This window comes from Dendrobates tinctorius, unplaced genomic scaffold, assembly GCF_039654945.1.
Source record: "Dendrobates tinctorius isolate UK_male_01 unplaced genomic scaffold, ASM3965494v1 ptg000046l, whole genome shotgun sequence".
Classification (NCBI taxonomy): domain Eukaryota; kingdom Metazoa; phylum Chordata; class Amphibia; order Anura; family Dendrobatidae; genus Dendrobates; species Dendrobates tinctorius.
In genome coordinates this window covers 51,091,375-51,163,463 of record NW_027361714.1, presented here as the reverse complement: position 1 = coordinate 51,163,463, position 72,089 = coordinate 51,091,375, and positions in this window count along the sequence as shown.

Sequence of the window (72,089 nt, the reverse complement as noted above, 5' to 3'; positions counted from 1 at the left end):
CTGGTACATCAGGTCTTCCCCTGTCCCAGGTCTCTGCCACTGGTTATGCGGACACTACCCGCCAGCGGCAGAGGGCCTTGGACAGGAATGTCCTGCCTGAGTTTAAGCACTTGAGCGAGGCCTTTAATGCCAGCCTCAAGTCGCTGTCAGACAGAGTGGAAAGCAGTTTTTCACTCATGGAACGTGGTTTTAACCACATGGAACACCACTTCCATTCTGTCGAACAGCGCCTTGACCGTCTGGAGGCCAACCTCTACAGACCAGCACACCATTTTTTTGAGTAAGATTGAAAGGGGCATGGCGGAGCACCTTAGTCCTGAGCAACAGCTGAGTGTGCTGCAGGCCTGCAACAATGCTTTCTTGCAGGCTATGCAGCATAATCGGTATGGGCAGCAGTCAGTGGTGTCATTTCCTACTGTGCCACCATTGATTCGCTTCACCTCACTACCGACTTGTGCTGTATACCACTGCACGGACACCTCTATTCAAAGCCAGGACACCCACCATTACACCACCACAAGTCTGAGTGCTGCTGGTCACTTCACTGACACCACCATGGCAAGCGCTGCTCCTGTCTGGAGCACCACATGCTTGGAGCACAGCCACAGTAACCACTCCTCAAATGTGGAACAGCCCTGCCGCAAACACTACAACATGTAGTAGCCCTGCCACCTCCACTTCGCAAACCTGGACCATCACTGCCACCACCAGTCCTCCTGCAAGGATGAGCACTGCCACCGCCACCACAGAGCATCAGCAGCAGCCACAGCAGCAGCAGCCACAGCAGCAGCAGCCACAACAGCAGCAGCCACAGCAGCAGACAGGGGACCCACATTCCTTATTTGCCCAAAGTTCCAGGCAGCGCAAACAATCAAGGCGGGCTTTGGGCCCAAGTAGGTCCAGGCAGGCCAGTTTAAGGAGACAAACAGTTAGGACCACTGTAGCTGAACCTCTGTCCTCTCCTCCTAGTGTGTTAGTTCCATTCCCATAACTGGACTCCCTTCCCCCACAAGTTTTGTTGCCCCTTCCCCTAGAACACCTTCATCGACTATAAGCTGTTCATCTTCACTCTACACCCCCAACTTGCAACCATCTGACCCCAAATGCAGAAAAAAATAAAGTTTTTTATAATTTTTTTGGTTAAAAATAAATTTAAATTTCTGGTTCACCATAACAAAGTTTTATTAATGCTTTTGGCGCCGCCTACACACACTGCGCCTTACACACAATGCGCCTTAAACTTTGCAAGGTGTCATAAAAAGTGTTTTGAGGATTGGCTGTTTTTACCATCCTCATTTCACTTATTGTGATACTAGGCAAGGGGGATTATTGATATACCTTGTAATTAACAACATATTCTTATTACGTGTGTGTTGAATCCACTGATGGGTAAAATACACGTCATATGTTAAATACCAAGACCTAGTAGTTCTCTACCCAAGATCGTCGTGGTACACCCTCGTGGACTGCTTCGGATCGTGGGTGAGTATTTTTGTGGTTTGTTATGTTAATATTTATTCTGTAAAAGACAATGGCTTCGGGGAACAATGTGACAAGTATTGGTAAGTATGTTACTCTATGTTATATGTACTGTATGTCTATGTATGTATTGTATGAATGTATTGTATGTAGTATGTATGTAGTATATATGTGGTATGTATGTAGCATGTAGTATGTATGTAGTATGTATGTATGTAGCATGCATGTAGCATGCAGTATGTATGTAGCATGCATGTAGTATATATGTAGTATGTATGTAGCATGTAGTATGTATGTAGCATGCATGTAGTATATATGTAGTATGTATGTATGTAGTATGTATGTAGTATATATGTAGCATGTTGTATGTATGTAGCATGCATGTAGTATATATGTGTTATGTATGTAGTATGTATGTAGTATGTATGTGGTATATATGTGGTATGTATGTGGTATGTATGTAGTATGTATGTGGTATGTATGTAGCATGCATGTAGTATGTATGTAGTATTTTTTTTTTTTTTTAACATTTAACACATTAGCCGGATGATGGGACTACTACTGTCCCATCATTGGCTAATGTGTCAATCACTGTCATGGTAGTAGGCATCGCCAGATGGGACTTGTAGTCCCATCGGACGATGCTTGCACAGACCCCCGGACATCAGCACAGCCCCCCGGCAGGCCGGCACAGCCCCCCGGCAGGCCGGTACAGACCCCCACAGGGTGCACAGACCACCGGCAGGCCGGCACAGCCCCCCGGCAGGCCGGTACAGACCCCCACAGGGTGCACAGACCACCGGCAGGCCGGCACAGCCCCCCGGCAGGCCGGTACAGACCCCGGGCAGTCCACACAGCCCCCCGGCAGGCCGGCAGAGACCCCCGGAAGGCCCGAAATGACCGCGCATCATGATGACGTCAGGCTGTCAATCAACTTTGAACTTCCGATTCCGATGCCGACTTCCGATATTGAAAAAATATCGGAAGTCGGTATCGGAATTCCGATACAGCAAGTATCGGCCGATACCCGATACTTGCGGTATCGGAATGCTCAACACTAGTGAGGACAAACAATGTGCAAAAAAATGCAAACGCACTAAAAACGCATACAAACGCTGCATTTTTTTCCTGCATGCGCATAAAAATGCTTGAAAAAAATGCAGCATTTGTATGCGTTTTTTTCATGCGTTTGTGTGGCCAAAAAACGTACCACAAAAAAACGCAAGTGTGAAAGTAGCCTAAGAGGACTCCGACTAACAGGGTTAGCTACTGGTGAGGGTTGAGACTGGTCCCTACTCCCTGGCAGCACCTCTGCTGCCCCCACTTGTGAAGAAGGGAATGGTTGTAGCAAGACGGTGGAGACAGTAGCCCCCGGGCAGCAGCCGTCACACGACTGCCCCCAGCTGACAACTTCCCCAGACCACCAATCTATCACCGGGTTGTGTTTCTTTAACCAAGGGAGGCCTAAAATGAAGGGTGATGGCATTCCCCCCAAGACGTAGCATGACAGAGACACCTCATGATGTGTCCCTATATAAAGATGTATATTATCCACAACTTGGGTATGTCCCCCCTTGCTTAGTGGGACAGAGACAATGGCCTGGACGCTTAATGGTTTGGCTAGCGTCCTACACCTGAGGCCATGGGTCTGGACAAAGTGGGCATCCACCAGGTTGACTCCAGCTCCACTGTCCACAAGTACCAGAAGGCCCTCAGTTTCCCCACCCACGTAACTTCCAACGATAGGGTACACTGAGGGGAAGAAATGGAGGAAATATACACTCCCTGGTCGTCTCCCTCCACACGACCAGGGGGAGGTGGCTTCTTAGGTGGCACGTAAGATTTGGCGTGCACTGGGCAGACCCCTATAAAATGGCCAGTCTGCCCACAGTAAAAACATGCCCCTACTCCGAGCTGCATGGGTTCCTCTGACTGTTCAGGTGTGTCCTCCTCCCTAGCAAGGACCATAGGGGGCACATATGGTGTATGTCTCTTCCTGAGGAGTCTATCCACCTGGATGGCAAGGGACATGGCAGCCTCCAGTGACCTGGGGATGGCGTACTGCACTAGAGAATCCTGCAACCTTGGGGACAGACCCTGCACAAAAAGACTCCTAAGGACAGGTGTCACGGTCACGCACGGCTGGACACAGCGCCTCCAGCAGGGCGGATTTAGATGACACGCGTGACCCTGGATACACCGCCTCCAGTTGGGCGAATTTAAATAATAAAACGTGTAGCTGGATACGCCGCCTCCAACGGGTGAAGTTCGGAAATGCACATATGTCTGGAAACCCCGCCTCCAGTAAGGCGAATTTAAACAATAACAGGGAAAACATGGGTAACAATAACAATGGTGGCCCTGCAATAGGGAACGGAGATGTGGAGACCTCCTGCATTCCCCTGAGTCAGTGTCTCTACACTCCTAACGTTACCTAGGCCAGTTCCGCACCGGACGCCGCTCAGGATACCTTTAAACCCTAGCTCGCCCCCCACCTACCCCTTTCTAGTGTAATAGCGGGTGCGGAAACTAATCCCACCACTGCACTAAAACACACATAAGGAAAAGAGACAAAACAGGGGAACACCACTTAGCTTTGCTCTGTTGCTTACGCTCCCAGCAACAGAGCCCACCACCTGCATGCATCTTTTCCTCCAACCGGATCCAACACCATAAGTGCAGCCTTGGGAGCAAACAGAGTCCATCACCTGCGTGCAGCTGTCCAGAGACAGAGTCCTTTTGGATAAGTATCTATCTCAGGCTTACTGTGCGCTGCTTGACCAAGATAAAATTACTACCACATGAGAAGTTTAACCATTTATTCCCAACGCGTTTCAAAGTGTAAACCACTTCTTCTTCAGGGGATGACATGTAGTGAACAGATACAGCTTTCTCTGGTTAAATACATACAGTGTTTGAATTTAGGCGCCAAAGAAAACACACGTGGTAGAAGGACAGATGTCAAAGTTCAAGGGTTAATAGTGCGCAAGATGCATTTAAAATTATTCTTATTGGTTTTAATTTTAACCTATTTACATTTCTGTTATAGATAGTGTATTAACAAGAAAGAAAAAAGAAAAGAAAACGAAGGAAAAACTTCAAATGTATCGAAAAAAGGGTTACAAAGAGGTGAAACGAACCTGCTGACAAAAAGTGTCATAGACCAGAGTCAGTACCACTAGGCTGGGGAGGATTTCATTTGGGAGAAGAAGATATATTTCTGGGAAGGAATAATTAAAAATATATATTTAATTGGAATATATTAAAAATGAAAAAAATCACCTTTATTAAAGAATGCAAATATATATGATAAAAATATATATAATAAAAATATATGATAAAAATGTGTTAAAATTATATATTAAAAAATATATGTGTGTGAGTAAACTTTATTGTGTGAGATTGTATCTGGAAAAACATCAAGGTGGTTCGTGGCACACGGCAAGGAGAAAGGAATCACAGAAACGTCAATCAGAAATCACTTCATGAAAATGAGATCGCCACCCAGAAACAGAGGCTACATTTAGTATTAGCGATATTTTTAAAAATATAAAATAAAGGGTATGATGAAAATCTCTACATTATTATGGATTACCCTATAATGATACTTCATAATTTCAATGAGAGCGCTCTACTGAAAAAATAGGGGAAATATAAAAAACATTCTGTCAGAATATACTCCAAACAATTATTAAAGGGAAAATATACCATTAAAAAATACAGTTATAAGAAAACTTCCGTGATTTCGTTGAGTCCGTTAGGTTTCAATGTATTTAATCTATAGATCCAGAAGACTTCTTTGCGATTTAGTTGTCCAATTCTATCAGGATAATCACTGGGTATATGCTCAATAGGGGTGATTTTAAATCCATTATAGTTTTTTTCATGTTTTAAAGCAAAGTGTCTGGAAAGACCGTGCTGCATAAAACCTATTTTGATATTATGTCTATGGGAGTTAACCCTCCGATGTAAGCCCTGGGTTGTTATTCCTACATATTGCTTTTTGCAGTCACATTCAATTACATATATAACGAATTCTGTGGCACAACTTAAAAAACTTTTAATAGGAAAACATTCCTTAGTAAAAGTAGATTCAAAGGTTTTTTCTTTATGCGAAATGATTTTGCAGCAAAAACAATTTTTTCTGCCACATTTGTATATTCCTAAAAATGGATTTAATGGAGAGGACAATGGTTCAATTCTAAGACGACTCGGAGCTACTAGATTTTTAATAGTGGGGGCTCTACGAAAAGTGATACTAGGATTTCTCGGAAGGAACCACGAACCACCTTGATGTCTTTCCAGATACAATCTCACACAATAAAGTTTACTCACACACATATATTTTTTAATATATAATTTTAACACATTTTTATCATATATTTTTATTATATATATTTTTATCATATATATTTGCATTCTTTAATAAAGGTGATTTTTTTACATTTTTAAAATATTCCAATTAAATATATATTTTTAATTATTCCTTCCCAGAAATATATCTTCTTCTCCCAAACGAAATCCTCCCCAGCCTAGTGGTACTGACTCTGGTCTATGACACATTTTGTCAGCAGGTTCGTTTCACCTCTTTGTAACCCTTTTTTCGATACATTTGAAGTTTTTCCTTCGTTTTCTTTTCTTTTTTCTTTCTTGTTAATACACTATCTATAACAGAAATGTAAATAGGTTAAAATTAAAACCAATAAGAATAATTTTAAATGCATCTTGCGCACTATTAACCCTTGAACTTTGACATCTGTCCTTCTACCACGTGTGTTTTCTTTGGCGCCTAAATTCAAACACTGTATGTATTTAACCAGAGAAAGCTGTATCTGTTCACTACATGTCATCCCCTGAAGAAGAAGTGGTTTACACTTTGAATCGCGTTGGGAATAAATGGTTAAACTTCTCATGTGGTAGTAATTTTATCTTGGTCAAGCAGCGCACAGTAAGCCTGAGATAGATACTTATCCAAAAGTACTTATATTGGTGGTCACGGAGTGGACCTTCGGGCGTGCAGCAAGCTGACATTGGTTTATATGCCTATATCCTTCTTGGAAAGGGTGAGTAGATTTCATCAGCTTTTATTCCATTTTCTACCCAGATAAGACCCTATTGCGCTTTTCCTTTTTCCTTAGTTTTTATACAGAGACAGAGTCCAGCATATGAGCCCAGCTTTCCAGCAAAAGAGTCCAGCATCTTGAGTCCAGCTTTCCAGCAACTGAGTCCAGCATAATGAGTGCAGCTCTACACCATAGCTGCCACTCCACCAAGCAATGCAAGAACTCCTTGCTGACACCATAACTGCAACTCCACAAAGCCATGCCAGCCCTCCTTGCAGACACCATAGCTGCCACTCCAGGACTCTCACTGAGCTGCCTGGGACTCTCCTTCAGCTCCATCCTTCACCCAGGCTTGCTTGTAACTGAGGACTTATCACCAACAGTGATTACCACACCTGACACTCTTTTATAGAGCAATCACACCTGTTTTATAATTACGTGCACAAAACTAAAGTAACCAAGTGCAATGATGCTCATCACCACTGGGGGGCAAATTTAGAACAAAAGACACACAATGCAATCATTCTAATGGCCACCGGGGGGAAACTAGAACTGAAACCAAAACTTTGGCACACAACCAAAGGAAAAAAATGGTTACTTGTGCTTTATCTCTGTCATATCCAACCTGGATCATGACAGCAGGGTCATTCCACTGAGTATCCATGGCCCACCTACTAAACATAGAGAAGTACTCCTCAGCCGGCCGGCCCCCCTGCTTGATTTTACAGAGTCAGGTCTCCGCTAGAGAGATGCTATCTGGATCGCCATACACCAGCGCCAGAGCTGTAAAAAACCCATCTACTGACTGTAAGGAAGGCGAACCGGTCAGCAGGGAGAAAGCCTGGGGATCACCTCTGAGTAGGGAGACAATAATCCCCACGTGCTGTTCTTCACTCCCTAAAGAACGGGGGCGGAGCCTGAAATATAATTTACAGGCCTCCTGGAACACTAAAAATTTGTCTCTCCCTACAGAAAACTTGTCAGGGAGAGATATCTTAGGTTCTGGTTGAGCCTGTAGCTGAGCAGAGCCCCAGGTCCCCACCAACTGCTGCAGTTGTTGCACCATCTCACCCCACACCATCTTACCCCACAGCACATTGAGCTAATCGGTGAGAGACTGAAGCAGTTGGGCAAAGGCCTGCATTTTAGCCATGGCTCACCAGGAAAAAACGTGATGGCTGGTGATAATGTCACGGGGCAGTAGGGGGGAAACAGGAGACGTGGAACCAAGGCCCCTGAACTGCCCCTCAGGCTAAGGGGGTGCCCTGACTTTCCTTAACTTGGGGGTACATTTGATGGTACTGAGGTTCAAGTCCCCAACCTGTCCCTATCTCCTGTTTAGCCCTGAGCTAAACCCCCAACCCCCTCCCCAGGAGGTGAGACAGGAAAAAAAATGGACTGCACCACAAACCAAAGGAAAGATCCAACAGAGAGGATAAAATAAAAGAACACTTTGCTTGCCCTGCTGCAATGCTCCTGGACAGCAGAGTTAGACACCTGACCACAGCATATAACTGAAGCACCACAGAACTCTGTCAGCTCCTGACTCCAGCTTGGTTGGTCTCCAAAAAGGAAATTTATCACCAAAAGTGAGCTGCAGCACCTGGTGACCTTTTAAAGGAAGGTGGGAGTGGTCAACTACCTGCATAGCAAAACAGACCAGCCATGCAATAACACCAGGGGCCACTGGGGGGGGAACTGATATTAACCCCTGATGGCCTGAAAGGAAAAAAGGCTTAATATGCAAAGCAAAATCTGCCACAGATCCAAAAATGGATCATCCAAGGTCATTGCTAAAGAAGCTGGCTGTTCACAGAGTGTTGTATCCAAGCATATTAATAGAAAGTTGAGTAGAAGGAAAAAAGTGTGGTAGAAAAAGATGCACAAGCAATCAGGATACCCGCAGCCTTGATAGGATTGTTAAGAGAAGGCCATTCAAAAAATTGGGGGAGATTCACAGGGAGTGGACTGCTGCTGGAGTAATTGCTTCAAGAGCCAACACACACAGACGTATCCAGGACATGGGCTACAATTGTCGCATTCCTTGTGTCAAGCCACTCATAACCAATAGACAATGCCAGAAGAGTCTCACCTAGGCCAAGGAGAAAAAGAAATGGATTGTTCCTCAGTGATCAAAGGTGTTGTTTTCAGATGAAAGTAAATTTTGCATTTCATTTGGAAATCAAGGTCCCAGAGTCTGGAGGAAGAGTGGAAGGGCACATAATCCAAGTTGCTTGAGGTCTAGTGTGAAGTTTCCACAATATGTGATGGCTTGTGGAGCCATGTCATCTGCTGGTGTAGGTCCACTGTGCTTTATCAAGACCAATGTCAGCACAGCCGTCTACCAGGAAATATTAGAGCACTTCATGCTTCTCTCTGCCAGCAAACATTTTGCAGATAGATATTTCATTCTCCAGCAGGACTTGACACCTGTCCACACTGCCAAAAGTACCAATACCTGGTTTAAAAACAACAGTATCATTGTGCTTGATTGGCCAGCAGACTCGACTGATCTTAACCCTAAAAATCTATGGGGCATTGTCAAGAGGAAGATGAGACATTAGACCCAAAGATGCAGATGAGCTGAAAGCTGCTATCAAAGCAACCTGGGCTTCCATAACACCTCAGCAGCACCACAGGCTGATCGCCTCCATGCCACACCCCATTGATGCAGTAATTGATGCAAAAGGAGCTCTGACCAAGTATTGAGTGCATTTACTGAACATACATTTCAGTAGGCCAACTTTCGGATTTTAAAATCATTTTTTCAAGCTGGTGTTAAAAAGTATTCTAATTTACTGAGATAATGACTTTTGAGTTTTCATTGGCTGTAAGCCATAATCATCAACATTAACAGGAAATAAACACTTGAAATAGATTGCTCTGTTTGTAGTGATTCTTTAAAATATATGAGTTTTACTTTTTGTATTGAAGAACTGAAATAAACTTTTTGATGATATTCTAATTTTGTAAGAAGCACCTGTAAATGCAAGTCAGTGAGACACTTTGAAACTTTCCAGAGTTATTACCATGTAAAGTGACACTGGTCAGAATTGTAAAATTTGACTTGTTCATTAAGATCAAAATTTGGCTTGGTCACTAAGGGGTTAAAAATATAAAAAGGTACAAAAAAAATAAAAATAGCCCCCCCCAAAAAAAAAACATTATTATTTTTACGTTGAGTCATGCATTTTTGTGATGTACAGGGTGGGACTTCTATATAGATACACCTAAATAAAATGGGAATGCTTGATGACATCAACTTCCTGTTTGTGGCACATTAGTATATGGGAGGGGGGAACTTTTCAAGATGGTTGGTGACCATGGTGGCCATTTTGAAGTCAGTCATCAAACTTATTGAGATATTCACACAAATTTCACGTTGAATTTGCAGAATGGGCAAAACAAAAATTGGAACAGGACCCTCAGTTTACACAGAACATTATGTTCAGTGATGAGGCAAAGTTTTTTGGGTGGGCCATTATATGGATACACCAAAATAAAATGGGATTGGTGACAGTTTTCTTGTGTAGGGTGTCTTGCGTTGAAATCTGCTGCAATGACCCGGGTGCTGCATTCACCAGACATCAACACAATTTCTATCTGCTCCTCACGTGTTAACCTCTGCGACATGTCAAAGGCTGTAAACAAAGAGAAACTTGTAAATAACTCATGAAAGAATAAAGTTACATTAAAACCAAGCACACCATTGTTTTTCTTGTGAAATTCTCTATAAGAGTGATGTGTCACATGACCCTCTTCCCATTGGAAAAAATAAAGTTGGATCCAAAATGTTCAACTTCAAAATGGCCACCATGGTCACCACCACCCTTCTTGAAGTTTTCCCCCTCCCATATACTAATGTGCCACAAACTGGAAGTTGATATCACCAACCATTTACATTTCATTTTGGTGTATCCACCCTGCATTATAATCATAATTACTTGATGACCCTACATATATATCTATATATGGAGGGTCATCAAGTAATTATGATTATAATGCATCACAAAAATGCATGTCTCAATATAAAAACAATAATTTTTTGGGGGGGTATTATTAATTTTTTTGTAACACTATTGTAACTTGGTAGTATCTCTGGCCTCTTTTTTTCTTTGATTTTTCACTGATACAGCAAGTGTGTTCACTTACCCCTTTCTTGTCTCCTTTTTTTTCTGCAAATTACAACAAAATGAATTATTTTATGCCGTAGCATTGACTCTTGGTTCTCCATTTTTGCATGTTTTTTAAAGTGGTCTTAGGCTATAATATTTATTGCCGGAAACACCAATTAAACAACAACTGGGTTGCATGGAGTCAAAGTCTTAAACAGCTAATTATAGTTTAGATCTTTTACATAGCTTACACTTTTTTCATAGTTATATGAAATTGATTGCAAAAAAACTATAGAAACACAAATGTTTACTTAAATTGCTCCTGGGAACTCAATTTCATGTCCTCCTAGACAGTCAGTCTAACATTCAATTTTCAGAATACTTGAATCCTTACTGATCAGCAGTCTTGAAAAACAGACAATAGAAACATTCTAAAAAAAATGAATGATGAGTTGAAATCATGCATGTCAAACTCCAAAAACAGTTGGCCATCCCAAAAGATCATTCAGTGGATCCTGCTTTACCAGTTCCCCAGTCACCATATGGTGGATCACTATGAAAAACACTTTAGACTCTGTAATAAATACTTTAGTTCTTGGGTTGAGTCTCACCGCATTACTCTGACATTTACATTGGTTTATTTGTTCTTCCATTATTTGAGTTTATCCATGTGCAAGAAACACACAGAATAGTTGGCTTCCTGTAAAATTGGCCTTAATGTATGTCCAATACTTTAAGATTTTGAGCCCTATTGGGGAAAGCAATTTAAAAGTGATGAGTGTCTGTACAGCGCTTCAGATTCCCCTATATATCAGTCACTATGAAATTACTATAAAGCAGTGGTTCTACAATATGATGACATCAATGCCTTTGAGACTCCATCTATAAACGCATGTAGGTTTCCATGGGTTTCATAAATTACTGACTTGAATATATTGTGCTCAACAGTTGAGTTTCAGAGGGCGAATATTGAATTAAGATAAATTTGGGAAATCCACTGAAGTCATTCAACTAGAAAATAGATTTTAAATTAAAGAATACAGAAATCAAAGTTAAGTTGGAAGAAGAAAGTAGGGATTAAAAATCTACAGAAATATTGTGGCAGTAACTGAAGTGAGTGAGGCTGCGTAGTAACCAAAAATTTCCATAATCATTTACAGTAAATATTTGTCATAGTTTATGGTTATTCAAGAACAGCAAAGTAACCAATAAAAAGTCATATCTGTACAAAAAAAAGTAATGTTAGAAATAATGTCTTTTTCTCGCATACAGTATACATTATATTTACGCAGATTTATTTGAGTGGAATTAAATTCTGTTCAAAGTTTTTAAAAATCAATATGGTCAAGAATCTTTTGTAATTTGATATATACGAATTCAGCATGTCATCATTTTGATGACCCATGGAGGTTTCACCAAAGGTTAAAAAATCGAAAGTCTAATACAAACCTCATCGGTCACCTCTCCGCTCACTTCCCCTGCTTGCTCTCCCGCGTATGGTTCTCAACACGTCTTATCACTGCAGTGCACTGAAATCCTAGGTCTCTTCTCATGACCTCCAGCTGGGATATCTTTGCACAAGCGCAGAGACCTTACAACCAGCACTCTAGTATGCATGTACAGGCTTAGTCACAGCCGGCCTAGCGCTAGGATACACTTGGTTTCAGTGTGCGGTGGCAGTAAGAAGAGTCATTGAGGACCATATGGGGGACAGTGAGCAACAGAGGTGAGCATGTTAGGCTTTATGTGATCTGAGGTCTCTCCAGACAAAATGTCAGGACTCTAATGTCAGGACTCAGTCAGTGTCGGCAAACTGCCACACCGAGCAGGGTGACTTACCCACACTATGGGAGAGCGCTGGGTCCAATACAGTAGTGACGGTTCAGGCAGACAGGACCTGCAGCACTGAAAATAGTAAGGAGTCCCAGGACCAAGATCATGGGACTGCAGGGGGCAGGGCTTAGCGTCCTACTGCTGCAGATGATATAATGTACCTACTGCAGGGAAACTGTAGAACAGGAGAGGAAAATGCAGGTCAGACAAGTGAGGGTTCATACACGGAGAGGGCTGTGCGGTACCAGAGGGACGAGCAAAGAATAGTCAAGTCACAGGCAGAGGGTCATACACAGAGAGGTAGCGTAGTACAAAAGGGACAGGCAGTACTCATAACAGGGACAGAACTGGATCAAAACCAAACAAGCAAGCAAGATATCAGGCACAAGGCACACATACGCACGAGGTCAACTAACTCAGCCGAGGGCAGGAGTATAACTGACACCGGACCTAGGTCAAGTGAGCATTAAATAGCCACCCTCTGCCAGAGAGAGGCAGAAACAATTAACCCCTGTCTGACCAGGACGGGCCAAAGACAAAGCCCATCCTGGATCATGACACAAAGATTGTCAGGTCAGCTCATCTCAGGCTAGCTTCAGACTAGCGCATTTTACATGCAGCGCACGGAGCCGCTAGGCCCCGCCCCCTGCCCACCCCATCCGGTCATTTCCTCCTACTATCGTACACGGCTGCATGCAATCTGCGCACCATCTCTTGGTGCGCAGACCGTGCGCTAGTAGGATTTTTGTGTGCGCTGCGCACTATTGACGGTGCGCCGGCGTGCGCCGATCGCACCATGTTGCATTTTGGTGCGCTCGGCGCATCTTCAAAAGTGCGCAGCGCATGCAAAAATCCTACTAGCACATGGCCAGTGCATGGTCTGCGCACCCTATGCTAAAGAAAGGGTGCGCAGATCGCATGCAGCACTGTGCGATAATAGGAGGAAATGACCGGACTGGGCGGGCAGGGGGCGGGGCTTAGCAGTGCTGTGCGCTGCATGTAAAATACGCTAGTCTGAAGCTAGCCTCAAGTGTGCATAATATGTTGTTGTTTCTCTTTTTAATGAATTAATCCAGATGGCCCTATAGTAGATTTTTCATTGGTGCTCTGGCGCTTTTAACTGAATATATGCCCATATAATAAGTGCGCTCAAAGTTATGTGAAAATAAGGACGAAGAATTTATTTATATCAAAGTCTTCCTTGCAATTTTATAAAAGCGCTATTATTTTAATTTATTCAAATAAAAAAAAAATCAGCCTAATTTTTGTTAAAAAAAATGTATGTAGTATTATACAAGTCTCTGAAATACTGTTGAGGTACAAATAAACAAAACTTGGCCACAGTGAAATAAATATCAGCTCAGCCAAAAACAAAAGACACAGGAAAAACAGATGGTCACATTTTCCTGAGAGTTAATTACAAAATGATTCTTACGCAGAGATTCACATTCCAGAATTCTTATCCCATGAACCTTCTGTGTGACATACGTAGCCTATAAATGGTAGATGTTTTCTTGTTTTCTTGGATTCAACAACGTGTGGTCTGAGAATTAAAAACATCCTATGTTTCTAACCTTAAAAAAAAAGGTCAACAAACATAAAAGTAAATAATGCAGCCATACAAAATTTAATTATTTTCAATTTATGAAGTACAAATTGATGAGTAACGACAATAACTTAGTGTGAACTTGGAAAATGTTGAGTATTCCAAATAGGAGGCAGAAAACATGTGGCCTCATTTCCATTATAAGAACATGCAAACATATTCGGTGCACAAAGGCTGCCATGCAACTTGCTGACAGGACGTAACTGCAACCTTTTCTGTATAAAAGGAAAAGTAAAGGAAAACAGGCTCCAACAATTTAATGTTAACTGCTGATGACTTTGATTCAGTAAACACCATCATACGATCCATATGTCTAAGACTCATTGTACCATGTATGAATATATGCGTACATCTAGAAAAGCATGAAAACTGTAAACTATCCAGAAACATGCAGATGAAAAAATATTATGGGTTGCCCCTCACACCCAGGGCTGTAGGGTACTCGGCACCGGGCCAGTGTCAGGGGGAATGTGACACAGCAGCGGTGACCCGGTCCATGGCCCTGGGCGCCCAATATCAATGGCGGTGATGTTAATGGTGTTAAAGTTTATTGGAATAGTTTGTGATGCCATCTGTGGTGTTCGGCAAGTGTGATGTCAGGCCGACTCTGCAAGCAGATCCTCTGGGACTGTTGGTATGCGCAGCTTAGATGGTAAAGCTCCCCACAGGCGGAGCTGTAGTCCCAGGGCAGTGTAGATGAAGTAATGGCAGGGAGGCGCAGTTGGTGTAGGTGCAGGTACCCAGGTGTAGCGGTGCTGGAATAACTGGAGGATGCCAAAGTATGCGGTTCCAAAGCTTTACTCACTGTTTGCAGTTCACACTACTGCCTGCCTCCGCACTGTGTTCTTCAGGTCAGGGCCCCAGTCAACCTCCAGGCAGGACAGGATTCTCCCCTCCACACTCCGCCAATATGTACCTCACTGAACGACTCCTCCAATGCGCCTTTAGGTGCGAAGCACTCCAGTACTTAGTTACTCAGGAATGCCTCTCTCTAGGTGTTCCTAGTCTCCACTTGTTTGACAGACAGCTGTAGCCTGCTTCGGGGACTCCTCTCTGCATCCCGGCTCACTATCCAGTTGCTGTTGTGTCCCAAGTCTATGATGGGAGTAAGGCGTTAGTGTCTCACTACTCCTCCGGTGTCTGTTGCCGGACATAAACATCCAATCAACCTCGGGGACCGGGCCCCGGCCTTTGTGCTCTGGACTAGAAGGGTTCTCTCTCTTTCTCAACCTGCTTCCCACCGTCCTTCTATTCTCCTTCGTTCCGATCTGTTCTATCTCTCTTATGGAATCTGTAGTCTCCTGTCTACGCCTCTTTCTCTTTCTCTTCCTTCCCGTGCCAGCTGGCTCAGGTCGCTGAGGCAGCTGCAGCACTCATTCCTCCATCCCTCTTCCAGGGATCCTCACTCCTGTCTGAGTGACTTCCTACTCCACTGACCTTCTGTCAGACTGACTTGAAATCCTACACCTTCCCTCTCTTTTATAGCTAACTCCACCCGCCTCCCCAGCACCTCTCGTGTTATGAAGCCAGGGACCACAAAAGGCACCCTATGACCTTTCCAGCATAAAGCATGGATGGGTCCCTGCTGAACTATCCTGTGTGTGGGGTGCAGGTGTTGGAATGTGAAAGGGAGTTCCCACCCTACCTGGATGGTGGGGTACCACACCTTAGGAGAAGGTGCAGTACCTCTGTGGCGACTGAAGCCTCAAGGGCGCCACATACCCCCCCGTTAAACACAGCACATCCACGGGCTGCAAGACAACAAAAGCACAATACAGGAACACACAAAAATTTTAAATGCTATTTAACAAGACTTATCTAATCTTCCTAATGTAGGAGGCACATTTCTTAAATGTTACAAACAGGCTAACTTCCTATCTTATTAGCAAAAATTTTCTTTAAGTGCAATTCCTACTTCAAAGTGCAATTATTCTTTCTCTCTCTACTGGACGCAAGACACTGACCATCTGTACTTGGCCTGTCAACTGTCACTTTCAATTTCTTCATTCTTTATTCAATTCTCACATTCTATCTCAAAACTTTTCTAATTCTCTGTATCAAATATGCTATAAAAGACACTTACTTTTCATAAGACACAACATTATCAAATACGTCATCATAAAACATTCAAAGATTCTTGCAAAGTGCTGAACACTGCTCCCAGCCGGGATTTCTTGCAGTGTCCCTTTAGGTAGACATCATTCTTCGAAAAGTGTCCATTCAAAAACATCATCTACACAAAGTGTCTTTGTGTAACCATTATCTTCACAAAAGGGTCCTCTATGTAAAACCAAGAAAGGGCACCTAAGGAGGTGCAACTATTTACAATAAAAGTTTTTGGAACACTCCAAGTTCATGATCGCTAGTTCAAATTGTGAAAACGCTGCCATTGCAAAAACTGGGCAACAAAAGTGCTACCAGAAAAACAAAACATGCTAGCAAGAAAAACCAGAAAAAGGTACAACTGGTGAAAACAAACCCTCCTGGGTAACGAGAAATTTTGAATTTTTTAGCGGCTACCAGATTCAAGCTAGTCATTGGCAATCCGTAGGTACTCCTCTTCCCACGGTGTCAAACCAGAGATCTTCTTAGGCTGCCGGGTTTGAGCCGACTTTGGCGTAGCTGAAATCCTGGTAGCAGGTACCTGGGTATCTTGGGTGTTGACCGTAGGTGGAGGAGCATTGACTGGTTTCGAAGGCAGGTACCTCTCAATGAACTCTGTAGGGATACGTCGTACATTCAGGGCGTACCATCCCCTGAGCCCCTCATGGCGGGTAAAGGTGACATACTCCCCAGGCTGGAGGTTTCTATCAGCGTGTCCTTTGTGCAAGTGAGATTCGACATCCCTCTGGTTAAAGAATAAGTCACTCATCCTCTTGGGGTCTGCAATGAATCCAAACCCCCGGTCCTGATTAACATTGAGGACCTGCCCCCATCCTGCGGCGTCCTGGGAACCTTAATGTCCAGCACGGGTCCTCTCTTTTCTCTTCAGATCCGGGCCCAGTACAGCCAGTCTCCGCTGCTCCCTCTCCCGGTGCTCAGCTGCCAGCTGCTTGATGAGAGTTCGGCAATGGGCCTCATTTTCTCCCTTCTCCCGGGACCTGCTTTTGCCTGCTGTGGCCTGTGGTACCACCGTTGGGGGTTCCGGTGTCTCCCCCCTGGGATTGGCTTCCCGGTCCCAGACCACATCCAGGATGACCTGGCCAGCCGCTGCAACTGCGGTACACCCCAGGGGCTTCCTAGGTGGAGGAACCTCCGACATACCTGGGGCCTCCTGGCGGTGCGGCCTCTGCTCCGGTGCAGGTGGTGATGGAGCGGATGGTGGCTCCGGATCCGCAGGGGTCTCTGCGGGGACCTGTGCAGCCGTGTCAGGTCTGGGCAGGAGCTCCGCTTTCACTCCCGGGTCCTCCGGTAACTCCTTCGGGCAGGCGGCACCCAGCCGCACAGTCAGGGTAGACGTGTAGATCAGCGCTGCCCGGGGACAGTCCGGTGTGGTAGCGGCAGGTACCGATGGAGGGGGTACCGCTGGTGTAGGCCCCGCTGGGGCGCGCTGCCGTCTCAGCTTCTCCAAGGCTTCCTTCCTCAGCAGCAGACGGCACGTCAGCTGGGCGATTTCGTCCTCCAGCTGCTGGCGGTTCATCTCTGTGATCGGGTCGGAGCCTTCAGCCATGGCACCGGGGAGATCCGTTTCCCCGCGCTCCGCAGGCCTCCTTCCCTCACTCTCCAAAATGGCTTTCTGGCGTTCTTCTTCCTGCTCCACCCTTCTGCTTGCCACTGGCTTCCTCTGCCCCTCCTCCCGGGGGCGGCGTCTTCTTCCAGCGCCTCCATACCAAGCCAGTATACGAACCCCTAGGGGGGTGGGCCATGCATCTGTCACATAGTAATTCAGGCAGGGAAGGCCCAATACTCTTCGCGGTCTTTTCTTAGGACCTCCCATCTCTTCACGCCCTTCTTCTCCGCGTCAGCGGCCATCTTTGAGATTCATGTCACAGTCTATTAAATTTGGTCTTTTGCACATTTTCAAAAGTTGTAAATCCAAGGCACACAGAACCCGATGGTATCGGGTCTCGTCATCCTGTTCGTGATGCCAAATTTGGGTCGCCCCTCACACCCAGGGCTTTGGGGTATTCGGTACTGGGCCGGTGTCAGGGGGAATGTGTTACAGCAGCGGTGACCCGGTCCGTGGCCCTGGGTGCTCAATATCAATGGCGGTGATGTTAATGGTATTAAAGTTTATTGGAATAGTTCATGACGCCACCTGTGGTGCTCGGCAAGTGTGATGTCAGGCCGACGCTGCGGGCAGATCCTCTGGGACTGATGGTATACGCAGCTTAGATGGTAAAGCTCCCCACAGGCGGAGCTGTAGTCCCAGGGCAGTGTAGATGAAGTAGTGGTGGGGAGGCGCAGTTGGTGTAGGTGCAGGTACCCAGGTGTAGCGGTGCTGGAATAACTGGAGGATGCCAGAGTATGTGGTTCCAAAGCTTTACTCACTGTTTGCAGTTCACACCACTGCCTGCCTCCGCACTGAGTTCTTCAGGTCAGGGCCCCAGTCAACCTCCAGGCAGGACAGGATTCTCCCCTCCACACTCCGCCAATATGTACCTCACTGAACGACTCCTCCAATGTGCCTTTAGGTGCGAAGCACTCCTGTACTTAGTTACCCTGGAATGCCTCTCTCTAGGTGTTCCTAGTCCCTACTTGTATGACAGACAGCTGTAGCCTGCTTCGGGGACTCCTCTCTGGGTCCCGGCTCACTATCCAGTTGCTGTTGTGTCCCAAGTCTATGACGGGAGTAAGGCGTTAGTGGCTCACTACTCCTCCTGTGTCTGTTGCCGGACATAATGATCCAATCAACCTCGGGGATCAGGCCCCGGCCTTTGCGCTCTGGACTAGAAGGGTTCTCTCTCTTTCTCAACCTGCTTCCCACCGTCCTTCTACTCTCCTTCGTTCCGATCTGTTCTATCTCTCTTATGGAATCTGTAGTCTCCCGTCTACATCTCTTTCTCCTTCTCTTCCTTCCCGTGCCAGCTGGCTCAGGTCACTGAGGCAGCTGCAGCACTCCTTCCTCCATCCCTCTTCCAGGGATCCTCACGTCTGTCTGAGTGACTTCCTACTCCACTGACCTTCTGACATGAAATCCTACACCTTCCCTCTCTTTTATAGCTAACTCCACCAGCCTCCCCAGCACCTCTCGTGTTACGAAGCCAGGGACCACAAAAGGCACCCTATGACCTTTCCAGCATAAAGCATGGATGGGTCCCTGCTGAACTATCCTGTGTGTGGGGTGCAGGTGTTGGAATGTGAAAGGGAGTTCCCACCCTACCTGGATGGTGGGGTACCACACCTTAGGAGAAGGTGCAGTAGCTCTGTGGGAACTGAAGCGTCAGGGCGCCACAATTACATCCCTTTTTTCACCCAATATCAAGCAAAGGCTATATTGTGTAGCAAATGCAGACTATAGAATACCATCATCCACAACCAACTTTAGAAATTATTTAATCTTATCTGGCAAATTGGTTTTACAGAAAAATTCTAGAGCAGTATATCTACAGCATTTCTTTATCCTTAGAATGATGGATATTTCTTATCCTGCAGACATACTATTTAGCTATCTAACTACCGCTTGTTATGCTTTCATCATTGAAACAGAAGGTGGGTTATCCAACATCAATGACTTGAGGAAACATATAACATATTGGGATGGAAAGCATTATCTCCTCCTTATAGGGTTTAAAAATTGGCTGAGAACACTTCACCCCTGTCACCCTTATCCCTTATCTCTATTCTGTTTAGTCCTTTGATGTTTTAAGTATGCTAGTAGCTTATATAGTCATATATTTTTAGCTTTGGGATTTACTTAAAATGGTCACTGTTAACAGAAAGTTATTATTGTACATTTATGTCCAGCAGGGATACCACAAAGGGATAGAGAAGCTAAAGAATGCTAGGGAATAATTAAATTGTGCCCATGATCTAAAAATCAAACTTGTAACTCTAAAAATTAATTCACCCCATTTGGTTTGTCCTACTACGGGATATAGACATCACAAATAATGATGGTGAACCCAAGCGGTAAAGTTCGGAGTCAATACAGAGCATCTAGACTTCATGGAGAAGTTTGTATTACTGTTTGTGTTCGTCAGCCTGAAAATCGGCATTTCTCACACTGTCCTCTGTGTGACAGCATGAGAAACACTGGCTCTGATCGGCGGTAAGTTCGTTACCATCGTTCAGAATGAATGTTTCATACAGATAAGGATGACAGCAAGTGAGTCAGAAGACAGTCCTGTGGGCAGGTCTGTCCTTGGTTTCTATGCATGGGCATCTCATTAACTGAAAACTTCTAATGCTGATTACACATGAACCACAAGACAGATTTCTTCACCCCAGGTATCATTTTAATCAGTATAACAGTGCTAACCTGACATAGTCTCTAGTTTAATTAGCAAAATCCTGATGACAGGTTCGCTTTAAACTGTATGAATAACTGTTTATTGGCCTACCCGCTTGTTACGCTCTGCAAATGACTTTTGACTAACCTCTGCACTAATCCCACCCCTGGCTCCAAGACTTCTCCCACGTTGCACCAATCCTCTGGAATGCTCTACCCCAAGAATTTAGGACTATCCACAACTTACACAGTTTTATGCGCTCCCTCAAAACACATCTGTTCAGAGCAGCCTATCACGTTCCCTAACCAAAGTCAATTTATGTGTAAGTGTGTGTAGCCCATTCACTCTCCGAGAATAACCCTCCATCAAACTCCACCGCAACCAATAGCACCTCAAATACTGGCTAGTGACAACCTTATGCAGCCTTTATCTATCCCCCACTTCCTCAAGATGGCTGGACCATCATCGTAAATATGCACCTGTACTTTGTGTCTCCCTCCACCTCATTTTAGATTGTAAGCTCCTGGTCCAGATTGATAACCTGCTCAACCGGGCATTTTCCCGCTGGGCTGCTATGTATTTGTCCCTTGAGGGCCGCTGGCTGGCGGCGTCCACTCATATGGCTGCTTGCCAGCTGATGCGGCGGCCACTGGCCTGTTTTTCCTGCTGCTGGCCCTTTAAATCTGCGGGCACGGTGGCAGTTTTACAGGTGTGCGCATCAGTCAGTGGCAAGTGGCAACAACGCTGGGGGGTACCCTAGGGGTTAAGAACGTGCGACGTGATGATGCACATCGGACGATCTTTGAGGGCGGATAGAGCACGCTCTGCTCTCCCTTCCATGGCTGCAGCACTGACCTATCAGGCATCTGGAGAAGCTCCTACCTGGCTGAGTGCAATGATGCAATCGCAGTGGCAGCAGTGTATTCATTGATGCCGGGAGGTCTGGCCGGGTGAATGAGAGATACTCCCAGGCAGCCCAGAAATACTTTAAATTAAAATAAATCAGCCCCAGCACCGGCTGAAATGCAGGTGCTGGGGCCTGGGGGCTTGCCTGGGCTGATGATGTACATACAGGGGCTGGGGGGCCTGCCTAGCTGATGATGCATATACAAGGGCTGGGGGTCCTTCCTGGCTGATGATGCATATACAGGGGCAGAGGGGCCTCCCTGAGCAGATGAAGTATATACAGGGTGTGGGGGACCTGCCTGGGCTGATATTGTATATACAGGGGCAGGGGGACCCTGGGCTGATGATGTATATACAGGGGCTTGGGGGCCTGCCTTGGCTGATGATGTAAATACAGGGTCTGGGGGCATGCCTGGGCTGCTGATGTATATACAGGGGCAGGGGGGCCCTGGGCTGATGATGTATATACAGGGGCTGGGGGGCCAGGGCTGATGATTTATATGCAAGGGCTGGGGGGCCTGCCTGGGCTGATGATGTATATACAGGGCTGGGGGGCCTGGGCTTATGATGTATATACAGGGGCTGGGGTGACTGCCTGTGCTGATTATGTATATACAACATGGGCTGGGGGCCTGCCTGGACTGATGATGTATAAACAGGGGCTGGGGGGGCCTTGGGCTGATGATGTATATACAGGGGTCTGGGTTGAGGATGTTTATACAGGGGGGGCTGCCTGGGCTGATGATGTATATACAGGGGCCTGGGCTGATGATGTATATACAGGGGCTGGGCTGATGATTTATATACAGGGGACTGCACATGATGATGTGGGTAGGGCATAAGGGGAACTGCACATGATGATGTGGGGAAGAGGGTTAAAGGGGGACTGCACATGATGATGTGGGGGGTTAAAGGGGGACTGCACATGATTATGTGTAGAGGGGGTTAAATGGGGACTGCACATAAAAATGTGGAGAGAGGGGTTAAAGGGTGACTGCACATGATGTGGGGGGTTGAAGGGGGACTGCACATGATGTGGAGATTAAAAGGAACTGCAAAGCATGACATGGGGGTAAAGGGAACTGCACACGATGATGTGGAGAGGGGGTTAAAGGGGGACTGCACATAATGATGCAGGGGTTAAAGGGGAACTGCACATGATGTGGGGGTTAAAAGGAACTGCAAAAGATGGCATGGGGTAAAGGGGACTGCACATCATGATGTCGAGAGGGGGTTAAAGGGGGACTGCTCATGATTATGTGGGGAAGGGGGTTAAAGGGGGACTGCACATGATGTGGGGGGAGGGAGTTAAAGGGGGACTGCACATCATGATGTGGAGAGGGGGTTAAAGGGGGTCTGCTCATCATTATGTGGGGAAGGGAGTTAAAGGGGGACTGCACATAATAATGTGAGGGGTTAAAGGGGAACTGCAAATGATGTGAGGGTTAAAAGGAAGTGCAAAAGATGACATGGGGTAAAGGGGACTGCACATGATGATGTGGAGAGGAAGTTAAAGGGGACTGCACATGATGATGTGGGGAGGGGGGTTAAAGAGGGACTGCACATGATGTGGGGGGTTAAAAGGGGACTGCACATGATGATGTGGGGAGGGGGGTTAAAGGGGGACTGCACATGATGATGTGTGGGTTAAAGGGGGACTGCATATGATGAAGTGGGGGTTATAGGGGGGACTGCACATGAAGTGGGGAAGGTGTTAAAAGGAACTACAAAGGATGACATGGAGTAAAGGGGACTGCACATGATGAAGTGGGGGTAAAGGGGACTGCTCATGATGAAGTGGGGGAGGGGATGGGAGACTGCAAATGATGAATTGAGAGTGAGGGAAGAGGGACAGCAATTGAATTGAGGGTGGGGAGAGCAAATGATGATCTGGGGAGGGAGCAAATAATAATGAATTTTGAGGGTGAGGGAGTAAATGATGTATTGAATGTGGTGGTAGAGCTGTTTATTAATAAATAGAGGGTGGGAGAGAGAAGAATGACAATGAATTGGGGCAGAAGGAGCATGTAAATATGAGTCGGGGAGCAGGAGGTACATGTTGGGGGGCTTTGAGTAAGCAGTGACTGGTAATGAATTGGGGGAAAGAGTACAGGTTCTAATTAATTAATATATTTATTAGGTTGGGAAAGTGGCTATGTATAGCTAGAAGCGGCTCAGTGGTATATTATAATTTATATTTGGAATGGTGGGCTGCATAATAACCAATTATGTATTACTGGTGGGTGCATATCTGTATTCAGATGTGTAGTTTAGTAGAAAGGAAAAAAGAGGGGAATGTGCTCTGGAAGCCATGCTCTAGGTAACTACCGTATGTGTTATTTTATGCAGAGATGAGTCCTGGCTAGAAGAAGTAATGGCGGTCTGTGGCTGCATGAAAAAGAAAAGCAAAGATGAAGGATTTCAGCTAGAGAAGTCACTGGTGAGTCACTGCATTACCTGTACACTAACGCTATACACTGTATACTCTGTACAGAGCTCCTGTGTATAATGTCACCAGTGATCACTATATTATCTGTACACTGATACTGTATACAGAGGTCCTGTGTATAATGTTACTGGTGATCACTGTATTACCTGTACACTATATATAGAGCGCCTGTGTATAATGTCACCAGTGATCACTGTATTACCTGTACATTGACAACGTATATTATGTACAGAGCTTCTGTGTATAATGTCACTGGTGATCACTGTATTACCTGTACACTGACAGTAAATAAAGAATTCCTGTGTATAATGTCACTTAATATTGTGTTTTGTTTTTCTATTAATGATCAGTATTGTAGTATTCAGTCACTATGTGGTGGTACTATGTGGTCTAGTCATGGTGTAATGGTATTTGTTGCTTGTATGTGGTATCATAGGTCACTGTTATGAATGGGTCACCGAGGAGGATAGCAGGAACAGGCTATGCCACCAGAAGACCAGAGAGGTTGGTAACTAAGCGGATTGCAGAACCCTGATGTTATCCACACAACTAGCAGTAGCCGTGGAGCGTTCCTACAATGCCCTAGATGCTTTGTCATAGCCGGAGAACTAACTAAGCCTAAAGACAGAAAGGTGAAATCTAAACTGCCCCGGAGCAGATCCTAAAAGGAATAGACAGCCCCCAAACATATATTGTCAGTGAGACAAGATGAGACACAAACACAGGCAGAGAAAAGACTGAGCAAACGGTGGGGCCCAAGCTATCTAGACAGGACAGGACAGAAAAGATACTGTCTGCAATCACGCACAAAACCCTAAAAAAGTCCAACACTTCTGATATACAAAAAACCTGAGGTCACACGATCTCACCCCCGCTAGATCAGGACTCTTTTATTAACTGGAAGCAAAGCAAAAAGATACTAACATAAAAGGGGACTGAAAAAGCTGCAATATATGAAGCAGGGCCCAGAGCTGCCTGTTATGAATGGGTCACTGAGGAGGAAAAAATAAACAGCAAGCTAAGTCTCAGAAAACCAGAGAAGTTGGTAACTATGCAGATTGCAGATCCCTGAACTTAAACGCACAACTAGCAGCAGTCGTGGAGCGTTCCTATGTTGGTCCTAGATGCCTCGTCACAACCGGAGAGCTACATAAGCCTAAAGCAGGAAAAGAAGAAAACTAACTGCCCAAGAGCAGACCCCAAAGGAAAGACAGCCCCCCACATGTATTGATGGTGAAACAAGATGAAATTACAAACAAAGGCAGGAAAATAGGCTGAGCAAACGATGGGGCCCGGCTAACTAAACAGGACAGGAAAGGAAAGACACTGACACTGTCTGCATACTGCCAAAAAAAACCTACAAAAATATTGTCCAACACTTCTGATAACAAAATTAACCCTGGAGTCACTAGACTTCTACACCTATATCAGCACTCTGAAATATTCTGAGACAGAGCAAAAAGAGGCCAATCCAATAAGGGACAAAAAGCAGCTTGGCAAATACTGATACATAGGAGTGTAAATTCAGCATAGCCCCAGCAGGGGCATGCTGACCACACAAGAAACTGAACTGACCAACAAGCGCAAGTGTGAACAATAGCAAAAAACAAACTTAACTTGAGAAGACTGGAAGAGAGCTGAAGTCCAGGACCTGAGAAGCAGACTGAATCACCAGCACTAGGATAGGGCGTCGGCTGTCTTATATCCAGTCTGATACTCCAGAGATCCAATCGTTATCTTCCTCATCAGGTGGCAGATCACTACCACTTAAACCAACCTCACTACCTCCTGTCACCACCAGAGGGAGAATGGGAGGGAAACTCTCAAATGGTGGAGCCGAAAATGAGTTCATAACAGTACCCCCCCTTGAGGAGGGGTCACCGAACCCTCATCCATGCCACCAGGCCGATCAGGATGGGCCCGGTGAAAAGCACAAACCAATTTATTGGCATGAATATCAAAGGCAGAGACCCAAGAATTATCCTCCTGGCCATAACCTTTCCATTTGACCAAATACTGGAGTCCAATATTTTCTCTACCTCATATTCCACTTTAGTCAGAATAGGATTTTCAGGTGTCAGAGAAAAAGCCCAATCTTGGAGATCACCGCGCAGCAAGGAGATGACAATTTTAAAATGCTGCACAGAGCTCCCTGATGAGTTAGGCTTCAAAGCAAGAAATAATTTACAATTATTCTTAAAATTCAGAAATTTAGACCGATCCCCAGAAAACACATCAGGAGTAGGAATATTGGGTTCAGCAGCATGTGACTGAATAAGGTAGGTGGAAATTCCCTGTACTTCAGCAGCAAGCTGCTCCACACGATCAGACAGTTGCTTAATCTCCATGAGGAAAAAAAAATCCTCCTACTGCCCCAGAGAAAAAGAGGAAAAAATACATTAAAAAAAAAAAAAATTCTGACACTTTTTTTTTTCTTTAACAATTCCATCCTGCTTTTGAGTATCCTAGAATCTGCGGTATGGCTAGTGATTCTGTTATGAATGGGTCACCGAGGAGGAAAAAATAAACAACAAGCTAAGTCTCAGAAAACCAGAGAAGTTGGTAACTATGCAGATTGCAGATTCCTGAACTTGACCGCACAACTAGCAGCAGTCGTGGAGCATTCCTACGTTGGTCCTAGATGCCTTGTCACAACCAGAGAACTACATAAGCCTAAAGCAGGAAAAGAGGAAAACTAACTGCCCAAGAGCAGACCCCAAAGGATAGACAGCCCCCCACATGTATTGACGGTGAAACAAGATGAAATTACAAACAAAGGCAGGAAAATAGGCGGAGCAAACGATGGGGCCTGGCTAACTAAACAGGACAGGAAGGGAAAGACACTGTCTGCAATCTGCCAAAAAAACCTACAAAAATATTGCCCAACACTTCTGATAACAAAATTAACCCTGAAGTCACTAGACTTCTACACCTATATCGGCACTCTGAAATATTCTGAGACAGAGCAAAGAGAGGCCAATCCAATAATGGACAAAAAGCAGCATGGCAAATACTGATACATAGGAGTGGAAATTCAGCATAGCCCCAGCAGGGGCATGCTGACCACACAAGAAACTGATAATAGTCAAATTCACCGCACACTCAGAGGGATTTATGCAAATAAGTGCTTATTTTATTATATACAAAACATGTGGGAGCCAAACAAGAATATATAGCACGAAGTAGAAGCGATATAATAACACGACGTTTCGGCTCAGTCCGAGCCTTTATCACTTTTATCGCTGAAAATAAAAAGAAATCCATCAGAGAATGCAAACATAAAGAGAAAAAAAATAACAATATCATACAAAATACACACAGAATCCAAAATAATCCCAATATCTTACAGTGGTAAAAATATATACAAGATATATACAAACATACATAGCGATAGTACATGGAAAACATGAATGTATAAGGCTCAGTAAACTAGCACCATCTAAGGTAGAGTAAAAAAAGGGGGGTTACCTGAATTGAAAGTCGGATCTTTGAATAAAGAGGAATAGAACTCCCAAGAGAATAGCCCAAGAAAGATGGCTGAAAGGAATAGTCAAAATCATGATTAGTAGACTCAAATGTGTAAATGTCCTACTGTCTCTAAAAGGGTCATGCAAGGTATCAGCACAAGGGGAGTATAGTGTGTTGCTAAAATAAAAATGCGCTATAGAGGGGATATGTTAAGTTGATCCCTGTAATAAATAATATAAAGTCCATGATGTCCATACAATCCTAAGTACGTAGTATAAAGTGCAATATGAGACAGCACCTATAAAAATAAGAGTTGCTACTTCCATGTTTAGTGATAGTATTGTTCCCATGGAAAGACATGTGCTGTAGATAGCTTGTGTCTGGCTGCCGGTTGCTAGAGTGTCCCTACAGAGCGCTATCAGAAAGAGGGGAAAGGGACCTGTGTACAATACCTGTTGATAGGGTGCTATACAGCGGCGCTCCCACGCCTAGCTGCAGTGGCGTCATGCTGAATCCAACTGGGTTAGGTGGTTTTTATATGTGAGTCCGGTGGCAGCGCGCGACCGGAAGTGGAACCTCTGAACCGGAAGTGACGTTGCGCTGTCTAAATGTAAGCACTGCGCATGTCTAGGGACTGCACCTAAGAGCTGTATGTACACAGCGGTTGCCCTTGTGATATGCAAAGAGCGGTAGTGCTAGCATTATGTGCAGGATCTAGACTAACAGGGTATAACATTAATAGGTTGCGGTATTAGATAGAGAATGCGTGGGTGCAGTAAACAAAATATCCAGACACATGAAAAAGAAAAATAGTGATAATATAAAAAATGAAAAATAAAAAATAGAGGATAAAAAATAGAATAGCCAAAGATAAAAATAAAAATAAAAATAAAAATAAAGGACGTGAAATAAAAATTGGAAAACAAAAATAAAGAATAAAAAATAAAAAATGGAAAATGGAAAATAGAAGAAAAAAATTGGTATACGGAAAGCAAGCAAAACACTATAACCGTATAAGATACCTTTTGAATGTATTTGCATGGATATATACATCCACATATATATATATATGTACCTATACATATATATACATATACATACACCTACATGGCGGGTAGAGCTCCAAAAAGAGTAAAATAGCTCAATTTAAGACAGAGTCCAGTGGGCGGAGCAAACTCACCTAGGGTTATAGTGTACTAACGAGTCTGCAAAATAACAGAAAAAGATTATTAGTCATTAGATAAGCCAGTCAATTTCTCTATTAAGCCCTCTAGGGGCTAAAGTGTCCAGTCTATGTATCCAGTATGTTTCCCTCTCTCTTAGTAGTTTAATATGATCACCACCCCTCCTAGGACGAGGTACATGTTCAATCACCTGATATTTTAACTGTGCAACTGAATGTCGGTATTTAGTGAAGTGCTCAGGCAAGGGTAACCAGTTTTTCTGACACCTTATCGTTGACTTGTGGCTGGCAATACGGTCCTTAACATGCTGAGTTGTTTCGCCCACATATAGGAGGCCACATGGGCATTTCACCAAGTAGACCACAAAGTTCGAATCACACGTGTAGTAGCCCCGTATCGGGAAAGACTTGCCTGTCCTTGGATGTGTGATATTGTCTGACCTGATCACATTCGAGCAGGCTGCACAGTTAAGGCAGGGAAATGTGCCACAGCGACGAGGGGCGAGTAACCTCTGGGTAGTAGTAGAAACTTTACTGCCTATGTCAGCCCTTACCACCTTATCACGAACATTAGTGGGACGTTTTGTACACACTAATACTGGGGCCTCAAAGGAACTGATACCCGGGTAAGCTTTATAAAGAAGGGGCCAGTGTTTCTTGATAATAGAGTATACTTTAGGCATAAGCGGATGGAAGGTATGAACAAAAGGAATCCTTTCTCTAGAGAATGTGGTGGGTGGAGGGGATGGAGGAGTTAGTACCCGTTGTTTTTCAACCTCAAGCAACCTCAATGGATATCGTCTGTCCCTAAATTTCTTGGCCATTGTGTCTAGTCTCTCATCGCGGACATCCCGATCCGAGACAATACATGCTACTCTGTTAAACTGTGAACGTGGTAAACTGTTCTTAGTGGCCTTAGGGTGACAGCTCGAGTAATGCAATAGACTGTTGCTATCAGTAGGTTTACAGTAAAGGTCAGTTGAAAGGGTACCCTCGCTATCTTGTAAAACCCTTGTATCCAAAAAAGGAACTGATTCCATACTGAAATGTAGCGTGAATTGTAGCTCTGGATAAATGGAATTGAGATATAGATAGAAGTCCTGCAGTGATGATGTCGTGCCTGTCCAGATAAAGAAGATATCATCGATATAGCGGTGATATTCGGTAGCATACTGTAAAAAAAGGGTATTGCAGAAAACGTGATTAATCTCAAAGTGATTCATATAGGCGTTAGCATAGGCCGGTGCTACGTTCGCGCCCATTGCAGTCCCGCACCTCTGTATGTAAAAGGTGTCCTCATATAAGAAGTAGTTTTCATGTAGTACTAGTATAAGTAGGTCTATACAGAACTGTATGGAATCTGCGGACAAGTCTGAGGAATTAAGTAGAGATCTTGCGGCTTCAACCCCTTTATCATGGGTGATCGAGGTGTAAAGGCTATTGACATCCAGGGTGGTAAGGATACTACCCGGGGGTACTTTACCCACTTTACGAATCGGAGCTCTCAGTATTGCAGAAGGGACTTTCTTTTTGTCCCACTCCTAAGTGGGACTCGTTTCAACTTGAGAAAGATCTCAAGCGTTTTTATCGTACCGTTAGACTAAAAACTCATTTTGGTCTGTCTCCTCACCCTATGGGTGAGGGGACTCCAATATCTTGTGATACTCAGGTTCCTGAATTATCTATCTCTACGCTTGGTCTCCGTAATCCGAGTAAATTCTGTCCTCCGAACACATACCATGCGGCGGAGACATTCATTTCGCTAGTGGACCGTGAGGTCAAAATGCTTTCCCACCAGGCACAACTCGGTCTTTTTCCTACTCACTCTAATCTGTCACCTGCTGAAAAACAAGCCCTTAATTCCATCCATAATAATAGGGACATCATAATCAAACCAGCCGATAAAGGCGGTGCTTTAGTGGTTATGAATTACACTGACTATAATAGGGAAGTGTATAGACAGTTGTCTGACACCAACACATATGGGATTATCCCCAGGGATCCGGTTTCCACGATTACCCATAAGATCAAAGATTTAACCAAAACATACTTAGATCGCCATACAATTGACCAGAAAACCGCCAATTTTCTAGTAAACCCTCATCCTATTACACCAGTTTTTTATGTACTACCCAAGATACATAAGTCTTTACAAAACCCACCAGGCAGACCGATTGTTGCGTCTACAGATTCAGTTCTATCTCCACTATCCATTTTTCTTGAGAGAATATTCACACCTCTAGTCAAACAGACAAGGTCTTTCCTCTTGGACACGGGACATTTTTTGGAAATCATTCGTAAAGTGGGTAAAGTACCCCCGGGTAGTATCCTTACCACCCTGGATGTCAATAGCCTTTACACCTCGATCACCCATGATAAAGGGGTTGAAGCCGCAAGATCTCTACTTAATTCCTCAGACTTGTCCGCAGATTCCATACAGTTCTGTATAGACCTACTTATACTAGTACTACATGAAAACTACTTCTTATATGAGGACACCTTTTACATACAGAGGTGCGGGACTGCAATGGGCGCGAACGTAGCACCGGCCTATGCTAACGCCTATATGAATCACTTTGAGATTAATCACGTTTTCTGCAATACCCTTTTTTTACAGTATGCTACCGAATATCACCGCTATATCGATGATATCTTCTTTATCTGGACAGGCACGACATCATCACTGCAGGACTTCTATCTATATCTCAATTCCATTTATCCAGAGCTACAATTCACGCTACATTTCAGTATGGAATCAGTTCCTTTTTTGGATACAAGGGTTTTACAAGATAGCGAGGGTACCCTTTCAACTGACCTTTACTGTAAACCTACTGATAGCAACAGTCTATTGCATTACTCGAGCTGTCACCCTAAGGCCACTAAGAACAGTTTACCACGTTCACAGTTTAACAGAGTAGCACGTATTGTCTCGGATCGGGATGTCCGCGATGAGAGACTAGACACAATGGCCAAGAAATTTAGGGACAGACGATATCCATTGAGGTTGCTTGAGGTTGAAAAACAACGGGTACTAACTCCTCCATCCCCTCCACCCACCACATTCTCTAGAGAAAGGATTCCTTTTGTTCATACCTTCCATCCGCTTATGCCTAAAGTATACTCTATTATCAAGAAACACTGGCCCCTTCTTTATAAAGCTTACCCGGGTATCAGTTCCTTTGAGGCCCCAGTATTAGTGTGTACAAAACGTCCCACTAATGTTCGTGATAAGGTGGTAAGGGCTGACATAGGCAGTAAAGTTTCTACTACTACCCAGAGGTTACTCGCCCCTCGTCGCTGTGGCACATTTCCCTGCCTTAACTGTGCAGCCTGCTCGAATGTGATCAGGTCAGACAATATCACACATCCAAGGACAGGCAAGTCTTTCCCGATACGGGGCTACTACACGTGTGATTCGAACTTTGTGGTCTACTTGGTGAAATGCCCATGTGGCCTCCTATATGTGGGCGAAACAACTCAGCATGTTAAGGACCGTATTGCCAGCCACAAGTCAACGATAAGGTGTCAGAAAAACTGGTTACCCTTGCCTGAGCACTTCACTAAATACCGACATTCAGTTGCACAGTTAAAATATCAGGTGATTGAACATGTACCTCGTCCTAGGAGGGGTGGTGATCATATTAAACTACTAAGAGAGAGGGAAACATACTGGATACATAGACTGGACACTTTAGCCCCTAGAGGGCTTAATAGAGAAATTGACTGGCTTATCTAATGACTAATAATCTTTTTCTGCTATTTTGCAGACTCGTTAGTACACTATAACCCTAGGTGAGTTTGCTCCGCCCACTGGACTCTGTCTTAAATTGAGCTATTTTACTCTTTTTGGAGCTCTACCCGCCATGTAGGTGTATGTATATGTATATATATGTATAGGTACATATATATATATATATGTGGATGTATATATCCATGCAAATACATTCAAAAGGTATCTTATACGGTTATAGTGTTTTGCTTGCTTTCCGTATACCAATTTTTTTCTTCTATTTTCCATTTTCCATTTTTTATTTTTTATTCTTTATTTTTGTTTTCCAATTTTTATTTCACGTCCTTTATTTTTATTTTTATTTTTATTTTTATCTTTGGCTATTCTATTTTTTATCCTCTATTTTTTATTTTTCATTTTTTATATTATCACTATTTTTCTTTTTCATGTGTCTGGATATTTTGTTTACTGCACCCACGCATTCTCTATCTAATACCGCAACCTATTAATGTTATACCCTGTTAGTCTAGATCCTGCACATAATGCTAGCACTACCGCTCTTTGCATATCACAAGGGCAACCGCTGTGTACATACAGCTCTTAGGTGCAGTCCCTAGACATGCGCAGTGCTTACATTTAGACAGCGCAACGTCACTTCCGGTTCAGAGGTTCCACTTCCGGTCGCGCGCTGCCACCGGACTCACATATAAAAACCACCTAACCCAGTTGGATTCAGCATGACGCCACTGCAGCTAGGCGTGGGAGCGCCGCTGTATAGCACCCTATCAACAGGTATTGTACACAGGTCCCTTTCCCCTCTTTCTGATAGCGCTCTGTAGGGACACTCTAGCAACCGGCAGCCAGACACAAGCTATCTACAGCACATGTCTTTCCATGGGAACAATACTATCACTAAACATGGAAGTAGCAACTCTTATTTTTATAGGTGCTGTCTCATATTGCACTTTATACTACGTACTTAGGATTGTATGGACATCATGGACTTTATATTATTTATTACAGGGATCAACTTAACATATCCCCTCTATAGCGCATTTTTATTTTAGCAACACACTATACTCCCCTTGTGCTGATACCTTGCATGACCCTTTTAGAGACAGTAGGACATTTACACATTTGAGTCTACTAATCATGATTTTGACTATTCCTTTCAGCCATCTTTCTTGGGCTATTCTCTTGGGAGTTCTATTCCTCTTTATTCAAAGATCCGACTTTCAATTCAGGTAACCCCCCTTTTTTTACTCTACCTTAGATGGTGCTAGTTTACTGAGCCTTATACATTCATGTTTTCCATGTACTATCGCTATGTATGTTTGTATATATCTTGTATATATTTTTACCACTGTAAGATATTGGGATTATTTTGGATTCTGTGTGTATTTTGTATGATATTGTTATTTTTTTTCTCTTTATGTTTGCATTCTCTGATGGATTTCTTTTTATTTTCAGTGATAAAGGCTCGGACTGAGCCGAAACGTCGTGTTATTATATCGCTTCTACTTCGTGCTATATATTCTTGTTTGGCTCCCACATGTTTTGTATATAATAAAATAAGCACTTATTTGCATAAATCCCTCTGAGTGTGCGGTGAATTTGACTATTATTAGTAATAGGACCTACTGGTCCGTTACACCTGCACCTCGCCAGTGGACTTGAGTGCACGCTATCCTCCTAGTTACATTTGCTATATTGGCGTTTGCACCAGTCATTTCCCTATCTATATATGTCGACTGACACTTTTGCTTATGACTTGGCTACTAGCACTAATATTTTGGCTCAAGTTACTAGCTCCAATGAGTTTTTGAGAACTCCAGTCCAAGAACTTAGGACTCGAGATTATGAAAAAGCTAAACGTAAATTGATTTCGTATGACTTGCACTGTACTACATTGGCAGAATACCATAGACAGAATAAGATTCCAAGGGGTCTCAGGAGTAATCTCCGCCCTACTCTCTTCTCTGATAATTCGGAGTATTGTGAGAAGTATAAAAAGATACTAAATAAATGTTCCTTAGACATTATTATATTAACTGTGGAATATCTCCAGAGGGCCATAGTGGAAACTAAGCAAAGTATACAGGCAATTGAAGCGCAACTTTCCACTTCTATTTCTTCAACGGAATGGACTTCTCTAAAAACGAAAACCGAGAAAATCCTATCTGAACACCAAAAGTCTCTACAGGAACGAAAGAGGCAGAAATTTCAGCGTGACTCAGACGACTATTCTATGAACAGAGTATATAAATGGAAGGATACATCCACTACTATGGGCCCCTGGCGCAGACCATATTATCAACGGATAAATGGGTCCTTCAGTTCCGGGAGCGACTCCTCCATAAACTCTGGCAGACAACGTTTTTTAGGAAGAGGCCGCAGGGGAGACCAGCGATCCACAGACCCACCAGGCGAGGCAGGAGAAAGGATGGCAACCCGCTCACAGGTGAGACGACGGATGTAGCATCAGACCTGGTGATCAACATTTCAGACTATCTCCTCTCCCCGTCGGAGCTCTCAGTATTGCAGAAGGGACTTTCTTTTTGTCCCACTCCTAAGTGGGACTCGTTTCAACTTGAGAAAGATCTCAAGCGTTTTTATCGTACCGTTAGACTAAAAACTCATTTTGGTCTGTCTCCTAACCCTATGGGTGAGGGGACTCCAATATCTTGTGATACTCAGGTTCCTGAATTATCTATCTCTACGCTTGGTCTCCGTAATCCGAGTAAATTCTGTCCTCCGAACACATACCATGCGGCGGAGACATTCATTTCGCTAGTGGACCGTGAGGTCAAAATGCTTTCCCACCAGGCACAACTCGGTCTTTTTCCTACTCACTCTAATCTGTCACCTGCTGAAAAACAAGCCCTTAATTCCATCCATAATAATAGGGACATCATAATCAAACCAGCCGATAAAGGCGGTGCTTTAGTGGTTATGAATTACACTGACTATAATAGGGAAGTGTATATACAGTTTTCTGACACCAACACATATGGGATTATCCCCAGGGATCCGGTTTCCACGATTACCCATAAGATCAAAGATTTAACCAAAACATACTTAGATCGCCATACAATTGACCAGAAAACCGCCAATTTTCTAGTAAACCCTCATCCTATTACACCAGTTTTTTATGTACTACCCAAGATACATAAGTCTTTACAAAACCCACCAGGCAGACCGATTGTTGCGTCTACAGATTCAGTTCTATCTCCACTATCCATTTTTCTTGAAAGAATATTCACACCTCTAGTCAAACAGACAAGGTCTTTCCTCTTGGACACGGGACATTTTTTGGAAATCATTCGTAAAGTGGGTAAAGTACCCCCGGGTAGTATCCTTACCACCCTGGATGTCAATAGCCTTTACACCTCGATCACCCATGATAAAGGGGTTGAAGCCGCAAGATCTCTACTTAATTCCTCAGACTTGTCCGCAGATTCCATACAGTTCTGTATAGACCTACTTATACTAGTACTACATGAAAACTACTTCTTATATGAGGACACCTTTTACATACAGAGGTGCGGGACTGCAATGGGCGCGAACGTAGCACCGGCCTATGCTAACGCCTATATGAATCACTTTGAGATTAATCACGTTTTCTGCAATACCCTTTTTTTACAGTATGCTACCGAATATCACCGCTATATCGATGATATCTTCTTTATCTGGACAGGCACGACATCATCACTGCAGGACTTCTATCTATATCTCAATTCCATTTATCCAGAGCTACAATTCACGCTACATTTCAGTATGGAATCAGTTCCTTTTTTGGATACAAGGGTTTTACAAGATAGCGAGGGTACCCTTTCAACTGACCTTTACTGTAAACCTACTGATAGCAACAGTCTATTGCATTACTCGAGCTGTCACCCTAAGGCCACTAAGAACAGTTTACCACGTTCACAGTTTAACAGAGTAGCACGTATTGTCTCGGATCGGGATGTCCGCGATGAGAGACTAGACACAATGGCCAAGAAATTTAGGGACAGACGATATCCATTGAGGTTGCTTGAGGTTGAAAAACAACGGGTACTAACTCCTCCATCCCCTCCACCCACCACATTCTCTAGAGAAAGGATTCCTTTTGTTCATACCTTCCATCCGCTTATGCCTAAAGTATACTCTATTATCAAGAAACACTGGCCCCTTCTTTATAAAGCTTACCCGGGTATCAGTTCCTTTGAGGCCCCAGTATTAGTGTGTACAAAACGTCCCACTAATGTTCGTGATAAGGTGGTAAGGGCTGACATAGGCAGTAAAGTTTCTACTACTACCCAGAGGTTACTCGCCCCTCGTCGCTGTGGCACATTTCCCTGCCTTAACTGTGCAGCCTGCTCGAATGTGATCAGGTCAGACAATATCACACATCCAAGGACAGGCAAGTCTTTCCCGATACGGGGCTACTACACGTGTGATTCGAACTTTGTGGTCTACTTGGTGAAATGCCCATGTGGCCTCCTATATGTGGGCGAAACAACTCAGCATGTTAAGGACCGTATTGCCAGCCACAAGTCAACGATAAGGTGTCAGAAAAACTGGTTACCCTTGCCTGAGCACTTCACTAAATACCGACATTCAGTTGCACAGTTAAAATATCAGGTGATTGAACATGTACCTCGTCCTAGGAGGGGTGGTGATCATATTAAACTACTAAGAGAGAGGGAAACATACTGGATACATAGACTGGACACTTTAGCCCCTAGAGGGCTTAATAGAGAAATTGACTGGCTTATCTAATGACTAATAATCTTTTTCTGTTATTTTGCAGACTCGTTAGTACACTATAACCCTAGGTGAGTTTGCTCCGCCCACTGGACTCTGTCTTAAATTGAGCTATTTTACTCTTTTTGGAGCTCTACCCGCCATGTAGGTGTATGTATATGTATATGTATATATATGTATAGGTACATATATATATATATATGTGGATGTATATATCCATGCAAATACATTCAAAAGGTATCTTATACGGTTATAGTGTTTTGCTTGCTTTCCGTATACCAATTTTTTTCTTCTATTTTCCATTTTCCATTTTTTATTTTTTATTCTTTATTTTTGTTTTCCAATTTTTATTTCACGTCCTTTATTTTTATTTTTATTTTTATTTTTATCTTTGGCTATTCTATATTTTATCCTCTATTTTTTATTTTTCATTTTTTATATTATCACTATTTTTCTTTTTCATGTGTCTGGATATTTTGTTTACTGCACCCACGCATTCTCTATCTAATACCGCAACCTATTAATGTTATACCCTGTTAGTCTAGATCCTGCACATAATGCTAGCACTACCGCTCTTTGCATATCACAAGGGCAACCGCTGTGTACATACAGCTCTTAGGTGCAGTCCCTAGACATGCGCAGTGCTTACATTTAGACAGCGCAACGTCACTTCCGGTTCAGAGGTTCCACTTCCGGTCGCGCGCTGCCACCGGACTCACATATAAAAACCACCTAACCCAGTTGGATTCAGCATGACGCCACTGCAGCTAGGCGTGGGAGCGCCGCTGTATAGCACCCTATCAACAGGTATTGTACACAGGTCCCTTTCCCCTCTTTCTGATAGCGCTCTGTAGGGACACTCTAGCAACCGGCAGCCAGACACAAGCTATCTACAGCACATGTCTTTCCATGGGAACAATACTATCACTAAACATGGAAGTAGCAACTCTTATTTTTATAGGTGCTGTCTCATATTGCACTTTATACTACGTACTTAGGATTGTATGGACATCATGGACTTTATATTATTTATTACAGGGATCAACTTAACATATCCCCTCTATAGCGCATTTTTATTTTAGCAACACACTATACTCCCCTTGTGCTGATACCTTGCATGACCCTTTTAGAGACAGTAGGACATTTACACATTTGAGTCTACTAATCATGATTTTGACTATTCCTTTCAGCCATCTTTCTTGGGCTATTCTCTTGGGAGTTCTATTCCTCTTTATTCAAAGATCCGACTTTCAATTCAGGTAACCCCCCTTTTTTTACTCTACCTTAGATGGTGCTAGTTTACTGAGCCTTATACATTCATGTTTTCCATGTACTATCGCTATGTATGTTTGTATATATCTTGTATATATTTTTACCACTGTAAGATATTGGGATTATTTTGGATTCTGTGTGTATTTTGTATGATATTGTTATTTTTTTTCTCTTTATGTTTGCATTCTCTGATGGATTTCTTTTTATTTTCAGCGATAAAAGTGATAAAGGCTCGGACTGAGCCGAAACGTCGTGTTATTATATCGCTTCTACTTCGTGCTATATATTCTTGTTTGGCTCCCACATGTTTTGTATATAATAAAATAAGCACTTATTTGCATAAATCCCTCTGAGTGTGCGGTGAATTTGACTATTATTAGTAATAGGACCTACTGGTCCGTTACACCTGCACCTCGCCAGTGGACTTGAGTGCACGCTATCCTCCTAGTTACACACAAGAAACTGAACTGACCAACAAGCGCAAGTGTGAACAATAGCAAAAAACAAACTTAACTTGAGAAGACTGGAAGAGAGCTGAAGTCCAGGACCTGAGAAGCAGACTGAATCACCAGCACTAGGATAGGGCGTCTGCAGTCTTATATCCAGTCTGATACTCCAGAGATCCAATCGTTATCTTCCTCATCAGGTGGCAGATCACTACCACTTAAACCAACCTCACTACCTCCTGTCACCACCAGAGGGAGAACGGGAGGGGAACTCTCAAATGGTGGAGCCGAAAATGAGTTCATAACAGCTGCCCCCAGCAGGGAGCACGCTGAACCATAGCAACAAAGCAGAAAGCAGAAAAAAGACAAAGCCAGATTAGATGCAAAGGATTAGCAAAAAATCACATAGCTGAACAATGCAGATCAGGCAGGGGACAAAAGAACTCCAAATGCACAGGGAGAAATCACCAGCAACCTCCAAGTGAAGCCAGCTCAATTATATGCTCCCAGCCAGTAATCCCAGGTTTCCAATTATCATCATCAGGTGGGGAACTTCCATCCACCTGGCCAGCCCCATTACTCTCAGCAACCACCAGAGGGAGCAGAGGGAGCTTCGGCTCAGAACTCCGAGCAAGAGAATTCACAACAGGTCACTATGAGTGGTGGTATTATGTGGTCTGGTCATGGTGTGATGGTATTTGTCCCTTGTATGTTGTATTAATGGTCATTTAAAAAAATGTATGTGACTCATTCCCTTAAAGAAAAATAGATAAATATATATTTATATTTAATAGGTTAGAATAGAGTAGGGTCCTGCCAAAAGAGTCTACCGTGTTTTGGTGGCGGCATAAAAAATCTTTTGGCCAGAACAAAAGCTGCTGGCTATGTATGTGATCTGGTGTTTGATGGGAACTGTTAATATCTGATTGATGAGGACTAGAGTTGAGCGACTTTTGGTTTTTTAGGGTCGCGTTTCGTTTCGTGAAACCCGACTTTTCCAAAAGTCGGGTCGAGCAAGATCGGCCGATTATAGGGAAAAGTCGGGGTCGTCCCGAAACACGAAACCCAATGTAAGTCAATGGGGAATAAAAGTCGGCAGTGAGAGGAGGACAGGAAACACACCAACAGTGCCCATTTGAATGCCAAAAGCATCAATTCTTCTTACTTAAGCTTGTCAACCTTAATTAACTTCATAATACAAGTTACGCACTGAAAAATGGGGGTTATTTGGCTACAGTTTTGGGGGGGGGAGGGCTGGCTCCAGGTTTTCATGTGCCCTGGGCGAAAGAGCGCCCCTTTAACACATACCACAACTCATCATGCTCCGATAAGGCAGAGAAATAGCGGTATAGTACAATGAAAAATACTTCACTTTTTACATCTCATGACGAGGCCCATCTATTTCTCCATACAGAATCATTGGTCCCATATAATGTTTGAAACAGTATATGATGAGCTCCACATAATGCTACAGTATATGTTGGTCCCCATGGATGAAGCTCCACTGTCTTATGGGCCCAAATAATGCTCCAAACATAATGGGCCCCATTTCTAATGCTCTAGTGTATAATGGGCCCTTTAAATGCTGCTCCAGTGTCTGATGTCCACCTTTGGAATGTTCCAGTGTATGGTGGGCCCCATCTATCATTCTCCAGAGTATAGTGCTCCCCAAAAATTGCTGTCCCAACATTGAAAACAATGAAATAAGTCTCCTCGCTATGGAATCCATGTACTAGTCTGGACTCCTCGTTGTCCCCATCTTCCATCTCACTGCACAGTATTTCAACCTTGCAAGTGCTGTGATCCTGAGCAAGCAGGGGGGGCCCACTCGTTGGCGACAGCACTGGCACAGGGCCCCTGATAGTACGGTGGTGTGTCTGACGGCGGGTGGGCCGAACCTGCACTTTCATCTGCAGCTTCCTCTTTGTCACCATGTAAGATGGAACTGTGTATGGGAAGGGTAACCTGAGTTTCATCAGGGTCAGATTCAGGCCATGTAGCGTGCGAGGGGAATGTAGTGGTCTGGGTCAATGTACCAGCAGATTCATCGAGCAGTGGCTGAGCATCAGTGCACTTGTGTCGCCCCCAGGAGTACGATCGCCACAGTGGCATTACCTTCCTCCTAGGGAGTGTGATGTCATGCTTGGGAGCAACGAACGATCTCTCTAGCAGGTTAACTGATTGGGCGGCGTTATTCCCACGAGTCATGACCCTCCAAACAGCGTTCATGAAGGCAAAGTGTTTGTTTTACGTGGGCAGTATGGTTGCAAAGCTGAACCTTAAAGGAATGTCCAGAAGGGCACCACCAGGAGTGGAGCCTACGGTTAAATTCGACTCCACCTGGGAAACCTCAAACATGCCAGCTACAGAACAGATGCACACATTGCAAGCTTAATTCCGTTAACGAACGAGACTCCGTCATGCCCCGCGGTCCGAGTCCGGCTTACTAGAGGGACATGTGAGGCTCTGGCACATGAGATTGGCCAATAACTGGTGTGTCATGCCCTTACATGTCCGTGGCTGCATGTGCGCTACACTGAAAAGGCCAGTGTTTGTCGCTTACAGGTGCAGATAACCCGCTGAACAACGTTAGTGATGGGGATCACTGATTACAATTATTACCCGCGAACAATGATTTCCCAGTAAGTGCAGGTCAACTGCAGTTCCGGAATTAGGCCTAACCGTCATTCCTGAAAAAATGAAAAACTTACGTGTGCAAACCACAGGTGCTGTAGCTTGCTTAACAGCTCGCCAGCCGTTCTCACGCCCAGTATGGATTGCACAAAGGTTAGAAAGGGTACCGTATCCCCGGATAACATGTATGGATAGCGTACACATTCAAAATATATATCTCAGGAGGCAGGCTCAGACGTTGTTAGGCCCAGTATGGATTGCACGTGATTGCACAAAGGTTAGAAAGGGTACCGTTTCCCCGGATAACATGTATGGATAGCGAACACATTCAAAATATATGTCTATACATCAGGAGGCAGGCTCAGACGGTGTCAGGCACAGTATGGATTTGACGGCCCAGATTACACAGCGGAGGAGCAGGGAGAGGTAAAGATTGCAAATGCTGGGGCCCTGCCCAAGCAAGGGGGGCCCACTCGTGGGCGTCGGTACTGGCACAGGGCCCCTCATAGTACAGTGGTGTGTCTGATGGCGGGTGTGCACCACCACCGTCAGAGACACTTGATTGCACTATGAGGGACCCTGTGCCAGTGCCCGCGCCCAAGAGTCGGCCTACCCACCTGTCCAGGGCAACGGCACTCGCACGGTGTCGTGCGCTAGGTGGTGACCCCGGCCATGGGGGGGGAGGCAGCACAGTTAGGGAGTTTTAGAAAGTGGCATATGTTGATGTTGGACATTCAGCTGATGCAAAAGGCGAAATAGGTCAAGTCCCAGGAAGAGGTGGACCAAAGCAAGCCATTTTTCTGTCACCCTATGTGTCATCAGGGGAAGGTGGGACAAAATCCTTGGAAACCCATGCATGGTTCATTTTAATGAAGGTTAGATCATCCACATTTTGGGTTGACAGACGGGTCCTTTTTTCTGTCAGGATTGATCCAGCTGCACTGAAGACTCTTTCCAATAGCACACTTGCAGCTGGGCAAGCGAGCTCCTGTAAGGCATATTGGGCCAATTCAGGCCAGGTGTCCAGTTTAGCGGCCCAATAGTCAAAGGGGAATGACCTGTGTGGGAGAACATCGATATGGGAGGAAAAGTAGTTTGTAACCATAGTTGACAACTGCTGTCTCCTGTCACTTTCCATCGATGCTGTATTACCAGTTGTGTGAGCGGTACTTGAAAAATCAGTCCACAACATTGTCATGAAACCCGTGTCTCCAACGCCACTTCTGCTGTGTGCACCACGAACACCTCTGCCAAGCTGCCCCCGGCCCGTACGGCTCGTGTGAGAACCATCACCGCTGCTGTGTGCTGGGAATGCCTCAAGCAACCGATTTACCAGAGTTGCTTGTTTATTAGCCAATATTAGGTCAAGGTTCTCCTGTGGCATGATGTTTTGTAATTTGCCTTTATAGCGTGGATCCAGGATGCTGGCCAACCAGTAGTCATCATCGTTCATCATTTTGGCGATGCGGGGGTCCCTTTTTAGGATCCGCAAGGCATAATCTGACATGTGGGCCAATGTTCCCGGTGTCAATGATGCACTGCGAGTGCTGGTTGGAGGAGCACTTTCTGGCAAATCCACATCCCTCCAGTCACGCACAAACCCTGTACCAGACCTTGCCACGCCAACATTTTCACTTGCCCCACGAGATGCATCCTCCTCCCCTAAGTAATCATCCCCATCATCATCCTCCTCCTCCTCTTCTTCCTCCACCTCGTCCAGGAGAGGTCCCTGAGCAGACAATGGCTGAATGTCATCAAGGATTCCCTCCTCCTCTTCCTCCTCATCAACATTGGCTGCAGACGCCTGATCCTTAAGGTGCGTCAAAGTTTGCATGAGCAGACGCATAAGTGGGATGCTCATGCTTAGGATGGCGTCGTCTGCGCTTACCAGCCGTGTGCATTCCTCAAAACACTGAAGGACTTTACAGAGGTCTTTCAGCTTCGACCACTGCACACCTGTCAACTCCATGTCTGCTCTCAAAGTGCCTAGCCGTGTATCCTCCCACAAATGCATTATGGCCTGCCTCTGCTCACACAGCCGCTCCACCAAGTGCAGGGTGGAGTTCCACCTTGTTGCAATGTCGATAATGAGGCGGTGGTTGGGAAGGTGGAGCAATCGCTGCAGCTTCTGCATACGAACGGAGTGTACAGGCGACCGGCGGATGTGCGCGCACAGTCTTCGCACCTTCTGGAGCAGGGCTGTTAACTCCGGATAATTTTTGAGGAAGCACTGCACCACCAGGTTCAAGGTGTGAGCCAAGCAAGGTATGTGGCTGAGTTTTGAAAGGGCTATGGCTGCCACAAAATTACGGCCGTTATCACTAACTACCTTGCCTGCCTCAAGATGTACACTGCCCAGCCATGACTCAGTTTGTCGCTGAAAGTACTCGGCCAGCACCTCGGCGGTATGTCTGTCGCCCAAACACATCATCTGCAACACAGCCTGCTGACGCTTTCCACTAGCTGCTCGATAGGGGGACACATCGTGTGCAACAGTGGCAGCTGCAGATGGAGTGCTCGTACGACTGCGCTCTGTGGACGAGCTTTCGCTTCTGGAGGAAGAGGAGGAGGAGGAGGAGGGTGGAACGCCTACAGCCAACTGTTTCCTATACCATGGGCTAGGCAGCACTGTCCCACCAACGCTGTCCCCTGTGGACCCTGCATCCACCACATTAACCCAGTGCGCAGTGATGGACACGTAATGGCCCTGGCCATGCCAACTGGACCATGCATCAGTTGTGAGGTGCACCTTTCCGCTCACTGACTGCTTGAGTGCATGGACAATGCGGTCTTTCACATGATGGTGGAGGGCTGGGATGGCTTTGCGAGAGAAGAAGTGGCGACTGGGTAGGTCATAGCGTGGTACTGCATAGGCCATGAGTTCGCGGAAAGCTGTGCTTTCCACCAACCGAAAGGGCATCATCTCAAACGAGATTAGTTTGGCAATGTGGGCGTTCAAACCCAGTGTACGCGGATGAGAGACTGAGTACTTTCTTGACCTACTCATAGTGTCTGGGAGGGTGAGCTGGACTTGAGAGCTGCATATGGTGGAAGTAGCGGTGGACAGGGCGGACTGAGAGAGGGTTGATGATGGTGATGGAGTTGGTGTTCTTTCTGATGGCCTAGAATCAGTCTTTCGTTGATATAACAGTGGGATTCCCTGACTGCTGTGGCCTTGCAACGACACCTCAACATTTGCTGCTGTGCTAACCGGTGGGCTTACAGTGGGGGAAACAATGTAGCGTTGCTGACTACCTTCGTTGTGATCAGTTGCACATGTGGCACTTGAGGTTTGGTGTTGTGTCCACGCTTGCAAGTGCATGCTGGTTAAATGTCTAAACATGCAACTGGTATTCAAATTTTTCAGATTTTTCCCTCGGCTAAAGGTCTTTGCGCACTTCTTACAGATAACCTTGGCCTGATCATGAGGATTTTGTTCAAAAAAGTGCCACACTGCACTCTTCCTACTTTGGCAGACATTTTGTGGCCTAGCACGCTGTGATCTTTTGACCCTCTGGACAAGCTGTCCAGCAACTCTTTTGATGTTTGGAACCTGTCTTTGGAGTGCTCCGGGCCTGCCAGATAACAGCTGTTGCAATGTCGATGTCTGCTGTGGATGCTCCTCATCTGAGCTATTGGAAGCAGCACCCTCTTCCCCCAATGGATGCCAATCTGGGTCAACAACTGGGTCATCCATCACCTCCTCTTCTATGTCTTGTGCACCTTCCTCTGTGTCACCGTGTATGGTGGTATAGTGTGCGGGAAGGGGCACCTGAGTCTCATCAGGGTCAGAATCTGGTTCTGTACACTGCGAGGACAATGTAGTGCTCTGAGTGAATGTACCAGCAGAATCATCCATCAGCAGCTGTGCATCAGTGCACTCCATGTCAGATTCATCTTGGCCTGGGTAATTCACCATTTGACTTGATAATCCAGGCATGATATGTGAAAACAGCTCCATGGAGTAATCAGTAGTATGGCCTGCGTCATCCTTCAATCTTGGTTGGGGTGAAAGACACAAGGAAAGGTGTGGTTCATGAACATGAGCCTCCAATGACGACTCAGTGCTTTTACTTTTTACAACTGAAGAAGAGGAGGCGATAGAGCTGGAGGCTGAGTCAGCAATGTAAGACAAAACTTTTTCCTGATGCTCTGGCTTTAAAAGCGGTTTGCCAACTCCTAGAAAACTAAGCGTTCGAGGCCTTATGTAGCCAGACGATGACGCAGGCTCAACACCTCCTGCATTCGGTCCTATTTTGCTCTTGCCACTACCATCAGATCCACCACCAACACCATCATAACCAGCTGCCAACCCCCGCCCAATTCCACGGCCTCTTCCATCAGCCTTCCTCATTTTTGGTAGAAATGTAGACAAAATCCAACAAACTATATAGTAATGTAAAACAAGGTACAAGGTGTCTATAGGACAGGGGAGATTTTGAATTTCTGCACACACTTTTGGACACTGGACACTTTTGGATTGTGTGAGGCCCAATGAATATCTGAGCGCTATGTGACAGGCTCGATGGCACAGCTGTGACCTAAGTGACTAGAGGATAAGTGAGATTTTGAATCTCTGCACACACTTTTGGACACTGGACACTTTTGGATTGTGTGAGGCCCAATGAATATCTGAGCGCTATGTGACAGGCTCAATGGCACAGCTGTGACCAAAGTGACTAGAGGATAAGGGAGATTGGATTGCTTTTAAAAAAGCAGTTTGCGGAGCAGTGGGTAAACAGCAATGCCAGCCTGTCAGGAAGCCTTAAAAGGCAGCCCAACAACCAACACTACTGATACACCACAATATAGCCTCCCCTTGCACTGCACACACAGTGACTGGTGTGTTGTGCAGGCCAAATTGCTATCAGCAGGAGAAGCAGTTTTTTTTTCTTCTCAGCAGGACAAAAAAAAAAATTGGGATTGCTTTTAAAAAAGCAGTTTGAGGCCCAATGAATATCTGAGCGCTATGTGACAGGCTCGATGGCACAGCTGTGACCAAAGTGACTAGAGGATAAGGGAGATTGGATTGCTTTTAAAAAAGCAGTTTGCGGAGCAGTGGGTAAACAGCAATGCCAGCCTGTCAGGAAGCCTTAGAAGGCAGCCCAACAACCAACACCACTGATACACCACTATATAGCCTCCCCTTGCACTGCACACACAGTGACTGGTGTGTTGTGCAGGCCAAATCGCTAGCAGCAGAAGCAGTTTTTTTGTCTTCTTCCCTGCCTAACGCTCTCCCTACAGAATCAGCAGCAACCTGTCCCTATGCAAAGATCAGCAGAAGTAAGATGGCGGTCGGCGTGCACGCCCTTTTATACCCCCTGTGACGCCCACCAAAGCAAGCCAATCACTTGCATGCCCTTCTGAAAGATGGTGGTGACCCCTGCCTATGTCATCACGTTGCCCACAGTGTCCGTGGATCCTGATTGGCTGAAAAAGAGCGCAAAACAAACTTTTGAAACACGACTTTGGCGCGTTAGTCGCCGACCTCGTGGCCGACCTCATCCTAGGGTCGGGTTTCGTTTCATGAAACCCGACTTTGCCAAAAGTCGGCGACTTTTGAAATTTTTCGACCCGTTTCGCTCAACTCTGGTGAAGTTGTGAAGTTGAGTTTTTCCAAGAGTGAACTGTGGGACTGATGAAGGTTCGAAGGGTGGAGGCGAAGCTGGGGTAGAGCATGGACGAAGTCTCAAGGAAGCCCAAAAATTTTGCCAGTATGGGTCCCCGAAATTCCTAGTGGCAGACCTGCTGCTCAGTACCACTTTTCCTGTACTGTATATATACACTGCACAGTACCACTCCTTTCCTGTTGTTGGAGAGGTGACATTGGTCTTTGGGAGGGTTAATGTTGGTTTATTATTTTCATGAATATTATGGGAAAATAAAAAATAGCGTATTTTTCGGACTATAAGACGCACTTTTTTCCTCCCAAAATGTGGAGGAAAATGGAGGTGCATCATATAGTCCGGATGAACTGGCTGTGGTGGGGACATGGGGGAGCAGCATCAGCGGAGGAGTGTGTTACAGAGGCAGGAGCTGGTGACTGTGGCTAACTCCTGTGCCCGCTGCTAAATAGAAATGAATTTTCACTGCATTCCACCCCCATGGGCCTGGAGGGCAATGAATATTCATTTTCATTTCTTTTTAGCAACCAGGTATGATTGGCCCCCATCCCGGTCCTGGTATGATTAGTCCCATCCTTATTCTGGTATGATTGGCCCCCACCCCCATCTTGGTATGCATGACCCCATCCTTGTCCTGATATGATCCTTTCCTTATCCTGGTATGCATGGCCCCATCCCTATCCTGGCATACAGGGCCCCATCCCTATCCTGGTATGCAGGGTCCCATCTCATTTTAGTATGCATGGCTCCTCATCCCTATTCTGGTATGCATGGCCCTCATCCCCATCATGGTATGCATGCCTCCTCATGCCTGGCATACCAGGATAAGGATGGGGCCATGCCTTCCAGGACTAAGATGGGGCTCAATCATAACAGGTAAAGGATGGAGCCCTGCATACCAGGATAGGAATGGGGCCATGCATACTTGGATGAGATGGGGACCCTACATACCAATATAGGGACGAGGGTGATCATTCCTGCTAGGATAAGGATGTGGTGGACCTTTCCTACTAGGATAGGGAAGAGGAGCCATGCATACTAGGACGAGATGGGGCCCTGCATACCAGGATAGGGATGGGGCCCTCCTTACCAGGATAGGGATGGGGCCATGCATTCTAGGATGAGATGGGGACCCTGCATATCAGTATAGGGATGAGGGCAATCATTCCTGACAGGATAGGGATGAGGAGGCCATGCATACCGGCCAGGGATGAGGAGGCATGCATACCATGATGGGGATGAGGGTCATGCATGTCAGGATAGGGATGAGGGAGCCATGCATACCAGCATAGGGATGAGGGGGCCATGTGTATCAGGATGGGGATGAGGGGACTATATTTACCAGGATAGGGGATATTAAGTACAGAATTGACCGCATTTTTGCGTCAGTTTTTTTCCCCCTTATTTCCTCCTATAAAACCTAGGTGTGTCTTTTAGTCCGAAAAATACGGTGTATATATTGGAAAACCCATTTAAATAGATTATGCCAAGTAATGTCCTATCATAAGACCTATGTAGTCGCTGGGGTCCGACCTCTGGGACCCGCATGATCCCGAGAACCGGCGATCTAAAGAAGTCGATCATGCGCACTGCAGCGGCATTCACACATGGCTCTTCAAATAATGCCTTTAAGAGGCATGTTGAAAGGCACGACAAAATATAGCAAAATCCACTGATCGGGTGTGGGGGGATTGCTATAGTATGTGGGCTGGTGGGATTTGTGTTGCAGGGTTGCTTTTTTGTCTCTGGCAAGCTCTCATCAGCAGGGTCGTCTTTAATTATGGTTTTATCTTTAAATTTATTACTTATGACTGTTGGGTATGAATTGTTAAACTGTAAAGCGCTGCAGAATAAGTTAGCGCTATATAAATAAAGATTATTATTATTACTAATTGCATCCAAGAAAACATTTTGAGCTTTTTTTGTAGTTTTCTATACCACTATAATGTAATAATAACTGTGTTAAACTGTATGGATGACATAATTCAATCCAGAATATTTTGAACGTAAATATTTTGAAAGAGTAGTTTATGGACTGCCTAACTAATAGAGGCTTTGCACAAAGCGCAAAGGCTTTGCACGGCGCCTCCCATCTTCTAACGGTGACGTCCTCTTCTTTGCTTCCCGTAGCGGCTCCGGCGCAGGCACACTTTACCTGCCCTGTTGAGGGCAGAGTTAAGTACTGTAGTGCGCAGGTGCTGGACCTCTCTGACCTGGTCCGGCACCTGCGCACTGCAGTACTCTGCCCTCAACAGGGCAGAGCAGAGTGCGCCTGCGCAGGAGTCACAATGGGAAGCAAAGAAGAGGACGTCACCATTAGAAGATGGGAGGCGCCCGACCGGATCGCTACACCCATCGGACCAAAACCGGACCCGGAACGCCTCTGGGTGAGTATAATATAACTTGTTTTTCTTATCTTTCAGGTTACATTGGGGGCTTATCTACAGCATTACAGAATGCTGTAGATAAGCCCCTGATGGCGGTGCCAGCAGCTGATAGTTGAAAAATGGGGTGACAGATTACTTTTAACAAAGTTGTGTTTGTGTTAAAAAGCTCAAAATGTGTTCAATACCTTCCTAGCTTCAACATGTTATACATGTATTATCTGTGCAATCCAGGTTTTGCAGTAGTGAGATTTGCTACAAATTTATTTACTGTGAATTGAGTTTGGGAGGATATACAGTGAATCTGACAAATTTGAATTTCAAAGATCTGCTCGTATTTAGAAATAAGAGTTACAGACATTGACTGAAGGATTTACAGTTTATTTCACAGTTTGTTTTGTAAAAAGATACTAGGAGGCTGAAAAGCCAACCAGTTCAATATTTTTACCATAACCCGAATTAAAAAAATTGCCCAAAATGCAATGCATTTATGATTAAAAAAAATGCCGTAAAGATCCTATCCATTAATCCATTTTAAAGTATCTATACAGCATGTTATTAAAATTGGAGTTTATAAAGTTGGAGAACTAGGATTGCACAATGTTTAGTATGTTGCTACTATTACACATTCAGTACAAAGTTTTCAAGGATGTAATCAAAGGATTACTTAGAACAACTTCCTTTTGGTCATTGCTAGAGTTGAGCGAAATGGGTCGAAAAAATTCAAAAGTCGCCGACTTTTGGCAAAGTCGGGTTTCATGAAACGAAACCCGACCCTAGGATGAGGTCGGCCACGAGGTCGGCGACTTACGCGCCAAAGTCGCGTTTCAAAAGTTTGTTTTGCACTCTTTTTCAGCCAATCAGGATCCACGGACACTGTGGGCAACGTGATGACATAGGCACGGGTCACCACCATCTTTCAGAAGGGCATGCAAGTGATTGGCTTGCTTTGGGGGGCGTCACAGGGGGTATAAAAGGGCGTGCACGCCGACCGCCATGTTACTCATGCTGATCTCAGAATAGGGAGAGCTGCTGCTGCTGCTGATTTTGTAGGGAGAGCGTTAGGCAGGGAAGAAGACACCAAAAACTGCTTCTGCTGCTAGCGATTTTGCCTGTACAACACACCAGTCACTGTGCAGTGCAAGGGGAGGCTATATAGTGGTGTATCAGTGGTGTTGGTTGTTGGGCTGCCTTCTAAGGCTTCCTGACATTCCTGCATTGCTGTTTACCCACTGCTCCGCAAACTGCTTTTTTAAAAGCAATCACAATTTTTTTTTTTGTCCTGCTGAGAAGAAGAAAAAAAAACTGCTTCTGCTGCTAGCGATTTTGCCTGTACAACACACCAGTCACTGTGCAGTGCAAGGGGAGGCTATATAGTGGTGTATCAGTGGTGTTGGTTGTTGGGCTGCCTTCTAAGGCTTCCTGACATTCCTGCATTGCTGTTTACCCACTGCTCCGCAAACTGCTTTTTTAAAAGCAATCCCAATTTTTTTTTTTGTCCTGCTGAGAAGAAGAAAAAAAAACTGCTTCTGCTGCTAGCGATTTTGCTTGTACAACACAGTGCAAGGGGAGGCTATATAGTGGTGTATCAGTGGTGTTGGTTGTTGGGCTGCCTTCTAAGGCTTCCTGACATTCCTGCATTGCTGTTTACCCACTGCTCCGCAAACTGCTTTTTTAAAAGCAATCACAATTTATTTTTTTGTCCTGCTGAGGTACTGAGCGTGCATTTTTTCACACCATACAGCGGTGTATGCTCCTCACACAGTACCGTGTAACGGCTGTTATCACAGCCACAGTGAAGCTATGAGTGAGTCACTCTGTGAGAATAAGTCGAGGACATGTTCCGTTCTTACAGACCTGCACTCTAGGGAGATTCCAATTCTGCCCAATTCTACATACACCTTGTAGTTTGTGATACACTAGCCAATTTCTGCCTGTGACAGAGCGCTCAGATACTCAGTGGGCCTCACACAATCCATAAGTGTCCAGTGTCCACAAGTATGTGCAGAAATTCAAAATCTCCCTTATCCTCTATTCACTTTGGTCACAGCTCTGCCATCGAGCCTGTGACAGAGCGCTCAGATACTCAGTGGGCCTCACACAATCCATAAGTGTCCAGTGTCCACAAGTGTGTGCAGAAATTCAAAATCTCCCTTATCCTCTAGTCACTTTGGTCACAGCTCTGCCATCGAGCCTGTGACCAAGCGCTCAGATACTCAGTGGGCCTCACACAATCCATAAGTGTCCAGTGTCCACAAGTGTGTGCAGAAATTCAAAATCTCCCTTATCCTCTAGTCACTTTGGTCACAGCTCTGCCATCGAGCCTGTGACAGAGCGCTCAGATACTCAGTGGGCCTCACACAATCCATAAGTGTCCAGTGTCCACAAGTGTGTGCAGAAATTCAAAATCTCCCCTGTCCTATAGTCACTTTGGTCACAGCTCTGCCATCGAGCCTGTGACAGAGCGCTCAGATACTCAGTGGGCCTCACACAATCCATAAGTGTCCAGTGTCCACAAGTGTGTGCAGAAATTCAAAATCTCCCTTATCCTCTAGTCACTTTGGTCACAGCTCTGCCATCGAGCCTGTGACAGAGCGCTCAGATACTCAGTGGGCCTCACACAATCCATAAGTGTCCAGTGTCCACAAGTGTGTGCAGAAATTCAAAATCTCCCCTGTCCTATAGACACCTTGTACCTTGTTTTACATTACTATATAGTTTGTTGGATTTTGTCTACATTTCTACCAAAAATGAGGAAGGCTGGTGGAAGAGGCCGTGGAATTGGGCGGGGGTTGGCAGCTGGTAATGATGGTGTTGGTGGTGGATCTGATGGTAGTGGCAAGAGCAAAATAGGACCGAATGCAGGAGGTGTTGAGCCTGCATCATCGTCTGGCTACATAAGGCCTCGAACGCTTAGTTTTCTAGGAGTTGGCAAACCGCTTTTAAAGCCAGAGCATCAGGAAAAAGTTTTGTCTTACATTGCTGACTCAGCCTCCAGCTCTATCGCCTCCTCTTCTTCAGTTGTAAAAAGTAAAAGCACTGAGTCGTCATTGGAGGCTCATGTTCATGAACCACACCTTTCCTTGTGTCCTTCACCCCAACCAAGATTGAAGGATGACGCAGGCCATACTACTGATTACTCCATGGAGCTGTTTTCACATACCATGCCTGGATTATCAAGTGAAATGGTGAATTACCCAGGCCAAGATGAATCTGACATGGAGTGCACTGATGCACAGCCGCTGATGGATGATTCTGCTGGTACGTTCACTCAGAGCACTACATTGTCCTCGCAGTGTACAGAGCCAGATTCTGACCCTGATGAGACTCAGGTGCCCCTTCCCGCACACTATACCACCATACACGGTGACACAGAGGAAGGTGCACATGACATAGAAGAGGAGGTGATGGATGACCCAGTTGTTGACCCAGATTGGCATCCATTGGGGGAAGAGGGTGATGCCTCCAATAGCTCAGATGAGGAGCATCCACAGCAGACATCGACATCACAACAGCTGTTATCTGGCAGGCCCGGAGCACTCCAAAGACAGGTTCCAAACATCAAAAGAGTTGCTGGACAGCTTGTCCAGAGGGTCAAAAGATCACAGCGTGCTAGGCCGCAAAATGTCTGCCAAAGTAGGAAGAGTGCAGTGTGGCACTTTTTTGAACAAAATCCTCATGATCAGGCCAAGGTTATCTGTAAGAAGTGCGCAAAGACCTTTAGCCGAGGGAAAAATCTGAAAAATTTGAATACCAGTTGCATGCTTAGACATTTAACCAGCATGCACTTGCAAGCGTGGACACAACACCAAACCTCAAGTGCCACATGTGCAACTGATCACAACGAAGGTAGTCAGCAACGCTACATTGTTTCCCCCACTGTAAGCCCACCGGTTAGCACAGCAGCAAATGTTGAGGTGTAGTTGCAATGCCACAGCAGTCAGGGAATCCCACTGTTATATCAACGAAAGACTGATTCTAGGCCATCAGAAAGAACAACAACTCCATCACCATCATCAACCCTCTCTCAGTCCACCCTGTCCACCGCTACTTCCACCATATGCAGCTCTCAAGTCCAGCTCACCCTCCCAGACACTATGAGTAGGTCAAGAAAGTACTCAGTCTCTCATCCACGTACACTGGGTTTGAACGCCCACATTGCCAAACTAATCTCGTTTGGGATGATGCCCTTTCGGTTGGTGGAAAGCGCAGCTTTCCGCGAACTCATGGCCTATGCAGTACCACGCAATGACCTACCCAGTCGCCACTTCTTCTCTCGCAAAGCCATCCCAGCCCTCCACCATCATGTGAAAGACCGCATTGTCCATGCACTCAAGCAGTCAGTGAGCGGAAAGGTGCACCTCACAACTGATGCATGGTCCAGTCGGCATGGCCAGGGCCGTTACGTGTCCATCACTGCGCACTGGGTTAATGTGGTGGATGGAGGGTCCACAGGGGACAGCGGTGGTGGGACAGTGCTGCCTAGCCCACGGTATAGGAAACAGTTGGCTGTAGGCGTTTGACCCTCCTCCTCCTCCTCCTCCTCCAGAAGCGAAAGCTCGTCCACAGAGCGCAGTCGTACGAGCACTCCATCTGCAGCTGCCACTGTTGCACACGATGTGTCCCCCTATCGAGCAGCTAGTGGAAAGCGTCAGCAGGCTGTGTTGCAGATGATGTGTTTGGGCAACAGACACACCGCCGAGGTACTGGCCGAGTACTTGAAGCGACAAACTGAGTCATGGCTGGGCAGTGTACATCTTGAGGCAGGCAAGGTAGTTAGTGATAACGGCCGTAATTTTGTGGCAGCCATAGCCCTTTCAAAACTCAGCCACATACCTTGCTTGGCTCACACCTTGAACCTGGTGGTGCAGTGCTTCCTCAAAAATTATCCGGAGTTAACAGCCCTGCTCCAGAAGGTGCGAAGACTGTGCGCGCACATCCGCCGGTCACCTGTACACTCCGTTCGTATGCAGAAGCTGCAGCGATTGCTCCACCTTCCCAACCACCGCCTCATTATCGACATTGCAACAAGGTGGAACTCCACCCTGCACATGGAGGAGCGGCTGTGCGAGCAGAGGCAGGCCATAATGCATTTGTGGGAGGATACACGGCCAGGCACTTTGAGAGCAGACATGGAGTTGACAGGTGTGCAGTGGTCGAAGCTGAAAGACCTCTGTAAAGTCCTTCAGTGTTTTGAGGAATGCACATGGCTGGTAAGCGCAGACGACGCCATCCTAAGCATGAGCATCCCACTTATGCGTCTGCTCATGCAAACTTTGACGCACCTTAAGGAGCAGGCGTCTGCAGCCAATGTTGATGAGGAGGAAGAGGAGGAGGGAATCCTTGATGACATTCAGCCATTGTCTGCTCAGGGACCTCTCCTGGACGAGGTGGAGGAAGAAGAGGAGGAGGAGGATGATGATGGGGATGATTACTTAGGGGAGGAGGATGCATCTCGTGGGGCAAGTGAAAATGTTGGCGTGGCAAGGTCTGGTACAGGGTTTGTGCGTGACTGGAGGGATGTGGATTTGCCAGAAAGTGCTCCTCCAACCAGCACTCGCAGTGCATCATTGACACCGGGAACATTGGCCCACATGTCAGATTATGCCTTGCAGATCCTAAAAAGGGACCCCCGCATTGCCAAAATGATGAATGATGACGACTACTGGTTGGCCAGCATCCTGGATCCACGCTATAAAGGCAAATTACAAAACATCATGCCACAGGAGAACCTTGACCTAATATTGGCTAATAAACAAGCAACTCTGGTAAATCGGTTGCTTGAGGCATTCCCAGCACACAGCAGCGGTGATGGTTCTCACACGAGCCGTACGGGCCGGGGGCAGCTTGGCAGAGGTGTTCGTAGTGCACACAGCAGAAGTGGCGTTGGAGACAGGGGTTTCATGACAATGTTGTGGACTGATTTTTCAAATACCGCTCACACAACTGGTAATACTGCATCGATGGAAAGTGACAGGAGACAGCAGTTGTCAACTATGGTTACAAACTACTTTTCCTCCCATATCGATGTTCTCCCACACAGGTCATTCCCCTTTGACTATTGGGCCGCTAAACTGGACACCTGGCCTGAATTGGCCCAATATGCCTTACAGGAGCTCGCTTGCCCAGCTGCAAGTGTGCTATCGGAAAGAGTCTTCAGTGCAGCTGGATCAATCCTGACAGAAAAAAGGACCCGTCTGTCAACCCAAAATGTGGATGATCTAACCTTCATTAAAATGAACCATGCATGGGTTTCCAAGGATTTTGTCCCACCTTCCCCTGATGACACATAGGGTGACAGAAAAATGGCTTGCTTTGGTCCACCTCTTCCTGGGACTTCACCTATTTCGCCTTTTGCATCAGCTGAATGTCCAACATCAACATATGCCACTTTCTAAAACTCCCTAACTGTGCTGCCTCCCCCCCCATGGCCGGGGTCACCACCTAGCGCACGACACCGTGCGAGTGCCGTTGCCCTGGACAGGTGGGTAGGCCGACTCTTGGGCGCGGGCACTGGCACAAGGTCCCTCATAGTGCAATCAAGTGTCTCTGACGGTGGTGGTGCACACCCGCCGTCAGACACACCGCTGTATTATGAGGGGCCCAGTGCCAGTACCGACGCCCACGAGTGGGCCCCCCTTGCTTGGGCAGGGCCCCAGCATTTGCAATCTTTACCTCTCCCTGCTCCTCCTCTGTGTAATCTGGGCCGTCAAATCCATACTGTGCCTGACACCGCCTGAGCCTGCCTCCTGATGTATAGACATATATTTTGAATGTGTACGCTATCCATACATGTTATCTGGGGATACGGTACCCTTTCTAACCTTTGTGCAATCACGTGCAATCCATACTGGGCCTAACACCGTCTGAGCCTGCCTCCTGATGTATAGACATATATTTTGAATGTGTACACTATGCTATCCATACATGTTATCCGGGGATACGGTACCCTTTCTAACCTTTGTGCAATCACGTGCAATCCATACTGGGCCTAACACCGTCTGAGCCTGCCTCCTGATGTATAGACATATATTTTGAATGTGTACACTATGCTATCCATACATGTTATCCGGGGATACGGTACCCTTTCTAACCTTTGTGCAATCACGTGCAATCCATACTGGGCCTAACACCATCTGAGCCTGCCTCCTGATGTATAGACATATATTTTGAATGTGTACGCTATCCATACATGTTATCTGGGGATACGGTACCCTTTCTAACCTTTGTGCAATCACGTGCAATCCATACTGGGCCTAACACCGTCTGAGCCTGCCTCCTGATGTATAGACATATATTTTGAATGTGTACGCTATCCATACATGTTATCTGGGGATACGGTACCCTTTCTCACCTTTGTGCAATCACGTGTAATCCATACTGGGCGTGAGAACGGCTGGCGAGCTGTTAAGCAAGCTACAGCACCTGTGGTTTGCACACGTAAGTTTTTAATTTTTTCAGGAATGACGGTTAGGCCTAATTCCGGAACTGCGGTTGACCTGCACTTACTGGGAAATCATCGTTCGCGGGTAATAATTGTAATCAGTGATCCCCATCACTAGCGTTGTTCAGCGGGTTATCTGCACCTGTAAGCGACAAACGCTGGCCTTTTCAGTGTAGCGCACATGCAGCCACGGACATGTAAGGGCATGACACACCAGTTATTGGCCAATCTCATGTGCCAGAGCCTCACGTGTCCCTCTAGTAAGCCGGACTCGGACCGCGGGGCATGACGGAGTCTCGTTCGTTAACGGAATTGAGCTTGCAATGTGTGCATCTGTTCTGTAGCTGGCATGGTTGAGGTTTCCCAGGTGGAGTCGAATTTAACCGTAGGCTCCACTCCTGGTGGTGCCCTTCTGGACATTCCTTTAAGGTTCAGCTTTGCAACCATACTGCCCACATAAAACAAACACTTTGCCTTCATGAATGCTGTTTGGAGGGTCATGACTCGTGGGAATAACGCCGCCCAATCAGTTAACCTGCTAGAGAGATCCTTCGTTGCTCCCAAGCATGACATCACACTCCCTAGGAGGAAGGTAATGCCACTGTGGCGACCGTACTCCTGGGGGCGACACAAGTGCACTGATGCCCAGCTTCTGCTCAATGAATCTGCTGGTACATTGACCCAGACCACTACATTCCCCTCGCACGCTACACGGCCTGAATCTGACCCTGATGAAACTCAGGTTACCCTTCCCATATACAGTTCCATCTTACACGGTGACAAAGAGGAAGCTGCAGATGAAAGTGCAGGTTCGGCCCACCTGCCATCAGACACACCACCGTACTATCAGGGGCCCTGTGCCAGTGCCGTCGCCAACGAGTGGGCCCCCCCTGCTTGCTCAGGATCACAGCACTTGCAAGGTTGAAATACTGTGCAGTGAGATGGAAGATGGGGACGACGAGGAGTCCAGACTAGTAGAGGGATTCCCTAGCGAGGAGACTTATTTGATTGTTTTCAATGTTGGGACAGCAATTTTTGGGGAGCACTATACTCTGGAGAATGATAGATGGGGCCCACCATACACTGGAACATTCCAAAGGTGGACATCAGACACTGGAGCAGCATTTACAGGGCCCATTATACACTAGAGCATTAGAAATGGGGCCCATTATGTTTGGAGCATTATTTGGGCCCATAAGACAGTGGAGCTTCATCCATGGGGACCAACATATACTGTAGCATTATGTGGAGCTCATCATATACTGTTTCAAACATTATATGGGACCAATGATTCTGTATGGAGAAATAGATGGGCCTTGTCATGAGATGTAAAAAGTGAAGTATTTTTCATTGTACTATACCGCTATTTCTCTGCCGTATCGGAGCATGATGAGTTGTGGTATGTGTTAAAGGGGCGCTCTTTCGCCCAGGGCACATGAAAACCTGGAGCCAGCCCTCCCCCCCACAACTTTAGCCAAATAACCCCCATTTTTCAGTGCGTAACTTGTATTATGAAGTTAATTAAGGTTGACAAGCTTAAGTAAGAAGAATTGATGCTTTTGGCATTCAAATGGGCACTGTAGGTGTGTTTCCTGTCCTCCTCTCACTGCCGACTTTTATTCCCCATTGACTTACATTGGGTTTCGTGTTTCGGGACGACCCCGACTTTTCCCTATAATCGGACGATCTTGCTCGACCCGACTTTTGGAAAAGTCGGGTTTCACGAAACGAAACTCGACCCTAAAAAACCAAAAGTCGCTCAACTCTAGTCATTGCTGCTAAGTGTTTATCAAGCTGACTCATGCCTATGAAAGTTTTGCATCTGTATACAATATCATTAAACTAATAATTGCTTTACTTGTCACAAACAATTTTATAAAGGGACAGGAAATGATGCAAAGTGGACTCCTGTAAGAATATTCAATGTCTGGAAAAACACACCATGACATCTTTCTTTTTTCAAACATGCCTGGAAAAAGCATTTCCATAAAAAGTTATAATTCCCCACTATTCATTGACAACATCGAATGGTAGTGGATATAAAGTGGTACACAAACTTCTCAAAATATTCTCCATAAACTTCAAAAGGGTAAAAATAATGAAGCAATATATTTTAAATATTTAAGTGTTTAAAGGGAACCTGTCAGCAGGATTGTGAACAGTAACCTACAGGTAGTGTAAAGATGGCACCGTTATACTGATTAAAATGATACCTTTGTGGATGAAATCCGCCTTGTGGTTGTTGTTAAAGCTTTATTTGTAGTTTTGAGTTAATGTTATGCTCTTGCTCCATGTCAGAGCTGTGGGGGTCTTCATGTGGTGCTCTGATTAGGCATTCACCAGTATGGCTTCTGACAGGTCACTGATCCCTCAGTAAACTGCCCCCTAGTTTACATAATGAATATATGTACATTCTGCAAAAAAAAAAACCTTCTGCAGGCAGGAGCCAGCCATGGCCCCTGCGCTGCAGCATAATTGCATGTTTACAGTGCTATTAATTAATGTGCTTGAGGTTTTCCTGAGTTGTATAAAAAATAGAAATCCATTTGAAAATGGTGCCCGCTGCCCCTGGCAGTAGCAGCTATCGATGTATATAGAGGTGATCTGATACCTGCTATTGCTCAGGCACTGTCATCTTGCTAAAGAAGAAAAAATAATCCTCCTCCAAGATGGTGTCACCCATACCTGCGCAGTAGCAGCTATCAGAATAAAAACAAAAAAATTCTAATAGTGTTTGCGTATCATAGCAAAGAAGATATATCTCTCTATCTCTCTCATATCTCTCTATCTCTCAAGGCATTGCATTATGCATTGTAGGGGTTGTACTCACTTGGGTGTGATGGAAGTTAAACAGGAGGCTTGTTCCTTTAAAAGTCCATGTGAGTTTATTTCTTTAAAACATAAAGTAAACAGCATTTAGATCAGGCAAACCAAAGTACAAATGTCCATAACAGGGCTCCACTCAGCCAGGCCTGAAGGCACACATGCTGGAGCAATGTCCAGTACTCAGGCTTGGTCTGGAGCCACACACACAGGAGGCCTTCTCCCTCCCAACACACAGACCATATGCCAAACAACAGCCTCCATTGTATAGGCTGTAACCACACCCAGATGTGAGGTATGTGGGTAACCAGACCTGCCCATCTCTCATAGCTACCCGCAACCTGGACACAGGCACAACAAATGAACCTCTTAGTGCTTTCATGTACTAGAGAAAATACTCCGTATTACATCACAGTGACACATACCTCCCATCGACTATGTGACCCTTAGCCACACTACATGAAGTATATGGTTATATTAGAGGCATTTCAGTGGTATAGTCAAACATATGTACTACCTGCAAAAAAAAAGGATTTGCACAGTTGTGATCAAAAGTTTACATATCCCAGCAGAATTTTTGCTTTCTTAGGCCTCTTTCACACATCAGGTTTTTGCCGTCAGGCGCGATCCGGCGCTTTTGACACAAACCGGATCCGGCGAAATGCAATGCCGGATCCGGTTTCCCCCCCATTGACTTGCATTTGCGCCGGATCGCGCCGGATGGCCATGCGTTTCATCCGGTTTTCGCCGGATCCGGCAATGTGTCGCGATCCGGCGTCTGGAAAAAACAGCTACTGTAACGTTTTTTGTCTCCGGCGAAAAAGCCGGACACGCCGGATCCGGCGCGTCCGGCTTTTTCACACAATGAAAGCCTATGAGCGCCGCAATGCGCCTGATCCGGCGAAAGCTGGATCCGGTGGCCGGATCCGTTTTTTTTGGTCTGAGCATGCTCAGTAGCTCTGCCCACTACAACCTGTCAAAGAAGGGCTGTAGGAACATGCTACATATAGTTTTCCAGTAGCCAATCCCGTTCGGAAGGCCACAAGGGTCAATTTTAAAAACCAGATCCGGCGTAATCCGTCGAAAAACGGATAGAAAAACGGATGAACCGGATGAGACGGATCCGGTTTTGTCTGTCAAGAACAAGACGGATCCGGCAGAAAACCGGATCCGGCACATCAGGTTTTACAAAACATTTGCCGGATCCGGCATTCCGGCACGACGCCGGATCGCGCCTGACGCCGAAAACCTGATGTGTGAAAGTAGCCTTAGCCTTTTTACTGAGAATATGAATGATAATCCCAAAACTTTTTATTCACTCATGGTTAGTGGTTCAGTGAAGACATTTATTGTCAAACTACTGTTTCTTCTCTTTTTAAATCATAAAGACAAACCAAAACATCCGTATGAACCTGATCAAAAGTTGATCAGCTTGAAGTCTTTTGTGGTAGTTTTGGATGAGGGTCTTTTTTTTCCCAGATGGTAAAGTTGGCAAAAAGGGTCCAGTTTCTGTAAATTTCTGGGCTGTCTAGCATGAACTGCGCATTTGAGATCTCCCCAAAGTGGCTCAATGGTATTGAGGTCAGGAGCCAGGTTCCTGCAGCTGCACAGCGGGAATCCAGAGCCTTGCATCCAGCGGTCTCCCATTCTCCACCGACCACTCAGAAGCTTGCACAGCAACCTAGGCGTCCCAGACGCTCTGCTCAGACCAGCTCTGTAGGACTGGTTGCTACTGCCACCTCTGGGTCAGCAATAGCAGCGCAGGCTGTCCTGCAGCAAACCACCCCAGTGGCTAAGTCCTCTCGTTGCTCACGAGACGATCTCCTATTGGAGATCGGGAGTCACGTGCTCAGGTCCTTCTCCTGATCTAATTGGTCCATCTCAAAGATCTGGAAGGTCCCGGAAGTGCACGGCTATAAAAGGTCTGCATGGCCGCTCGACCATGCGCTAGTATAGACTCTACTTGCTATCTGTGTGAATGATTACGGATGCATGAGCCTGCGAATGACTCATTAAGACTCCCCTCCCTCTGATATTACGTGTGTGGATAGGGACTTAGTATTAGAGTCAGCGCCAGTCAGTGGCATGATACAGGCCACAGTGCACATCTTCACCTAACTAGCATCCGACAGTGTGCCTCCTCTGGGCACTGACGCATAGTGGCTGAGTCAGTCGCCGCGCTGCAATCGGCAGTATCTGTGGGCGTCCGCGGCAGCGACGCCGCACACACAGTAGGTCTAGACAGACCCTGACCATCTGCTTTGGGTTCAGCTCCTGTGACCATATACCGTGTGTGCAGCTCTCTGAGACCTGTGAGTCCAACAGGCTCAGTATTTACGTTTAAGTTCCAGGCGTCTCTGTGGAGATAACAGAGTATGCTCAGTGCACACTGGGTGACGTTCAACCTGTGTGCGATATACCACCATATTGTGCATCTGCCATTATCTAGCAACGGTGTAACACCTACTGCAAGGTGGACCCCGAGCGGCGAACGCACTTATTATTATTTATTTATTAGTGCGTTCCGCCGTCCCTAACGTTATACTAGCGCCAGGGTCTGGCTAGTAATGGCGGACCTGCAGCAGCTACAGTGGTACATTCAGCAGCTGGAGAGCAGATTGGCGGCTATTGAGAGCTCCACCTCAGCTGCGAATGCTACTATGGCCGCTGCCCAGACAGTCGCAGAGTCTGTCTCACGTGTGCCCACATCCACGCCTGTGCCAACAATATCCCGCCTCCCGTTGCCCGATAAATTTTCTGGTGACAGCGCCACCTGCAGGGGTTTCGTGAGCCAGTGCTCTATCCAGCTCGAGTTACTGGCCACGCAATTCCCTACAGAGCGGGCGAAAGTGGGGTTTATCATCTCCCTTCTGTCGGGCAGGGCGTTAGAATGGGCCACGCCGCTGTGGGAGCGTGGTGACCCCGTGGTTCTGAGCACTGCCCAGTTTCTGACCTCCCTAAACCAGGTCTTTTTGGAACCATGGGTCACTCACGACACCTCTCTCCAGCTATTAGCTTTAACACAGGGCTCCCTCTCGGTTAGCCATTGCGCCGTCTGTTTCCAGACACTGGCTTCCGAGCTGGAGTGGCCAGATAAGGCACTCGTCCCTGTGTTCTGGAAGGGTTTGGCGGGGCATGTCAAAGATGCCTTAGCTACCAGGGAGGTTTCTGTGACTCTGAAGGAGCTGATTGCTATCCCCACCCGCATTGATCTCCGTTATACCGAGCGCGGGTTGGAGCGAGCTCAATCCAGACAGAAGGTTAGGTTGGCACCAACCTTTTCTGTACCACTTGTACCCACGGAGGTGTCTCGCACTGGTTCCAAGTCGAGCCCGGTGCGAAGCTTCGCACGCTGTTACCAATGTTGACAGTTTGGTCATCCGGCTATCAGGTACCCGCAGCGCTCGAAAAAACGAGCACGTACCATGGTAGTAGGTGGGGGTCTACCTGATATGAAACCCTTTTCCCCAAAACCAGTATTCCGAGGGACGTTAGATAGTGGTGCTTCCACCTGGGAGGTAGAGGTCACGGTGGACTCCTGGGCAGAGGGAAACTTCATGTCCTCGTCCTTCGCCCAAAAGCACACTATTCCGCTGGTACTACTGCCCCATCCCATGACCATTAGGGTGGTTGACAGAGCACCTTTACCATCTCAGGTTACACACCAAACAGCACCTCTTGGTCCCTCAATCTCACCCTCTCATCACGAGACGTTGTCCCTGTTCATTTTGCCAGATGGCATCGACCAGGTACTTCTCGGAGTGCCGTGGCTCCACCACCACTCTCCTCATATAGATTGGTCTTCAGGGAGTATACTGGGTTGGAGCAAGAACTGTGAGGGAAAGTGCATGAGGGGCAGTGTCCAAGTAGCCTCCACAGAGGTGCCCGCGGATCTTTCCACGCTTCCTACACACTACCGGCAATGCGTGGATGTTTTCTCCAAAAAGTCTGCAGAGACGCTTCCACCGCACTGTCCATACGATTGCCCAATAGACCAATTGCCAGGCGCGGAACCTCCTAGAGGCAGCGTATATCATCTTTCTCTTCTCGAGACGGAGGCTATTATATCCAGGAGATCCTGGCAAGGGGTTTTATCAGAAAATCGGTGTCGCCGGCTGGTGCTGGATTCTTCTTCATGCAGAAAAAGAGTGGAGAGTTGCACGCCTGCATTGACTACAGAGGTCTTAACGCCATTACTGTAAAAAACAAATACCCTCTTCCTTTGATCTCTGAGTTGTTTGACAGGTTGCGAGGGGCCCGGATCTTTACCAAATTGGATCTACGGGAGGCGTACAACCTGATCCGCATCCGCGAAGGAGACGAGTGGAAGACAGCCTTTAATACCAGGGATGGCCACTATGAGTACCTGGTCATGCCCTTCGGTCTCTGTAATGCGCCTGCTGTCTTCCAGGACTTCGTGAATGACGTCTTTCATGATATGCTTTCCACCTCGGTGGTGGTCTATCTGGATGACATTCTCATCTTTTCTCCAGATTTGACCTCTCACCGGAGAGACGTCTGCAAGGTCTTTGACCATTTGCGGGCGAATTCTCTCTTTGCCAAGCTGGAGAAGTGCCAGTTTGAGCAGTAGTCCTTGCCGTTCCTGGGCTATATCATCTCGGCACAGGGGTTGGCTATGGATCCTGCCAAATTGCAAGCGGTAAAGGACTGGCAGGAGCCCCAATCTTTAAAAGCGGTGCAGCCCTTTTTGGGGTTCGTTAACTATTACCGCCTGTTCATTTCCCACTTCTCCACACTGGTAGCTCCTTTGGTCGCTCTCACCAAGAAAATAGCCAATCCTAAGGTTTGGTCAGAGCAGGTCTCCACGGCCTTTTCGTCTCTGAAAACCCATTTTGCTGGCGCTCCCATCCTCCACCGTCCCGATGTGGATAAACCCTTTATCCTAGAGGTAGATGCCTCGTCCATCAGTGCAGGAGCAGTCCTTTTCCAGAAGGATGCTCAAGGTCGGAAGCATCCCTGCTTCTATTTCTCAAAGACCTTCTCACCGGCAGAGAGAAACTACTCCATCAGGGACAGGGAGTTGCTGGTCATGAAATTGGCCTTTTCTGAGTGGAGACATCTCCTGGAGGGAGCCCGGTTTCCCTTCCAGGTGTACGCTGACCATGAAAACCTGTTCTATTTGCAAACGGCCCAGTGCTTGAACTCTCATCAAGCTAAGTGGTCGCTCTTCTCCTGCTTCCGCTTTACCTTGCATTACCTGTCTGGAGAGAAGAACGTCCGTGCGGATGCTCTCTCTCGCTCAGTGGTCTCAGCGGAGGAAGAGGAGGCTATGCCTCGGCTAATTGTCCCCACGGAGAGCCTGAGGACCGTGGCTCCGGTCGCTCTTGAGGCAGTTCTGCTCGGCAAGACCTTTGTCCCTCCTCGCCTGCGACCGGAGGTCCTCCCGTGGGCACACGTATCCAGGGTGGGTGGTCACTTTGACATTAAGCAGACCACAGAACTCCTGCAAGGTCTTACTGGTGGCCGCACATGGCTCGGGACACAAAAGAGTACATTCAAGCATGCGTCTCTTGTGCTCAGAACAGCTCCTTTAGGCAGAGGCCAGCTGGGTTACTGTATCCCTTGCTGGTGGCAGACAGACCCTGGGAGATGGTCGGCATGGACTTTGTGGTCGGCCTTCCCAAATCTGGTGCCAGCACAGTCATCTTGGTGGTCACCGATCATTTTTCTAAAATGATGCATCTGGTGCCACTTGCGCGGCTGCCTTCCGCTCGTGGTCTCACCGCATTGTTCATAAAGTACGTATTTCGCTTGCACGGTATGCCAGACAAAATTGGCAGTGACCGAGGGCCCCAATTTGCGTCTCGATTTTGGAGGTAGCTCTGCAGTCTACTCAGTATCGAGCTCAATTTTTCCTCCGCATATCATCCCGAGACAAATGGGTTGGTTGAGAGAGCCAGTCAAACTCGGGTCACATACCTGTGACATTTTGTCTCTGCCAGGCAGGATGACTGGGCATCCTAACTACCATGGGCTGAATTTGCCCTGAATAACGCAGTGGCTGATTCCACTGGTCAGACACCGTTCCTTCTTAATTACGGCCTGCATCCTCGCATCCCTGTCCCGATGCCAGTGTCTTCCACTGATTCCAGGGTGGCAGACTGGGCAGTGGAGGCTTGCAACATTTGGGATCGCACCCAGAATGCTATTTGAGCCTGTAAAGAGTGAATGAGAGTGTCAAAATGCTGCATTCATCTTTCCTTCAACTTTGACCAAGTTTCCTGTGCCTTTGCAGCTCACACATCTCCAAAGCATCAGCGATTAACCTCCATGCTTTACACTGGGAATGGTGTTCCTTTCATCATAGGCCTTGTTGACGCTCTCCAAATGTAACAAATATGGTTGTGGCCAAAAAGTTCAATTTTGGTCTCATCATTCCAAATTACCTTGTTCTAGAAGTTTTGAGCCTGGTCTCTGTGTTGTTTTGCGTATTGTAGGTGAGATATTTTGAGCATTAATGGCTTTCTTCTGGCGACTCGACTATGCAGCCCATTTTTCTTCAAGTGCCTCCTTATTGTGCATCTAGAAACAACCACACCTCTAGTTTTCAGAGAGTCCAATATTTCAGCTGATGTTATTTGTGGATTTTTCTTTGCATCCCGAACAATTTTCCTGGCATTTGTGGATGAAATTTTTGTTGGTCTACCTGACCGTGGTTTTGTTTTAACAGAGCCTCTGATTTTCCATTTGTTAATCACAGTTTGAACACTGCTGACGGGCATTATCAATTCTTTGGATATCTTTTTGTATCCCTTTCCTGTTTTATACAGTTCAACTACCTTTTCCCGTAGATCCATTGACAATTCTTTTGCCTTCCCCATGACTCACAATCCAAAAATGTCAGAGGCTTGATGAAAGATGCAAAAGTCTGTCTGAATCCCAGAAACTCACTCAGCTTTTATGCACACACACACACACACACACACACACACACACACACTGATTACAATCAAACAGGTCACAGGTGAGGATGTTACCTTTAGTAGCCATTCAAACCCATTGGTGTCAACTTCGTTGCATATTATCAGGCCAAAATCCCCAGGGTATACAGACTTTTAATCAAGGTCATTAGGATGTTTTGGGTTGACATTATAATTTAAAAAGAGAAAACACAGTAGTTAGATAATAAATGGCTTCACCCAACCACTAACCATGAGTGGAGAAAAAGTTTTGGTGTTACCATTCATATTCTCTGAAAAAAAGGCCAGGAAAGTAAAAATTCTGCCTGGGTGTGTAAACTTTTGAGCACAACTGTATGAGACGAGATAATATCAAACCATAGAAATATCTCTTAATGGGCATTTAGGACAGAAAAAGTAAGAAATCTGTTGAAATGAGTCTATATGTAAAACAGGAGAAATGGAAGGAGCATAAATAATGAGGCAGTAAAGTTATATGATGACTGGGTATATAAGACGACCCCCAACTTTTCCAGTTAAAGTATAAAATCTTCTCAAAAGTCGGGGATCTTCTTATACTCTGGGTGTTGTCTTATAGGATGGGTGCTGAGCAATCTGCGGTCACTGCATATGGTGAGGGGGAGTGGTCCCGATGACGAGGTGAGGGGGCGCCTCACTGGGAAGGTGAAAGTGAAGTATCCCTATTACCTCATTGCGGCAGCAGTGCTCTGTACGGCTCTCTGAGCTGGGGGGGGGCAGCGGTGGCAGCTCTTTGTGCAGGGTGGGAGCCTTCGCCGGCATTTCGTCAAAGCCCGGAGGTCCCCGCAGCTCCATTGCTGTAATGCGGTGGCCTCCGGGAAAATGGCCGCTGGGGACAGTGCATGCTCAGATTCAGATCTCTTCTCCGAGATCTCTGAAGAGACAGAGCTAAGAAGTAAAAAAATAAATAATAAATATATACGCTATAAAAAAATAATAAAAATACAGTGTGTCCATAAAGTCATAGTGCACTTTTGACCAGTCACAGGAAAGTATACAAGTATACCATGATCCCTGGATCTGAAGCCCTTAGACTTTTACTTTTGGAGTCCCTCTGTGTGCCAGCACTTGCCATTATCAGGTGACATGCCTGTGTCTTATTATGCCCTATGTTGCTTGTATTCAGTCTGACATGCTATTTATTGTGGAATCTAGGGCCATTTTATACCCTATTGGTCCTAATTGACTAGATTATGGATTGTCCACTATGTTTTGTTACCTTTGCCATATTACTTAGTCATTAATATTTGGCACTCATGGTATACTGTGCCCCTGCACTTTTTGGTGGGTCACTGGCGATTTTACATGTTTTATTGTTTCTTGCCTCTCCACTAATTAAGCAATTTTACGCTATAGACCAATGGTTGTTTTTCTGGATTTTTTCCTCTCCCTTTTTGGGGTTATGTGAAGCAACATGTGTACATTGAACGTATAAACAACATTGATCACTTAAAACAGAGAATCACAGACGTTGTTCACTCTGTTACACCAAACGTCCTTACCCGTGTGTGGCAAGAACTTCACTATCATTTGGATATGTCTAAGGCAACAAATGGAGCCCACATCGAACTGCACTGAATAAGTATGAAACTGGCAGAGTTTTTCTTTTATTTGGAGCAGATTTCACATTTCTGTCATTTTTTGTTGCTTTCCTGTGACTGGTCAAAAGTGTACCATGAATTTACGGACACACTGTATAATATAAAAAGTAAAAAATAATAACAAATATAATATAATATAAAACATTCAAATAAAATAAATAAATAAAAAAAAAAAAATAATAAAAAAGAAGGAAGAGAAAAGGGAAGAAGAAAGGGTGAATTAAATGGGAAAGACAATGATGTAAAGGGAAAGTGAAGAAGGATTTGTGAACCTCTACCTGGTGAGCATTATGGTATCTATATAACTCAAACTATAATGGTGTCCATTAATTAAGGATTTTGGATTCCCTAATGAGGCCATAAGTTTCCATTGTTTGAAGACCATAAATTCAATAAGCTTCATGTTACTTTAATTTCTTAATCATGTCATCTCCCCATCTGCCATAGGTACATGTTCAAGGTCTTGATATTTAGGTTGTGATGGGAATGTACCCTTGAGTTGAGTGGCAAGGGTACTCTTGGTCAATCTGGAATCAATTGGGCCTATATCAGAACTAACTAGGTGATGTTTAAGGTTGTTGGGTCTTTAATAATAATAATAATAATAATCTTTATTTATATAGCGCCAACATATTCTGCAGCGCTTTACAGTTGAACAGTTTCAAACACAACAGTCATAAGTAACAACGTTAACAATACAATAATTAAAGCGAAATAAGACGACCCTGCTCGTGGAGCTTACAATCTACAATGAGGTGGGGGAGATACAAAGCACAGGTTTGTATTTACAATGATGTATTTACAATGACGGTCCACCCATCTTCAGGGGGTGGGGGTTAGATGGAGATAGTGAATGGGATGGAGATAGTGAATGGGCTACACACACACAAACATGACTTTGATTACTGAATGTGATAGGCCGCTCTGAACAAATGTGTTTTGAGCGAGCGCCTAAAACTATGCAAATTGTGGATGGTCCTAATATCTTGGGGTAGAGCATTCCAGAGGATTGGTGCAGCACGGGAGAAGTCTTGGAGTCGGGAGTGGGAGGTACGGATTAGGGCAGAGGTTAGTCGAAAGTCATTTGCAGAGCGCAGCGGTCGGTTAGGCCGATAGACAGAAATGAGGGAGGAGATGTAAGGGGGTGTCGCACTGTGGAGAGCTTTGTGGGTGAGAACAAGTACTTTGAATTGTACCCTGTAATGAATTGGCAGCCAGTGTAACGACTGGCGAAGAGCGGACGCGTCTGAGTAACGATTAGCCAGATGGACAACCCTGGCTGCTGCATTAAGGATAGACTGGAGAGGGGAGAGTCGAGTGAGAGGGAGGCCAATTAATAGAGCATTACAGTAGTCCAGGCGGGAGTGGATCAGGGCGACAGTGAGAGTTTTTGTTGTTTCCATGGTGAGAAAAGGGCGGATTCTAGAGATGTTCTTTAGGTGTAAGCGACATGAGCGGGCAAGAGATTATATATGGGAGGTGAAGGAGAGATCGGAGTCGAACATAACACCCAGACAGCGCGCCTGCTGTCGGGGTGTTATTATGGTGCCACCCACAGAGAGGGAAATGTCAGATTTAGGGAGGTTAGTAGATGGTGGGAGCAGAAGAAGTTCAGTTTTGGAGAGGTTGAGTTTCAGATAGAGAGCAGACATGATGTTGGAGACTGCAGACAGACAGTCAGTGGCGTTCTGTAGTACAGCGGAGGTAAGGTCAGGGGATGATGTGTACAGTTGTGTGTCATCAGCATAAAGATGGTACTGAAAGCCAAATCTGCTGATGGTCTGTACAATTGGGGCCGTATAGAGAGAGAAGAGAAGGGGGCCAAGGACTGAGCCCTGAGGTACCCCAACAGTGAGAGGAAGAGGAGATGAAGTGGAGCCAGAAAACAGAACACTGAAGGAGCGGTCGGAAAGATAGGAGGAGAACCAGGAAAGAGCAGTGTCCTTAATGCCTAGTGACTGGAGCCTAGAGAGTAGGAGAGGATGGTCAACAGTGTCGAAAGCTGCAGAAAGGTCGAGAAGAATGAGCAGAGAGTGGTCACCATTACGTTTTGCTGTCAGAAGGTCATTGGTCACTTTGATGAGTGCAGTTTCTGTCGAATGTAGGGGGCGGAAACCGGACTGTGAAGGGTCTAGGAGGGAGTGAGTGGAGAGGTAATGGGTAAGGCGTGAGTATATCAGGCGCTCCAAGAGTTTAGAGATGAAGGGGAGATTGGAGACTGGTCTGTAGTTGTTTGTGCAGGATGGGTCGAGGGTGGGTTTCTTTAGCAATGGAGTAATGATAGAGTGTTTGAAGGAGGAGGGGAAAATGCCAGAGGAGAGGGAGAGATTAAAGATTGTAGTTAGGTGAGTTGTGACGACTGGGGAGAGAGCCTGGAGGAGATGTGAGGGAATGGGGTCGGTTGTGCATGTAGTCGGACGAGAAGAGGAGAGGAGCCTGGAGACTTCTTCTTCTGTGATGGGAGCAAATGTGGAGAGTGAGCCGGGGGAAATGCAGGGAGGGATGGGAGTCACTGAACTTGGTGATTGGGAGCGGATTTCCTGACGGATATTGTCTATTTTCTCTATAAAGTGGGAGGCCAGGTCATCAGCGCAAATGTCTGTGAAAGGGCTTGTGCTTTTGGCAAATCGGGTTTGCGATGTGAGCCAGGGCTGTTCCACTCTGTGTTTGGAGGTTCTGTGGGTGAGGGGAGCTACTTGGTCAAGGGTGCTTCTAAGAGTGTCATTGAAGTGATGTACAGCCAGATCAGGACAGGACAAAGAAGAGATTGGGGACAATGAAGAGTGTAGGGAGTCTGAAAGTGTATGAGGGTTAATGGCTTGTAGATTTCTGACTGAATGGTAGGTAGGAGGGTGCTGGGGTGAGCGAGGATTTGTGAGTGTAAAGGAGAGAATGTTGTGGTCAGAGAGGGGAAGCGGTGAGTTATCTAGGTAGTAGATTGAGCAGAGCCGGGCTTTTATTACATACCAGTGGTAAGGATAGAAATTCAGGAATATTGGGCTAAGCCTTACTCAAAAGTGCCTAATGTCTTTTAATGCATTGGTTAATTTTTGCACAAAGGGATAAGTAGAGATGAGCGATCACTAAAGTGCTTGGGTGCGCTTTGCTTGTACAGAGTAATTCCTAATACTCGCATGCAGGTTTGACTAACGAGTATAATGGGAATCAATAGAAAAGCCAAGCTTTTTTCTGGCAGACCCTACAAAGAGTTCAAATGGAGGGACAAGTGTTGAATGGAAAGAGAACAGCATGGGGTAGACCCCTGGAAGCATTTGTGACTCCCAGATCACTGTTGAGAACAATGGTGAAACAATGCTAAGGTATTGTCACACTTAGCGATGCACCAGTGATGCCAACCAGCGATGTGACGAGGTCAGGATCGCTGGTGCATCGCTAAGTGGTCGCTAGTGAGCTGCAACACAGGCACATCTCACCAGCGACATAGCAGGAGTCGGGGGTCGCTACTTACCTGTCAGATGAGGCGATCCTGACGTCCTCCTGCCCGCATCCACGCGACGCTCGTCGGCGCCACAGGAAGTTGACGACGAGAAACGGCCTAGGACGTTCTCGCGCGATCAGCGATAACCAGCGGGGAGCCGGTCAGAGGTAAGTATCAGACATAGCGATATCGCTAGCAATATCGCTATAACGTCACAAAAACCAGTGACGTTATAGCGATATTGCTAGCGAGATCGCTTAGTGTGACAGGCCCTTTACTCTACTTTGATAAGTGACAAAAAAACATTCCAAACAGACCAGACTTTGCATTTTACAGGAAAAAAGTTAAGAAACATAATTGTCTGTATAATGACTTGTATATTACATAAAATTTAAAAAGAGTTAAAAAAAAGTAACTTAAATAACGCTAAATTGATTTTTGTATTAAAAAAATATGAATTTCCAGTTTAATATGAAATATGAATTTC